General features: G+C 39.2%; 6 protein-coding genes and 1 long non-coding RNA gene across 9 annotated transcripts in view; 2 read left to right on the top strand and 5 right to left on the bottom strand.

The window, feature by feature from the left end:
• Nucleotides 1-491, bottom strand: part of LOC144648941 (uncharacterized) — a 1757-nt gene extending 1266 nt beyond the window's left edge. The window contains exon 1 of the mRNA XM_078508394.1: nucleotides 1-491. This exon is cut by the window's left edge and continues 223 nt beyond it. Coding sequence (XP_078364520.1) covers nucleotides 1-399 — 399 coding nt within the window. The 5' untranslated portion in view covers nucleotides 400-491.
• Nucleotides 492-14864: 14373 nt separating this feature from the next.
• LOC144649849 (forkhead box protein Q1-like) lies at nucleotides 14865-19592 on the bottom strand. The gene is given in 3 exon segments (XM_078509446.1): nucleotides 14865-15600; nucleotides 18531-18696; nucleotides 18698-19592. Coding segments are annotated over 3 exon segments (909 nt in total). The 5' UTR covers nucleotides 19244-19592; the 3' UTR covers nucleotides 14865-15403.
• A 7258-nt stretch (nucleotides 19593-26850) lies between these two features.
• On the top strand, nucleotides 26851-33305 carry LOC144649848 (uncharacterized). 2 transcript variants are annotated; one of them, XR_013569954.1, is made up of 6 exons: nucleotides 26851-27475; nucleotides 28879-29067; nucleotides 29670-29802; nucleotides 30675-30922; nucleotides 31812-32588; nucleotides 32630-33305. XR_013569954.1 is itself a non-coding variant. In XM_078509445.1 (5 exons), exons 1-5 carry the CDS (start codon nucleotides 26969-26971, stop codon nucleotides 32133-32135), a joined length of 1401 nt encoding a protein of 466 aa, XP_078365571.1. In that variant the 5' UTR covers nucleotides 26851-26968; the 3' UTR covers nucleotides 32136-33305. The 2 variants fall into 2 exon arrangements, 1 of the variants encoding a protein (XP_078365571.1); XM_078509445.1 differs by having other exon boundaries at nucleotides 31812-33305.
• A 1444-nt stretch (nucleotides 33306-34749) lies between these two features.
• LOC144649847 (GDP-mannose 4,6 dehydratase-like) lies at nucleotides 34750-48102 on the bottom strand. 2 transcript variants are annotated; one of them, XM_078509443.1, is made up of 14 exons: nucleotides 47946-48102; nucleotides 44255-44299; nucleotides 43996-44083; nucleotides 43756-43817; nucleotides 43177-43224; nucleotides 42785-42895; nucleotides 42053-42134; nucleotides 41852-41956; nucleotides 41642-41709; nucleotides 40869-40928; nucleotides 39874-39992; nucleotides 39226-39322; nucleotides 37994-38062; nucleotides 34750-36241 (listed from the first exon to the last, which is right to left on the bottom strand). In XM_078509443.1, the coding sequence occupies exons 1-14, from the start codon at nucleotides 48033-48035 to the stop codon at nucleotides 36179-36181; spliced, it is 1107 nt and encodes a 368-aa protein (XP_078365569.1). In that variant the 5' UTR covers nucleotides 48036-48102; the 3' UTR covers nucleotides 34750-36178. The 2 variants fall into 2 exon arrangements, with proteins under 2 accessions (XP_078365569.1, XP_078365570.1); XM_078509444.1 differs by lacking the exon at nucleotides 47946-48102 and adding an exon at nucleotides 46133-46314 and having other exon boundaries at nucleotides 34752-36241.
• Nucleotides 48103-50680: 2578 nt separating this feature from the next.
• Nucleotides 50681-52946, bottom strand: LOC144651733 (uncharacterized). Its single transcript, XM_078511702.1, has one exon. The coding sequence runs from the start codon at nucleotides 52623-52625 to the stop codon at nucleotides 51180-51182; it is 1446 nt and encodes a 481-aa protein (XP_078367828.1). The 5' UTR covers nucleotides 52626-52946; the 3' UTR covers nucleotides 50681-51179.
• Nucleotides 52947-54732: 1786 nt separating this feature from the next.
• LOC144651840 (uncharacterized) lies at nucleotides 54733-60947 on the top strand. The gene is made up of 5 exons (XM_078511870.1): nucleotides 54733-55037; nucleotides 55292-55471; nucleotides 57461-57604; nucleotides 59459-59652; nucleotides 60344-60947. Exons 1-5 carry the CDS (start codon nucleotides 54851-54853, stop codon nucleotides 60461-60463), a joined length of 825 nt encoding a protein of 274 aa, XP_078367996.1. The 5' UTR covers nucleotides 54733-54850; the 3' UTR covers nucleotides 60464-60947.
• Nucleotides 60948-60954: 7 nt separating this feature from the next.
• Nucleotides 60955-62960, bottom strand: LOC144652019 (uncharacterized). Its single transcript, XR_013570427.1, has 2 exons — nucleotides 62771-62960; nucleotides 60955-62489 (listed from the first exon to the last, which is right to left on the bottom strand). It is a non-coding gene; the product is annotated as an uncharacterized LOC144652019 (long non-coding RNA).
• Nucleotides 62961-70865: the final 7905 nt, after the last annotated feature.

The raw sequence follows: 70865 nt of genomic DNA, 5'->3' as shown, positions 1-70865 counted from the left end.
TGTGGAAGGGACTCGAGAAGAGTTATCCTTTCGTTTTGCTCGAGGCTGTCGCTTTCTTCTTTTCCTAAAATGACCGTCTTCACTGATGTATTCCTGCAGCGAATCCAACAGAACTGTCCAGTAGTTGTCCTTGCCCCATGGCCGCGATGGATCTTTCAAAATTTTCACGAAGCACTTGTTAAACGAGAGGTTGTGTCGCACAGAGTTTTTCCAGCCCTGGTACGTTCCACGGAAGAACTCGTAATTCTCCACAAGGTGTTTGTTTATCTCTGTAAGAGTGAGCTTCTTTCTTGGTGAACTAAGAATCGCAGTTGTTATGAGCGCAATATACGAGTGTGGAGGCTTGGGCTTATCTCTCCGTCGGCTGGCCTTTCTACTCTTCGACACTCTCTCAGACATCTTTCCGAATCTGGTGTTTAACTTAAGGATTATAGCTAACACGTCTTTAAGGAGCTCTTCACCTCTGAAGCCGTGCGCGCTCTATATGTAAGCGGATCAGTGGCTTGCAACTTGTTTATAGTGCAGTTACAATACACAAATGACGCTTTTATGCTCGTGTTAATTCACAAACACAGGAAACTGTCAAAATGAAGCCAGCACACCACCCACAAAGTTTAATTAAAAACACGCTGAGTTTACACGCTCTACTAGTCTGCTACTGTTTAGGAGAAATGCCATAAGTGTCTGATGAAATTGAACACCTTTAAGCCTCTTAATTCATCCGCTTATATAATTACATCCTCTTTAGTTTTCTAATCCCTTCTGCAAATTGTTTTTAACCAGTGTTTTTTTGCTGTGCACTATTTTAATTCATTCTTTGTTGACCTGTTGGGTGAGTTGCCTGGCAAAAAAATGACCTTTCACAATTGATAGATTAGACATGATATTTTTTAATCATCAAATCATTTGTCATTTTGATTGAAAGAGCAACAGTGCTTTTCATGAGGTGTTTTAAAACAATTAACCCTTAATCCGCAACAGCGCTTCAAATTCCTTTGTTTTCTTTTCCGGGGGTGTACTCCCTTACAAAAGCTTTAAAGTTATGCGCGGAGCCAAAGGGTTTTCGAGACGTTTTGGTGTGAAATATTTTGCGATCTGGTCAGCAATTAGGTACAATTTCTGAAAGAAACTAGTTTTATGATTTTTACTATTCATCCCTTGAGAAGTGCGATCTTAAAACATTAAAACTTCGGTAATTTGTTTACCATCTTAAATGTTTACGCAAGCCAATGCAGCTCCTGGGTAGGGTCTCGTTTAAAATAGGTTACCGATTTTAGGGTCAGTTCTGACGTAGGGCAGGGAAAATCGTATATTTTGGTCTGATATAGTGTAAGGGTTCTAGAAAGCGCGCCAAGCACCCCACCCAAATTTTCGGACAGTTCCCCCCCCCCCCCCCCGAGAGGTCTTTGTACCTTTTGTATAAAATGTTTTAATGAGATGGGGCATGAGAATAGGCGAGACGAGTCAATTCATTTGCAAATAAAAAAAAAAAAAAAAACCAAATACTATTCTCCAAAGTAAGAAACTCTTGTACAGTACAAAAAGAAGCTGTATATACATCGATTAGCAGAATTTCCGTTGTTATGTTGTGGAGGAAAAGCGCAGGCCTATTTCCTTTCCTTGTTAATTACTTTCTTTAAAATTAATCGATTAACGTTATCGAGTTATCGCAGACCATATCCCCCACGCCTTCGTAAAAATTTTGCTATGAAAATTCTCCAGAAACCACACCTGACAGAAGACGATGAGAATAATAAAGTCATCCTTGACGGGACTCCTGTTCAGAAATTGTCAGGAATAATCTCACTTTTGAGTACATGTATTCTTAAAACTGATGCTTGTTATCGATATATCTTTTTATATGCAACATAACTTTCGTTTATGTGCTTATCTGATTTTCCATGTTCTCGATCTCTGCTTGAGTTTCCCATGCGATTCCATTCACAAAACAGAAAACCGTTTTTACGATTCACCAGCTGTTATGTCATCTCGACTATCCTCACCACCAAGACGTTTTATTTCTACTTGTTTTGTTGTCAGCATCACTGAGCTTGCTGTGATAAAATTTCATTTTAAAAATATATCATATTCTATTGAGGATAAGACTTAAAGTGCAAAATTAGTTTTAAATTTGCTCATTTTAAAGCAATTTGGACTTATTTAGTGTTTTTTTTTTTTATCACAGCTAGCCCAGTGATGCCCACCAAAAATGTTTAGTAGATACCTGTCGACATTTATCAATAAACAGGAGGACGTGCATATGACGCCAGAATTGGTTTCCATGGCGACGTCAAAAGAATTTGTTTTATTTTGACATATTGTTTGACATTTGACAAAAGTCTTGTCGAAGTTTAAGATACATGGCACTAAACTCCTTTGACAGGTTATGTTGCAAATTTTGTAAGAAATGTTTTATGTTAAATTGCAAATTATATCCCTCAAAAGATCAATAATAGGGTGCATTTGACCTCTTCTAGTGTTGCCGTGGCAATTAATTTAGACTTTATAATGAGATCATTTTGTTTCCTGATAAATAGAGGTTTATGCTAAGAAATTAAGTATGAAAATGACTTATTTGTTAACATTTCTCAGTGGGCTGTCTGTGGTAGAATACTCAATATGGAAAGCCGTCAACGTATTGTAAGCCACCTTAATTAAGCGTCCCTTGTTAAAGTGGTATGCCTCCAAACTACGTACCTGATGTATTTTTATGGACTGCTTTGAAAATAACTCAGTACAGTAACCATTTACCATAAGGAAAATGTATGTTTGCAAGGTTTTGCTTGAAAAGCTCGACATATCAACGTACTCTGCTAAATTCCAACAAACAAGAAACTGCTGAGGAGAAATCGTTTATCATGTTATGACAGTGACAGGATAGGCAGTTGTTTTCAACAGGAAGGTAAAGGAAATAGTTTGATTCCCAGCTTGTCAAGTGTTGGGGGGAAACCGGTACTTGAGCCCTGGCAACAACTTCCAATTTGAGTTGCAAAATCGTCGAAAATCTCTACTGAAATACATGTGTATCGAGAAGTAACTATTAAACAATACGAACCATACCTGTACAACCCTCGTACCATTTTTTCAACGATCACCAAGTTTGTTCCTTTTCTCCCTCTCCCTCCTTTTTTCAATGCTGAGCCCCCTAACATATTGCACTGACAATCCATATCCACAATGGGTTCAACATTGAAAGAGAGGAGGGCTCATCATAATGTTTGCATGTGGCATTGAGAAAGTTTAAGCATAAAGTATCCTCATTTTTATCGTCTTTGGGTGAGCGTTAAAACTTCTTCTGTCTACGGTTGTAGCTCTGTAGGATTAACAACATACCCGTATGAAAAATATTGGACTGTTTTTATTACATCAAGGTCTGTGTTATCGGGTTTCATGTACACTTTGTGTATCGGACAAGGACAAAAGGCCACATTTATGCTATAAACTATTAATACAATTATAACAGAATTAAAAACTCATATAGGTTAATTTTAATGAGAGAACATTTCGATATACAATTAAGTATAAAAAAAGGAAAATAAGCACGACGTTTCGACTCTCTTTTCTTATCAAGTAGTGAGTAAAATAACGGTCGAGTTAAGTAAATGAAATAGAGGTGATAGAGTATTAGAATATTTGAAGCAGTGTTCGCGGTCAATGCGTTCATGTTGTGCGTGCGGTATTAAGGTATCTCACGTTCGGTCCGCCTGCGTGTTTAGTGCTGGTTTTCTCTCGCGAATTAAGTAATTCGTTCACTAAACAATCCAGTTTCCCTTGGCATTTCTTTAAGACGGAAAACATATTTCTTATGTGGACTCTCGACACCGTGGATTTCTTCTTTTAAGGCGCTGATGTAGATGTCGTGTGGTGTACCCACATTCAGCATCACACTGATCAATTAATGAATAACAACGCATTGATTGTTACCAAGCAGGCTTCTCCTCTTGTAGGTTAATTTTGAGGAAAAACTGCACTTTCCTCTGCAATCTATCAAGTCTGTCGATATCAATCTTTTAGTTTAGATTTAAAAGTATACATCAGTTTCCACAGTATTGAATTAGCTCTGGTCTAGATCCCGGAAGGTTATTTCTCGGAATTTTGTGTTGGGTGTGCCGCGCGGCTTTCAAAACCCTTATCCAATTTCAAACCACAAAGATGAGAGAGTAAAAGGCAAAATTTATAAATCTATGCTAAACTGAATCAAGTCTAATGTCATACCAGCGTGGGGTTAACAATAAACAGCTCACTCATACGGAGAGTACCTTCCCGGGAAGCGACAGAAATAATAAAAGGGAAACTTCTGGAAGTAAAGAAAGCAGCAAGGTCAAAATGTGGATACATGTGCTTGTTAAATACAAACACATTTGTTTGTTAAATACAATATAATAGTAGGGCGGAAGGTTCCCAGAGCGATCTGTAAACTCTTGGACGGTGGAGGATATTCCTAGCTCATGTAGTTAAACAGGATAACACGAAAAAAACTTGTACGATATTGGATTTCCGAGTCACTCAGATCAGAACTTTGAAGTAATCACCGGATGCATTCATTTCCTCGAAAACAAATTAACCCACAAACGTTCTAGTCGGTAAGAGATTTGCTGCACTACAATGACAACAACGATAACAACGAGTTGATTAACATTCTCACGTACATATACAGTGTTTTTAACAGTTTAATTAGCCATTTGTCCACAAAAAGCACTGACTGAACTTTGTCTGGTATGTAATGAACATCGGATCAAATTTTTAATTTTAAAAACACGTTTTAGCGGTCGTAAATTCAATCATTTATATCCGGGTTGCTGTTGAATGCCGGTACTTTAGAGCACTTGACCTTTCAGAAGTAGCTTAGGGCTGGTGTGAGTGCGTTAGAATGACAATTTTCATAGCTATACCTTTTTCCCCGCTCTCCTTTTTCCTCCTCCCTCCCCTCCCCTTTTGACGCCTGCCACGTCACACAGGCTACAATTTCCACATTTATAGTATTTTTTAATTAGTATTTTTCATCTTTCATTTAAGCGTCACAATTGCGATTTGTGCAACCGCATTTAGCTTAAAATTAACATATCCAACACGGGGTACCAAAAACATTGTCTCCTGCAGTAAAGTCGTTAAATGATCTACCCAACGGTACCACCTAACTTTAAGACGTGCGTTCAGCACCCCTTCCCCCACCGCCCAAACACCTAATTTTCTCGGTGCTTTCAGTTTCGACAGCGGAACAGGTTTAATAGACCAGTTTTCAGCTGAGTGTCGTAACACCAAAACCAAAATATTTACTCACAACGGACACTTACAATTCAGTAAACCAATCGGAACTCGAAGTAATTACAAATAGTCGTCACTAAGCGCGCGAAAACGTGCGCAAGTTTATTTTCTCATTGGCTGAGAAGCGGCGCGAGATTTTTGAGCCATGCAGTCAATGAGCGTAGTAATTCAATCCTAAAGTTAAAGCAAATTTCTTTCGACACTCAAGTGAAAACCACTCTATTTCCGAAGGAATTTACGGTAAATTCTGCACTTGAAACAACATAGCACTGTTTGCTGTTTATCAACGAGAATTAATTATATTGTCTGTTAGTTAAATCGAGATACATGTAGTGTACTCTCCTGCAAAATCCGGAAATTAAATGCTGAGAGAGTTGTGAACTCCTAGTTAGCGGTGGTTTCCTGGGCTGCAGTTTTTCTTTTGACAAGCAAAACACATCAAAAAATTCCAGTGTTATTGGGAAATATAAAAAAGTTTCCGGTGTTTATCTGAAATCCATTTAAACAACTCCCCAAAAAAATTGTTTGCCAAACTGGGCAGTTACGTAGTTCTTTGAAGTGTTATTAGTATTGTCAAGAGAGTATCATTTTCTCTTGGTATTGTGCATGAAACTACCAGCCGTCAATTTTAGACAGTTCATTCAATGGAATTTAGGGTCCGCTGACATAATTACCGTGGAAGCCAAAAAAGACCTGAGTATAAGGTCGGTTGCAAGTTTACATTGAAACAAAAAAATAGCCAATTATTTGGCAATGATACCAACAAGGTCCCAATTCTTCAAAAGTTGAAAAACGATTTCCAACTGATAAAAAATCGCTATCCAGTGGATAGCGTAGTTTGTTTTGTCAACACTTGACCACTAGATTCTTTCATCTTGTGGATCACACGGTCTTCTGTACGACAATAATTAATAATTATATCTGATTTTCTTTAGTCATGCATTATTGCCGGGTTGTCTTTGGTCTGACAGCGACGAGCCGTATAGCCTCAGCTAGCTTTTAACTCGTGTTTTAACCGAGTTTCTCACAGTATTTGATTTACAGATAGGCATGTAAACATTTCATTTCAGTTTTAAGTGCAAAATAAATTACAAACAAAGTGGCAGGTTCGACAGGTAATGTTGTTCTTTTGAATCTTGGCGAACTGCATAAGAAATTGAATGTCAGCAGTTTATAAAATTTTACGTTTTAACGTGCTGTTATTTCCGCGTAATGTTTCCTATAAGGAAGTGGTCCAACACTTACCTTTCAAAGATTTTGACAATCAAGTTCTTTCCACTGGAAATTGTTTTACCTTAGGTGAAGTTCAACTGTCCTATCTACATAAAAATCAATACTCGAGAAATTTATTCGTGAGATGCTTTCTATGATACGAAGAGTTGACATTGCTGCAAGTTACAAGCAAATGGAAGGGAGCACAACTTCGGGATACCCCAGGGGTTACTCCAATCTACATTACTTGCAAAAATTTCGATTTTAATTTCGGACAAATAAAGTGTCCAAAAATACAACCGTCCGAAATTTTTAAGCGTCCGAAATATTTACAGTACAGTATAACTGCTTTAAGTACACAAACAAACCCTATGTGATAACGAAGGGTTTTGAGGGTGGCAGAAATAGTGGAAGCTGCAACTAAGGCACTAGAACCAGATGTTTCCTTTTAAAAATCTTGGGCTACAAACTTTTAGTTTCCTGGCTTGATAATAGTTGTGTTATTTTTGCGTTGGTGTATCTGTAATCTTGAGGGTGCGTAACTATCATTTTTACAGATGTTGTTTCGTCTTTTCGTGTTTTTGGCGTAAATTTACTTTAGCTATGTTTCAGAGAGTGTCGAAATTTGTCCGAAATGAGTTGAAAATTGTCCAAAAATTAGACGTCCGAAATTTTTTTGCAAGTTATGTATGCCATCTATAGCGAAATGCACCCCTCTTCCAAACCAAAAATAATGACGAATATTCACAACCTTGAAGCTTCTCACAATTGAAGTTTAAATTTTGCACAGGGTTAAACTAAGTTCCCACTTCAGTTCTCAACATGGGAAATTTCAAGTTACAATTATCCGTACAAATCCATTTTTAAACGACGTTTAATTAAACGGTTTTTACTGAATTTAAATTGTTAGTAAAATGTGAGAAACTAGAAGATGATCAATCTCGTAGTAGTATATATAAATGTTTTCATATATGGTTTGTGTTACTAAGCTGACTAATCAGGTTTTAATCCTTGAGTTTATAACAGCAATTATTTCGATCCAAGGGGTAAAATGTTGCAAAAGAAATAATGAGCTGATAATTACATCAACGTTTATCGTTCTCCAAAGGTGCTAAATTTAATTAACACCAGAAAAAAAATTAATCCCATTCCTTTTCCTTAAAAAAATTGAATCGACCTTCTCGCCTACGAGAGCCCTTTTTTCTCTGCTTCTGATAAGCATGGTAAGGAACTTGTGGATTTTGAACATGCGTTTACGTTTTAAGGCTAACGCATGTTCTTCGGATGATTGCAATGGCACGTTTCCGGTAATTGCATTTTTAAGCAGTACATAAGTATTTTCGTTCCGGTAAGCTCACAACAATCCCCATGTTCAAACCACAAAAGCGGTAAAGAACAAAAAGACGTCCTACTTCCAAGGAAACGTTCTTGTACAATGCCGGGGTTAAATTGAAAAAAGGGTGGTTCCGATTTTCCAGCCTTCGAAAATGCAGTGAAATTTAGTGATAATTTAATTGACACTGCATGCACTGTTGCACCAGATCACAGAGCTCAAGGGCAAAAACCCCGAGCTTGTTTAATTATTGAAAATGCTAACTGTGAGCATGTCGTAGGCTGACACCGCCTCTCACGCTCCGATCCGTACTCGCAGGCTAGCATGTACGATTCGATAACCTGATAATAGCTGATAAATTCAAACAATTAAAAAAAAAAAAAAAACAAAAAAAATATATATATAAAAATTCAAAAAAAAAAAAATACAAATTTAACTTTCTCACAATCAAAAAAAAAAAAAAAAAAATATAAACTTTTAAAAATAAAAAATATCCAAAATTTAAATAAATTTTCACCATTCCGAACTTTCAGCGGAATCCGTCTTAATCATGTCTCGGTGAAAAGTAAGTAAATATTTCCGGACATGTCAGTAACGTTGGTAACGTTGAACCCCCACCCCATCCCCCATACAGCACCCTTTGCTGAGTGTTTTTGTTGTTGTCGTAAAAAAGCAACTGCAGTTGTACATTACATGCAAATAGACCAATGAACTGAGCATACAAAGTTTAAATATATATGTTTTACTTTATTTATGCCATCTTTACAAATACAAAGACATGGATAAAAACTGCGAAATATACTGCAGGATGGGGTAATATCGCCAGATATCTGCTTACAGCCTCATACGCATGTTGCTGTTGTTGTTGTTGTTATGGTTTGTAGTTCAACCATTTAAGCTTTTAAAAAAAAATAACCAAATGTGTTAGTAAAAGGGTCACCATTTCATCTCACTACCCCACCCTGGGTATCTGTCAGCTTTGTCAGCTTTTGGGACGGCCCACTTTCCTGCATTAAAATAAGCTTTAAAACATAATTGTTGTTCAACAAATTACGGTATTTGTCTTGCGTATTTTATGTTTGTTTTCTATCCATTCATTCCGTACAGTTTCTTGTTTTGATATTATCCAAGCGCGCAAATCCAACCGAACAGATTATACGACGGAAATTTGTGAACGTGGGGTCCGCGCGCCCTAATTTGGTCTTCCTGCGAGTGCCTTTCGCGCTCTCGCGGCCACTCGACTGAGCGTCGAAGAAGTCCGATTGGACTGGACTACTGGACAATTGGACGCCCAAAATTTTACAAATCACAAGAAAACACACATCTGTTTTACATCTAGTTTTGACATCGCTTAGCTAACTAGCATCGCACTGACTAGCATTGGCGAAATGTTACAATCTACGGAAGAGAAAGGTCACAGTGTGTGAGTTTCAGGTTGCTATGTCCCCGGGTATGTCGGATTTTCCATGCGATATGAAATTTCATTTATCACTGTAACATATATATCGCACAAACATAACATTTATTTTATTATTATTTACAGGGAGGAAGTAGGAAATGAAGAAATGCCCGTAAACTTGCCTACTGTAACCGACAGGATACACGTATCAATATGATGGCAATCTTTTAAGCTTCCAATACAACGATTTATTCATCGCACGGTCAGTTCTTATGATCAGGATATAGCTTTCAATATTTTCTATTTATCTCCGCTCTCACAAGCTGTGATAGCAATCTACCCTGTGTACGTGTACTTATAGACGTGCCGAAGTGAGGAGCGGGACGTGATCAGTAAGCGGAGTTGTCTTGGCGTGTTGCGCTGTTAATCGTCCCAGTAGTGCATATCAAGGTTAATACACAGTCATTGGCAGAGACATTATTTATGATGAATACGTCCAATGGGTGGGTTACCTTATCCGACTTGAGGCCAGTCAAATACTGTACGGAGTTAGAATTTACTTTAGAATCTACTTGCTTTAAAGCCAATATTGTATGTGCGGACCCTTTCCAAGCATCTTCTGTTCAGTGCACTGAATAACAACAAGAATACAAGGCACTTCTCCAGCAATATGTAGTTTCCATTGGGGTTGGTGGGGGGGGGGGGGGTACTTGTAAACGAGTAAATTCATAACAGCTAATAGTGTAACACAGGCTGTTCTAACTGGGGGTGGAGCGTTGGAGATGAGAACAGGGCGGACTGTCCGATATTTTGATGGGACTGTGCGAATATGTTTCAGTCAAATACAACGCGATAACGTTTGCTTTCCTGATCCACCCGACAAAATGAGAAGCAATACAGCCAGTCTAGTTCGAAATTGATTGAGAGAAAGACCACCTCATTCATTAAAGGCAGAAAAATTTCTAGTGTCTGTTTTGTTTCAGACTAAAATTTATCAAAACAAAACTCTAAACAACAGCACAGACCTATTAATAAAATACATGGAGTATGTCCTCTCCTCCCACCCCCCGGCCGGGGACTTGACCCAATGCTGACTTAGCTCAACTGCTCCTCTTGCTTGGATACTGATTTGTTTAGCGATAGTTTACCCTTGTTTCAAGTGAATGTAAATTTTCCCGGTTACCCTGAGTGAGCGTGAATCCTACTCTATCAAGAGGGTATTTGTTGTATCTTAATTTTTGTATCTCTAATTCTTCAATTAGAATCTCGAATGTGGTCTAATTGTGCAGAGGGTTATTTGTTTGTCTTAGCGTGAGTGTGATAGCAATCAGACTTGTCTGAGCAACTAAAATGGTTCATAGACATTGTTCTTTTGCCGCACTTTAGTTGCCATTATCGGTCTTTAAACCTATTGTGCCATTTTTAGTTAACCAAGCCTCTCCCCATGTCAAAGGATTCTTCCTCCGTGGATAGCAAGATATAGCACAATGGTTTTCTTTATGCGACATTTAGCAGACAGACAGCCCTACATTAGGAGACAAACAAATCTTACCTTTTACTGCCAAAAAGTCAGCTTACAAAAGAAAAGATAAATCTTGATGCAAATCTGAAGTCGATAAATGGTAGCCAGGTTCGTGTTTTAGTCCTGAAAATTATACTCGTGAGCTCAAAACATGATTCAAACTTTCTCGACGTCAATCCTGCACGCCTAGTTATTAACTTTGTTTCGGGTTCTCTTCTCTGGATATCATCGAGAATACGATGTAAGACACAAAGTTTAATTTTAATTTTTGCTCAAGCAGTTAACATTTCTATGACTGATTGGGGTGGTCCAGAGTCCAATTGTCCAGCAGTCCATACTCCCTCCATACTCTAGCTGTATGAATATTTCATAGTCGATTTACCTTTAACTTCGAGGTTTCAAAAGAAAATTGCCTGTACAGTACGTAACCTGTTAAAGTAGACGTGTGGTTTCGAACTTGTTTCAATGCGTCATCGCAATTGATACCTTACGAACCTTTCCACAGATTCAGCCACAGCGATGCCCTCTTGCTCGCCGTCTCTAAAAATACCTTGAGACCATCAATTATCGTGTTATCAAACTATTTATCACTTGCGTCCACCGCAGACTAGCATCAAACAACACCGGTGCTCCGAGCTTTTGACCCTTTGCTGTCAGAAAATTAATTTGCGAGATAACTCGTTGATATCGAACGTTTTTCAGGGAACGAGACCTAATGGAGCCTTCATAAAGACTCTTTAAAAGATGCTATCTGCTTGTTTAACATCTTTCGTGCCATATGTTTAGGTGAAGGTTTTCCGGGCATGTGTGAAGTAAATTTGTGCCTTCCATCGCATGTGAGTCGAATTTCGGCGTGTTTTCCGGTGTAAAATCTTGATTTTATGAGTTTGGTTTAGCGAAAAGACCACACACCATTTTGCATGAATGTCGTGAAGCATGGAGGCGAAAGATAAAGGGAAGTCTCAGGATAATCCTCGCTGACAAGGAAAGATGACATGTGCAGGCCATCTGCTCTCCCGGAGCTATGTCATATCTATGACACTGATTCGTCTCCAGGATATAAAGAAAAGACCCAGCCTTTGATTAAACCAAGGAAAACAAACTTACCTTACAGCGAGCCTGTAAAGAACTTCAGCAGAAAACTTGAAAAAAAATTCTACTTGATGTTTATCTTACATTCTTATAATTCCTCTTGGTAGAATCACCTTGTATGTCAAGATGTATTTCGTGAGATGATCACGTTCTTCAGTCTCGAGACATAACTACTTGAATTTCTTATAATGTTTAGAAAAGTTGCCGCTAGAGTCCTCGATCTGTTTACAAATAATTTCGACAAAACATATCTGTGTCGTGCAAGTGTGAATTTTGTCACTTGTCGGAGTGACCTCGCTGAGTGCAAGAGGTATACCAGCTTTTAAATGCAGCAATGGCTTTTGTTTTTTATCTTCAAGCTTGTTTGCAAAACAATCCGGCACTTTTGCGCTTCTACTAATAAGGCCAAAGTGTACTTTTACGTCCTTTTTCCAAGACCACAACTGACCTTTCCGTTTGCGTACTTTCTTTTTCCCCTGTTAGTCGGTTGTGCGCTAAACCTTGTCCGGCCCCCAGTAAAATTTTTGAGGGCTTTTATCTATTATCCTAAAATTAATAACGCAGTTATCCCTAACAGTTCGTCTCTTTGAGAGATTTGCTGACATATTTTACGGATTGTATTCATGGGTTCAGAAATAACCAATTACCTTTAAATACACTACTCCGGAAAATGAAATTGATTTTAATCTTTCCGAAATGGCTGGAAATACGTCTAAAACGGCAATCGTCTTCAAAACTATTAATTGCCCGACTAGAAACACCCACGGTTATTACGTATATTCCTAAAACTAAACTTCTTATCCCTTATTTCCTAAATTTTGAGCCGGGTTATCCTTTATCCCTGTAATCGTTTGCTATTTATGCCCCTATACCCTGAAATCCTCATCATGGTGCAAAAAGAGGTCCTGCTGCAGGTTGTTGCAGAGGTCCGACTAGCAAATATTTTATATAACAGTGACTTTTTTCAGTTACAGTCAAAGTATATACTGGTGAATTATTCAATCACGTAAGTAAAGAAAATCAAGATGCGCTGCTAGTTTCGTTAGTTTTTTTTATGTTCTGTAACTGCCATTCCTATGAAACACGGTACTTATGAAGACCACATAGGTCGAGCAGTGAAACGTAGTTTAGACCTTTACTGTCTTTTGTTTATGGGCAGATTTTTATTTATAGTGCAACAAGTAATTCATAAATCTTTTGACTATGACATCCTAATAATCGGCCCTATACCCACCTACAGGGTTATGGCCATAAGTTAAAGTCATCCTAATAATAGCTAAGAATCTGTGTAATGTCCCAGCCTGATAAGGTCGTTTACCAATTCGTATTCTTAAAATTCTGTTTTTGTCAAGATAAACGAATAGGGTGGTAATCCTCTTAATTAGCAACAAGAAATTGCTTCTCTTTAATTCTTCCGAGAGGATACTTGCATAATCTCTAGACTTCCCTATTGTATACGTTATACGTAAACGTTTCCTGCGAATAGTAAACTGGGTGAAAAGAAAAGTCTGCAATGCAGATAATTGCATGAAAAAGAAAATAAGTGAACTTTTGTTTATTTTCGGGTTCTAAAAGGATTTCTCGGTATATGGATTGAACTGACGTGTATCAATCATGTGATAATCACAAACAAAGAACCCATTACAGTTTCACTCCACGGTGCTAATATGTTTGTGTTTTTCTTTCAAAAACAAGAAAATGACATAACTTACACGCTATAATCAAATTTTAATACTTGGCAAGGAAAATAAAACTCACTTTTTAGGTATAAAAAACTGTTATCCACTAGCCTGAAATTTCAGTGGTTTTCGTTCTCTCCCCGCCCTCCCCACTCTCTTGCATTAATTGGGCATGGGGACGTCTGTCATTTCAGGCTAGCCTACTACCAGACATGAAATGAAATGAGTTTTCTCCCATCGAAACTAAATTGGTATTTAGCACTCTGCATCTCTGGCCTCTGACTGACTCCAAGCCCTGGCTAACTGTTTGGAGGAAAAGATAACATCCAATAGTTGATGCTTTTCTTTGTTCCTGTCATTTGGAGAATAAAGACTTAGAACTTTGGGAATAGCACGACAGACGAATTAAAGGGAACTTGGCGAAAATCCAGTAATAGAACTATCTCTTGCACTTCCATAGTCAAACCTTCGTGACAATGTGGTTCAAACTTCTTAGTCTGTGAGTGAAACTTGCCGTTATTATGTTACTATTCTAATGTGTCCAATAAAAGCTTTTGTTCAGTGCTTTCGTGTTGTGCTGTTTGTTTTTCAGTCAGCTTGCATTTTTAAAGTTGAACTTTGGCACTCTTCTGAGTGAAAAGGTTAAAATACAGAACATTTTTCAGCTGGTTCAGAAACCACCCAGTGCCTCGCAAAACGTGACCGTACCCCTACCAAAAACGGTATAGTGAACAGGGCTACACTCACAGTTGCTTTTGAGTTATTCAATCGGGAAAGGTTTTCATCACCACAAGTCTCTTAGAAACGATAGCTTGGCCAGATCTATAAACTGTAACCTCGCCGCAATTGGTAATCTGAAATTTTTAGGTAGGCCCATAAATATTCTATGATGTGATAACGAATAGTTAAAATCCAACAAATTCGTTGCGTGTATCAAAAGAAAGAATTCGCTAACGAAAATGTGAGGTATGCTACCTGATAAGAACTTTGTCTAGCGTACTCAACATATTGCAGATTGTTTGTCGTTGTTTAGAAATTCCGGTAAGTTTGTCCGGTGTTTTTTTGAGAACTATGATTAAATAGCTTAAAGATGGAAGGTATGTTTAATAAACAAAGAGAAGGTTCCAATCTCAGCCTTCTTCCCTGCCCATTTAAGGGCGTAGTCTAATTTATTAACTTGCTTTCCACTTATAATAATGCATACATTTTGAGAGCATTTAGCTCAGTCCAAGGATCTGAAATAAACTGCAATTTTTCCTGCTCTACGGCCCTACTATTATAACTGGAAATTCGTTTGATCAATAAGTCGTTCCTAAAAGAAAGACACATAAGATTGTCCCTGAACGTATTTTATTGATACTATTAGTATACAACTTGTCCACCATGCCTCAAAATAATTTCAAGCTGACATTGCATGGCAAATTTAAATTTTGACTTACTGTTCCTGTACAAATATAGCCTGTGTTATAGTTGATATTGTCTTGAAAATGGTCATTTAGTTCTTTTTAACACTTTTGGAATACCTTAAATTTTTATTGTATGAACAATCGAAAGTTAAAGACCTTTTGAGGTATATACTTGTACTAAAGGTCTTTTAAGTGCGTGCGCCCCGACAAAAAACAAATACAGCAAAAATGTTCAACTGGGTAGAAAGCGGCTGCAGCCTATAGCTACAATAATGTTTTAAACTCGACTAAATCCCTTCTTTCCATAATGCACATAAATCCTATACACTCGCTCAAAAGAACTAAATATAAACTGAGATCGTTTGTACTAGGCTGATCAGCAACCACAGTTTCGAAGTGTCAATAGAAGTAAGGTCACCCAAGCTAACGCACGAGTCTTCTTGAAGATTCAGTTATAACAGTGACTCTGCTCTGCGAGCTTATTTCTGTTTTCCATCAATAACAAGTGTGAAAATGCGTCGTAGCAGCACACGAATGAAAACAATGGCAAGAGTTCCACACTTCACAGCCGCTTGAGTAGGTCGCGTTTGGACTCATGGGTGCGCACAAATGTTCCGGTCTCTGGAAGTGGAGCGGGGCTTCTGGAGTCGGATGGCAACAGTGGACAAAGTTCCTTGGCGTTGGTAGAGAACCTTAATAAAAGAACAGAACCAGAGCGATGAATATTGTAGGACACATCCAGGCTAACTTGTTAGCATGGACAGTTTAAGAGATGAAGTACACTAAACGAAAGCGACTTTCGAGCTGTTGCGAGCGCGACTGAATACACTGATTGGATTCTGAATTCGTTCTGACAAAGGAATGATTAATTTCATCCTATTGAAGTAGTAACTCTTTCTCGCCCACTAAAAAGCTCAACCTAATCGTATCATCGCTTGTTGGGTAAGACGTAAGGGCTGGGTAAAAGGTATTCATCGCCGGTTCTAAAGCACTTAATTGTCAACGCTTCTTCGAAGTGGAAAATGTTCAAAGTGGACAAGTCTTCATCGCTGCAAATAGAACTGGAGGTCGAAAAAGTGTCGGGTGCGTCTATTTTTGTATTTAGCTTGCAGCACTACTTCATTGCGGTCTCCAACCACACATAATTTTATTGTTCTATAAATGTTTGTACGAAAACCACTTATCTACACTACAACCCATTGTGTTCAAGGGTCAGTTATGAATACACTCCATTCAATTGCATAAGGCGCATCATGTAAGAAAAACAGTCTGTCACCAGTTACTCATTTTGATTTATATACTGTAATGTACTTATACATTACAAGAAAGAATATATTCGTCTTTAATTTTGGTTTAAGCTGACAAGTTTGAATGAAGCATATCATGGCCTCTGTTTGTTGTCATTGAAACCTTCTTCACGCTCATTTATCATTGTACGCGACTCATTGAGTGCTTGTTGTCAAATTTTCAACAACAATCTTGACTGGCTTGCTGTTTGTGTTATTCCGTAATACGCGAACACTCAACTTTGAAAAGAAGCTTGACTTCAAGTTTTCACGTCAAGTAAAATTAAGAAAATATCAGCTTAGTTTGGAAACACAACTTGTTTGGAAAAGAAAAGAAAAAGATTTACTAGTGCCGGCAATTAATAACTGTTCCACTCAAATGTACTCAGTATAAGGACTTACGATCGAAGCTCGAGAGGATTAAATGGCTTTATTATAATGGAATTACTGATGGTAAACTCACTGAGAATTGGTGAATGCATGGATAGAGTTGTAAGTTGAAAATCAACTGTCCCGGGAAAGCTGTGTAGATCCATCGACGATAGACAAAATACACTGGAAACGATCGTAGAGTGCCAATCTCTCTGAAATCTTTTGCAATTGATGAACCTTAGAGAAAGAAGTTTCTCTCTTCAAGAGAAAGCTTCCAAAAAGTTTCTTTCTTTTGCTCTGTGTACTATATGAAGACTCAGCAAGACACGCTTTTAGCTGCTTCAACTTTACGTACAATTAAATTTCCCTAAACACACATCGATTGCGCATTGTTATATTTGATTTTACATTTAATCATCACACAATGAACTATACAGCAGACGATTTACATAGGGCAATTCACAAAGAAGTCTTATCCAATTTACAGTTTGCTTAAGAGACCTGCCTGCGAGCGTTCAGTCAACAATTGAGAGAACTAAAGTTTATGTTAAGCTTAAATGTTTAGGTGTTAGTATTTCATAAACATTTCGCCCAGCCTGCTATTAAATGCGCGCTGCCCCGAGCTGCCTGGACGTGAAAAGCCATCATGGTTAATTAACATCATTTAACTTCTTTCTGAAGGATTAATTTTGCGTTTAACATGTGCGCATCTAAATTGCGTGCACAGTGATGGATTTTCATCACTTGCGCACATCTCAGGTGATTTAGTTTCAGCTCAGTGCGAAACTCCGCGTCTGATATTCATTGTTCTAATAAATTCTTCCAAATTTTTTCTCCTGTTTTGCCTACAGAGCAATCTGGAAGTGATCTAAATAGTAACAAACATCACCAACTATGACAAACAAAACTCAGTAATGAATCATTTCAACGCTGAGGAATTCGGTTGCAAGAGGAAGTTCTCGATTTCTCTTCACTGGAATTTGAGATACGTGCTGCAAGGTGGGTTGCAGTCAGTGGCACTTGCGTCTTGGCAAAAGTCCATAACTTGGACAATTCAGACCAAAAATAAAACCCCCGATTTATTAAACCAAGCTCTGATTTATTACAAATACAACGAGAAGCTAATTTGATGAAATTTTCCACTGAGTAATAAAACCTGATGAAAGTACTCTCTCGATTTTTCAGGTTGTACACTCGAAAACGCCCTGCGCATTTTTCACACTTGTTTCATCTTTCACTAAGGCGTGTGTCACCGGTTTAGAAAGAACTCTTTAAACATCAAAGCATTTAGCACGTTGGTTACTGATATTACAAAGCGCGTGAAACATAAACCAAGCGTTGCTTAAACGTTGAAAATCAGCGAGCTCTGAGAGCAGATGGTATCATAAAGGTTTACATCTTTAGAAGTGCCAGCGAAATCATTTCTTTTACAATGTTTCAATCTTAATGACAAATAGCAGGATTAGGCCCTAGTGCTCGGGCGCTCCACTCGAGTTTATAAGCGGAAAGCGAATATTTATTAAGGTCAAGTGTCCAAAACTCGATTCGAGTTGTATTTTTCAATTCGAAATTGGTGAAAATTTATCCAATTTACCCCGAGAGGATACCTAACGGCTTAGCTTCGTGGTGATCCGTGTAAAAGAGGTTGCGCCTTAATTTGGCGCTGTAATTACGCAGACGATGCGACATTAATGAAGTACTTTATTTTGCGATTTCAATGAGTTTATAATAAATCGTGATCATTTATTTCGAGCTTAAAAGGTGTTTATTCAGTGGAAGGTTGTGTGCTGTGCTTAACTGGGTGAACGCTTGCACTGATCACGCGCGCAATTTATTCGTTTGCGCTCTTTGACTTGGTCACGTCGCGCTTAATCCCCCCTCACGAATAACTTTACGTGTATGCACTCAGGAATCAGGTAAATTAAAAGTAAACACCGGAAACTTCAACTTGCTATTAAACTTACCGATGTTTGGATTAAGCACACTTCTCACAGGAAATGTTTCACTCCCTCTTCTCGCGCTAAGTGTGTTCTCCTTCGCCCTCGTTTTACTCTCAGATAGAATGCTTTCGATGGAGAACGATCCACGGAACTGTTTGGGCGTTGTAGACTTGTTAGTGGTGTGTGTGCTGCGTAGAAAGCGCCCTGTCCGCTCTAACTGACTCGTAAGAGGGGAGCATCAGAATGTTTCTGCGCGCGGCCTCGTGAACGCCAAACTCCCTCACAGCGTTGTTCGGAAGGATCTGCTCTGCGATGATACTATGGCTTAACTCTTCTCTCTCATCCTTTCTCTTGGGCTTTCTTCTTCGCCTTCTCCTGAATGTCCCATCTGCGAGCAGGTAATCATGCAGCGAGCTAACTGTCCAGTAATTGTCCTTGCCCCACGGTCGTGCAGGGTCGCGCAGAATCTTCACAAAACACTTGTTGAACGACAGATTGTGACGCACGGAGTTCTTCCATCCTTGGTACGGACCTCTGAAGAACGCGTAATGTTGCACCAAGTACTCGTTGATTTCTGTCAGTGTCAGCTTCTTCCCGGGCGAGTTTAAAATCGCAGTTGCAATGAGTGCAATATAAGAGTGTGGAGGTTTCAGACGCTCTGCTTTGGACGATAGACACTGCTCCTTTCTCTGCTTACTCGAAGATAGTTCTAAGTTATCACTGTTGAGTTGCTCCATCTTGCGCGTTCTGAACCTCAAGGTTTCGAGCTCTTGCAGTTTGTTCCACGCGGTGCTTATGTTCCCAGCCTTTTAGCAAATCTCAGAAATGCGCTTCTCTCGTTTCAGGCCTCGGAGAATGTAAATAATTCCTTTCTAATCTCGCCTCAGCAAATCGACCAGCAATGGCTCCAGTGAGCTAGCACCACCCACATAGGTCCAATTAGTGTTTACAAACAGTAAGGCCTGATCAATTAGACCATCGATTAAATTTGTGTACCGTGTAAAGCGGATTTAAACAAAACACTTTAAACAAAGCTTCTTCAGCAGTCAGGTGCCTGTGCGATCGTGGCCTGCCGCGCTGCGTTCGTGTGTGGAGTGGCGTTTTAAAAGCCCTCTCAACAGACGCTATTGGCGTGCGCCTGGCGTTTGCAGCATCTGTTTTATGTAAGCCAATCTTTTTCGAGGGTTGATTATTGAAAATAAGCCGTGCTAAGTTTGGTTATCTCGTCAAGATCAATAGCTGTACGCTCTGATTTCGAGATAATTCGATCGGCGCCATGTAGCGAGGTTTGCTCCTTTGTTTTTAGTGTTAAACTGATTCCGGTGGCAATTTATCTTAATTAGTGTCATTAAGCGGATTGCAGGCGACAACGGCTTTTCTTAAAAGCGCGATATTTCACGTATTTCTCTCAACTATTGGCAGTCGAACTCTTGTACAAGCTTTTTTATTGCTCCAGTAAAATATATTACACTCCCAATCCGAAACAATAACCCCACGCCATAAAACGGCTCCTTTTCTTTCCGATCTGGATTGAATGTTGCGTGATTCCATTTAAGGGCAGCTGTGCACTTTATAATTGAAAAACAGAGAGCGATATACCTATTTCAATAAAAGGGAAAGAAGCTGAAGGAGAGCTCATAATACGACCTCTTCAGAGAGCAGTTAGTTATAAGTGTAAAATATAAATTTAAATTTGTTAGCATCCGTCGAAAAAAATTGATAGATGACTCGCACTAGCTTTCGTCTTTTTAACCGAGCCGCCACTTGCTAGATGATGGATACAACCTTTCCCTGGCAAGTTTAAACAAGTGCGACGCGCTATTAGAGAATATCATAAACTACACAACGTATGAACTGGAGATCTGTTTGTTTTTTATGCTGTCGGTTTGCGCGCGGCTGGGAAGTTTAAACTCTTTTTTCGTTTTCCATGCCGGCCGGGGCGTATTATTCCCGATTTGAGCCGTGTGTCATTAACGCTTGATAAGGCTTTGTGAATGGAGAGTAAACTTTCAACAGGATCTATATAAGTGAAAGTTTGTTGTTTGGCCTCTTTGTTTGTTTAGCAAGCTTTTCACGCGGTATGTATGGCAATGATAATCGCAGATCATGCCTTATCAACCAATTACAGTCAACTAACGCAGATGCCGCTTGGCAAACGGCTGGCCATCCTGGCCAAGTCTGTTTACTCGAGGAGCTAAACTGCAGCAATTAAGCGCTTGTTTAAACGACTGTTTGGATTAAAACGTTTAGTAGAGACCCTTCCGACCGCAATATCAAAACTTTCAAGAGTTGGTCGAGTGGCTCAAAACAACTGGTCATAAATTGTAAATTCCTGATGTGTCAGTACAAGAATACCTTCGAGCGCTCCTGTACGGCTCTGCTATCTTTGGAAGATGGACAAAGATAAAGTAGGGAAACTCGAGAAGCGAGGGTAAAAATTATCGCCATGAGAAAAGCAATCCATCACTGTCAGTTATCCATCGATATCCATACAGTCTGCTGGAATTTCTGCTTTGTCCTCCGCCGCCAACTCAGTTGATTTTGTGTCTAGTTTATAGTGCATTTAACAAATGTAAGCATTCGAGGCATTATAGTAAGCATTGTAAAACGTTTGTTTTAAAGCTGATTATTTTTGGCCACAGACGAGAGCCTCGCCAACACCCATTCGTAGTATTCCGTCTCGTTTCACTGGAGTGAGTTTATACCGGTCTATAATTCCAATTGTAAGCCACTTTCATAAACTGTTTTTACAGAATTACTTGTTAATGATGATATATTAAATGTACATACATCGCAACCCTTTCAGCTAACAAGCGTGCGCTGAAAACGTAAAATAAATTCAAAATTTCCAACGCGGAAATTAAAGGTCAACGTCGGAAAAGTGAAGAATCCATACGCAAAGAAAAAAATGTCGTTCTTACGACATATAAAAATACTGTTATCTCGAAGTGTGATGACACACTGTGTACAGAAAAGAAAAGTAGCCGACGAATGCAGTGGGATGTTGTTCTCTAGTTTTTCATGTTCTTTTTATAATGAAAAATACTTATGTGGATGCGACGCTGTGCGTTATGTTGTGCTATTCAAGGGTCAATCCACACATATGCCCTCCTTCTGTGTGCTTGCTTACTGTTTATTCGTCTTTTCATCATAGATTATCCTCCCCCCTCCCATGTCATTACTCTGATGAATTTAATCACAGACAGCCTGTCTCCGAATTGAAGTTAATTTGAGAGGCTATTTAATTAAGTTCTGATACGTTAAACTTGCGGTCTACAAGCTATGTACGGAATACGTTTGCAGGAATCTGCGGAGACACGCTTTTGCTAAACGGAAAGTCAGTGATCTCCGATCCAATGGATTGATCTCGCTGATCTGCGCGCTCGAGAGAAGAGTTTAAACTACTTGGCACCGCGGAAAAATTAGTTGTTTTTACAAGTGGTTCGCGAGTTTATCGCATACGAAAATGAAAACCAAAACAAAGATTGAAACGAGAGAATACAAAGATCGTTAACTCTGCTAATGAATTGCCCAGCTGATCAAAGTACTACATAAGAAACGCAATGGAAAAAACTTCCTGTCGCCTTCATAATGCGGTAGCTTTCTTCTTTTTCATTTATTCCGTATTGATCGATGCTTATAATGAGTGTAAATATAGGAAAATGGTCCGCACCGCAGTCATATGCTCGCCTTGCGTCATTAACACAGGTTCGTGCATTTGTTGCTATCAGTAGACGCAGTAATTGAACTTGAGCCACGATGAGTAAGTTGAAATCAGTTGGTCTTATCTTGATCACACGTTCGAAATATGTGTGAAGGAACGAAAGATCGCAACTAAAATACCACTCGCTTGTCATAAGGTGCGGATAAGGGTAGAGTTTCTGGAATACTTTCGTAAGTAAGATTGAAAAAAAAAAATCGATCGCTTGAGACCGGCTGTTAGCCATACTTTTTTAAAGTTCTCTTTCAGCTTTTGAAATCTGTGACGTACTTGCAGTGAAATAGCCTCCTACGCAGACGTTCTTCAGTCATATTAGGGGAGAAACGTACGCCTCATTTAGTCTATCAAGGCACATATTTGGATATTAACTTATGATAAAGTTGCCACAATAAACTTCTAACCTTTGGCTGTGCGATGTTTAGTTACTCAGTTTCCCTTTTGGTACGAGTTGTGTACTCGTTCCCAGGACTTTCCTTAATTTCCTTCTTTGCGTTTTTCAACGAGCATCGCACCACTATGAATCAAGGATAAACGTCAAAATCAGGGCCGTAACTAGCAAAAAACAATATTTTCACTTTTAGAATCATAATTATGTCGTGTCACAAGCATGAAACACTTGCCGTATTTATACCTGAGATAATAAGCATACAGTACAGAATTGTAAAACAATACAAATGCAAGCAAGGTTACAAATAGTGGTTCCTCAATTTAATCTTATTGTTTCTCACGACACCCGTGTGTACATAGACAGCTTTCGAAGATACCACAGCTGGAAAATAGTGAATATTTCAAACAGCAATGATGCCCAAGAACTGAGTATGTTTGAACCCAATTTAATCGCGAAAAATGGTTTTTAAGTCCTACCGAATAAATGACTACGTTCACACATATTTTATGGACTGAACTGGCTCCTTGGAAACGTTACATCTGTGTGTATAATGACAAGGTTACATGAATATAATAATTGATCAGTTAGATTTAAAAAGCAAGTCGGTACAGTTTTTATGTCCCTTGCACCTAAAATATTTCAATATCATATTTTGAAGAACCCAACACTAACTTCTTTCAGTTTTTACTCAATTGGAACACTCATGAATAAATATCAAATGAGAATTTCTATCTTGCTTGCATTTTTATTGTTTTACATTTCTTAGATGCCATCACAAAGAGAAAGTGGTTCCTGTGTCGTTTACAAACTTGATGGCACGTTTAACCAGGTTTTATGAGTTCTTGTTTTTAAAGGTGGATTTCCACTGACGCGTAAATATTTACGTACGTAAAACGCGCGTAAAAAAGATACGTAGGCAAATTTCCACTGTCGCGTAAAAAGTAATTAAAAGCGTTTTTTTTTTACGTGCGTTGAACGTACGTAAATGCCCGCCATCCAGAATTATCAAGTTGGTGAATAGAGTGTGTTATTGGCGGCCATATTGGAGAAGTGAAACAATAAATTGTTTTTCCTTTGGGAAAAAAAATCATTAACATTTTTATGCAAATTTCTTGTTGTTTGACTCTTCCAACGTGGCTGCCATAAAAACACTTTGTACCACACGCTAGTTAAAGAAATGCGTGAATATGACCAAGAGGCATTTTTTAAATACTTCCGAAAGACACCATCAAGTAAAAAAAAAGATTTGAGGCGACCTTCCGGGATTGCCGGTTCAAAGCCTACGTGATCTGACGCCAGGCGTTTTCTTTCACTACTGCTTTCGTGTAATTTGGTTCGTAGTCAGTTCTATAGATTATTGCTGGAAATGTTCGGACTTTCTCGATGAGAAGTGCTTCTACATCTGAATGTTTTCCCATGTAAATCGACGCCGATTAAAAACAACATGGTTTTCCACGTGGTAAGTGGTGTCATGTGTTACAATCCATTCAAAACCCCCCAAATCGCTACGTGTGTAAACGTGCGCGTCACGTGCGTAAATACCTGGAAAAAAACGTGGCATTGGAAATTGGACAACGTAAATTCGACGCACGTAATCGCGCGCGTAAAATTTCATTTTTCGTACGTTTATAATTTTTACGTACGTTAACGTACGTAAACAAAAACGCGACAGTGGAAATCCACCTTAAGGACGTGAAAAGTACAATCCATAAAATTTTCTCTATTATTCTATTTGCTTAACTTACGTAAGTAAAACTGAGTTGTCGAAACACTTTTGGCTACAACTCGTTTATGACAATTGTCCGTTTTGTAATAACTTTGAGTTCTGCCTGTACGCGAGAAAGTCAAGATCGCAATTAAACACCATGTTCCTTGATGATGTTTTGGTCCACTTGATATTAAAGATCCTGGAAGGTAGCAGGGCACCTCTCGCTCAGCTATTGAGCTTAATCCCCGAAAAAAAACCCTGTTACACTACTAAAATCTTAAGATGAAGCATATCTCTTGGGCTTATCATTTTTGCAAAATGCTGGAAGAAAACCACTCTCCTTAAAATCAAATGCAATCTGGAAACTTCTTTGATGAATAGTTAATTAAGAACAACCAACCTGACCAACCTCAACTTGAGAACTGATTCAAACAAAATTAACTAGGGAAATGGAAATGGAAGAAAATGTCACAAATTAGTTGCAGCAAACATATGTCTTTTTCATGCGTTTGACAGTAACTGTTCACATCATTTATCACGATTTGTCACTGATTCATTCAATATTCATGATAACATTTATCGAAGTATTTTCCGTCACAAATAAATCATGATTCCCATGATCTTTTTTAATTATTTGTTTTTGTGGTAACTTTCACAGTTATTGAATCCTATTTTTTAAAGCCAAATTAGTACAGAATGCACGTCATTTACAAGCTCAACAAACCCCAACAGATTCGTGCAAAGTGTCGTGCGACACGTACAAAGATGAACAAATCAGGAAACCCAGGAATTCTCCAGTCCCAGTTTCAAGGGGTGGATAACTCTATCTGCCGAAGGAAATAGAAGTGTTGCAAACAAACTACTCTATTTACCGGATAGTTGTTCTGGGACACTGAACGGTTTTCGATCACGGGCAAGTCGTGGTTATCATCGTAAATGTAAAACTATACCTTATAACTAGCCTGTGTACAACCGTCCCGCTCCGCTCGAAAAAATCGCGGAGGGGACGCCAATTCTTTTGAGCGGAGAGGGACGGCTGTTCCGGGGGGGGGGGGACCAGTGACATTTCAGCTAGGAAGAAACGACTCTTACTGTCGGCGTTTCCATATGATTTCAAAGACTATTGAAAGAGCACAATCGAAGCACCAAGGAACTCCCTCCTCGCAAAGCTGTATACGTTTCTATACGTGTTCTGGCTACGGGACACAAATGTCACAAATGAGGAACCTGCAGCGGCTACCACTCACGCCTAAACCAACAATTTTGGGTGGCAAGAGGCGATGTAGGGTTATCGAATTCCTTGCAATTAGTCAAAATTTTGACCAAAAAAGGGGGGGGGGGAGGAGAGAAAATAAGAACCTATTAAGAACCTAAATAGCCTTAATTTGTGTTAATTACCATTTACGTAAGAACCTGTTTAGGCTAACCTGGAAAAATTAGGTTCTTACTCGCGGATTTTTATTGTATTTGGCGCTTATTAGGTTTTTCTTTCGGCCGTCTACTTGTAAAGTAAAAATCTTTATTTATAGAGGGATGCACCTAATAGTGAACAACACTAGTGAACTTTTGGTCCTCTATTTAAAAGCGAAAACTGAAGTAAAAACTACCTAGGAAGTTTGCGGCATTTTAAGCCTGATCGCAGGCGAGCGGGCCCCCCCCGGCATTTCAATGAAACTAAAGATAAGGGCAATACAAGGGCAATACAAAAATAAATATGTATTCCAGTTCAACTGAGTAAAATTATCCCGGTACGATTATATTTCTGTTAAAAAAAACTTTCAAGGCTCAATATTGAAAGTTTAAAGGTGGATCAAAAACCAAACGTTTTCGACTTTAAAGACTTTAAAAGTGATCACCAGGGTTGTTGTGCTTGCCGCGTCGGTTCGTATCTAACCTCGCGCAAACACTTTATCTTTTTAGCGAACATTATGCTAAACAATAGTACAAACTTAGATATATCCCAGCCCAAAAATATGTTTTAATACAAATATAGTTATGCAAATACAAATATATGTCTCAGTACAACTCAAGAGAGGTTTACAAATATAGTTTTCCTAAAATATATATCTACCCCAGTTATATATGTCTCAGTATAAATATATTTATCCCAGTACAAAAATAAAGTGGTATAGATTTTAAAAGTGACAATAGAAACAGGGGAAGGGGGGGGGGGGGGGCTTGTTTTCTTGCTATTTTCACCATTTTGGCCAAGGGGGAGGGTTCTTATAAGAGGGTGCGCGCTTATCCGAGGAAATACGATAACTGTCATGCGGAGGTCAAATTTTCTCAAAAATTATAATTATTCAGAAATTATTTCTCAAAACTTATTCACGTTAAAATGTTAAGAGATGAGATGAAAAAGAGTTGAATTGCACCCTCTCTTGCTCTGATTTGATAAGCCGCCCCCGGGCGGTGATTTTGGTCTAATAATTATTCCACAAAGCAAATGATATCTTTATCATGCAAATTAATTTTAACGAAACACGATAGGAGCTGAGTATATAAAAGAAGTCATTAGCATACGGACTATATTTACACTGTGAAGTGTAAAACGCTCTTGTATTTTCTCGTCCGAGCGACTGCTCGCTTTATTCGGGGTTGCTTTGCTACGCTATTTTTTTCAGACTTAAACAAAGGTCGACGATATGGAAAAGCTTCCTAATCGAAACTTTTATTTGTTATTTACCTGTTGGTTCCATTTCATTGTCCATTTCGCCGTGGAAGCCACAAGCGAAGGTGTCCTAAATCGCGTCGAAGACGTTGTTTTTCCGCCGAGTTTTCAGCCATCTAGCGATCCAAACATCCCAGCTGGACACTTGCAAATGTTTGGCCTTCAAAGACCGTCCAACGGCCCGGTCGTGGAATACAACAAGGTATTAAAACCTCAAGAGTTCTGGGAGTCGCACGTCAGCAAGTATGAGCCACTTGTGTTTCGTCAGGCGCTCGCAAACTCTCCCGCGCTACTGAAATGGACCGACAAGTATTTAAAAGAAAAATATGGAGACTTGGACGTGTTAACGGAGCTGAAAACGGAGAATAGAACTCACGGTGTTACAGCGCGTATGTTGCTGGGTGATTTTATTGATATCTATAGGAAGAAAAATCTTTACGTGGTCACAGTGTTGCCCGATCCGATGAGACAAGATCTTCCGGTCAGTAGCTGTTTATGTTTGAATATTTGTTTATAAATTAAACCCGTAAGTTTTTGTTGGTAGTCGTTAGTAGAGCGACTGTTTAAGTTTATAACAAGTTAGAAGAAGGACAATCGCATTGAAAAGCTTGTGGCAATATTTACAATGGTAATACTGAAATCTTCTACAGATTATCCTTTGTTTATTATCAATTTTAATGAACAAATTTACACTCAAACCGCAGCATCTGTTTCTCAGCTGAATAAATACCCCGATCAAAACTAAACTGTCTAAAAAGTTTGAGTCTGATCTAGAAAGGACCGAGAAAAAAAAGTTCCCGTTCCCTTCCTAGAACCATGTATTTGCTTCTCCTTCCCCTTTGAACGCAGGTTAGCGTAGCAGGCACCTGAATTTTTGAGCGCGCGTTTGGGACACGCGAAAGACACGAGACGGCCACGCGAGGAAAAAAGTGAGAAGGCCTTCTTAGACTTCTTATCTTTCTCTCGCGTGACCGTCTCTAGTCTTTCGCGTTTTCCAGATACGCGCGAGAAACTACACATGTGCCTGCTAAGCAGGCTAGTGGGATATCAGCTTGAAAACGGCGGAAAACATGCAAGCACCCCACTTTGCTAATTTGAACCTTAATGTCTTAGTTAAAGGCAAAATTCGGAATATAGAAGACCGTGGTCTAAACACCATCAGGAGCCCATTACCCCTGCTCCTGACAGCGTTTACACCAACATTTGCCACATTCTTTACACTAAGGTCGTGCCAACATTACTGTGCTAGGGTTACCCTAGCAGGAAATATAAGATAGCCTGGGTTTACAAGTAAAATTTCACAGGTTGTCTTAGCGTGTGTAGCTGGCGTAAAAAGGGGACAGGGGTAGTTGGAGGATTTAGGGAATTGGATGAGTGAAAACCTTTCTCCCTTCCCCTCTACCCCCCTCCCCCTTCCCCTCCCCTTTTTACGCCTTTACGTCAGGCTAAGGTTGTCTGGGTTACGCGAATTGTCCCTGAGCATACACGGCAGCTAGGGTTACCCTAGTGTTGGGGTAATTCTAGTTGTCTTTTAAATGCGTTGATGAAAAAAAGGAATGTGCAAGTCCTAGGGTAACCCCCTTGGTAGGGTAACCCCCTTGGTAGGGTAACCCTTCCTGCTTTTAAACAGGTCCTAAAAAAGAACAAAGTTCTCACCCTTTTTAGTGCGGGGAGAGAGAGAGACCCTGGGAACGAGGTTGCAAAGTTCTTTCTTGTTTCGGTGGGGTGGGGGGGGGGGGGGGCACACATTATTTTCGAAACAACGATTAGTTTGCACACATTTGAAATCCACCGAAAAATCAGCGTTACAATTTAATTGATAAAATTAAATAGCACATCAAAAAGGACATCGTTTTACAGCTGAACTCTCTATCTCCACTTTAGTTACTTCCTTGTCTCATGTGTGGCACATTCAAGGACTTCATACACGAGCTCAACTTCTGGATGAGCTCAGGAGGAACACGATCTGTGATTCATTTCGATGCAGACCATAATATTCACTGTATTGTCGCGGGCCGCAAAGACTTCATGATGATCCACCCTGACTTTGCACGTTTTTTGAATGTAACGAAGGTGAGTCCAGGCCTCAGTAACCCGTTATGAGATTGGTTCATTTCGCATTTCTACATTTGTCTATAATAGCAATAACAAATTTTTATGACGCCATTTCCCGTTGGTTTAATGGCGTACTTAAAATATAACGGAATAAACCTCAAAATAGTAACTAACCATCGTATTCTCTTGAACTTACTAACGTAGAAAGACAATTTTTTTTCGAGATTGGGAACGAAGCGGTACCTTAAGCTGGCAAAAAAAATCAACATGAATTCTCATACCACTTTTGAGTTTTTGCACTATATTAAAACAAAAAAAAAGGAAAAAACCACAACTGTATGACCAGAGAAAATATAGACGGAATTGTCTTAAACAAGCGGTGCTTCCCTAAGTGTACTATAAAGCTGTCATTTTCGACTTTGTTTTCAGTTCGGTTCGGGCTTTTTAAGTATTAATCCTGATATGGTTGACCTAAACTGATCTGTACCCGATGTATTTGTACTGTAATAAAACATAACTGTTTGACCAGATTGAACATCAGGATTGTCTAAAACAAGCTCGGCCATGCTCCTTAAATTTACTAAAATGGTGTTATCTTATTTGTTTATTTTTTTCTTCAGCCACCCCAGTTCGGTTCTGGTTATTCAAGTGTTGATCCTGATGTGGTTGATCTGAATCTGTACCCTGGCGTTTCAAAAGTGGAATGGACTTACAGCACTCTTGAACCAGGCGACTGTATTTTTATTCCCTCTGGTAAGCTAATGCACACTGTGAAAACCGCTTACCCCAATCATTTAAGAGGAGCTGGCTAAACACTTTTCGCGTTTCCCAACTGGTTTCAAGAATCTGTTATAAAGTATTCCGGCCAATAACGGCGATCAATGTGTTTGTGCTTCGCTTTTTGACAATGGATCAAACAAAAAAAGGTTAAGTCTGCGTCCGAGCCAAGTGGCCCATACATGTATATAGTCGGAGCTTATCCCGGCGGTTTCCATAGCATTAAGCGACTAGGGCATTCTACTCCCCCTGGATGGGATGCTAGTCCATCGCAGGGTTACCCCACCCCCAGCAGTAAATTCGCCGGTACCCATTTATTCACCCGGGTGGAGAGAGGCACTGTGAGAGTAAAGTGTCTTGCCCAGGCCGGAACACATCGCAGCGCCCCGGCCAGGGCTCGAACCCGGGTCGTTCGACTCGGAGTCGAACGCGCTAACCATTAGACCACCGCGCCTCCAAAATGGATCTAATACGTTTCCTTTAATAGTTTTCCTATGAAAAAGACGCCTGAACAACAAGCCGGGAGGGTTTACTGTCGTGTTCGTTACCCCCTCTCCCGCGGGTTGTTAATACAAACATCTTTCCGTAGTCCGATAGAAACGAAGAAAGTGCGTTCGTACAAAGGCAATCGATCTATAGCCGCACAAGCAGTTAATGTAAGCATCTTTTTTGCGGTCATTTACAAACTGAATCGTTATTTTACCGTCAGGGTACATTCACCAAGTGCGTTCATACAAAGGCAATCGATCTATGGACGCGACGATGCTGGTCACCCTCTCCCCCAAAAGCTGTTAATGTTATCATCTTTTTGCGGTCAGATACTAACTGAGTCGTTATTTTACCGTCAGGGTACATTCACCAAGTGCGTTCTTACAAGGGTAACCGAACTATCTCCGCTACAATGCTGTTCACTGAATCACTGGACGACACGCCGTTTGATGACTCTAGCTGCGAGAATGAGACGTATGAGTACCGACCACTCAGTGAAGCCAAAGTGCACTGGACGTACAACAAAGGAGACAAGACGATCGACATGGGGTATCAGAATGTGGAGAAATTCAGACAAACTATGCTGGCTACATTTGACGAACACGAGGTACTGAAGGCTTTTGTGAAAGACGTGAAGTCAAAGTAGGGAGAAAGGTTGCCGGAAGACAACTTAGTGCATAGTTTGAGAGTATTATAGTATATTTGAACAAATTCCTGCAATCTGAACGTTCTCGACTATAGATACAGTAACTGAGTGATTAGATGGTTAGCTGACAGAACTGGTTGACTGAAAAAAACCCAGACAGAAACAGACAGACAGACAGACAGACATGCTTGCTGGCTGACCTGACTGATTGACTGACCGTGTCTGACTGAATGAATGATTAACTGCCTGACTGAGTGACTACCTGTCTGTCTGGCTTCCTGCCTGCTTTCCCGACTGACCGACTGACTGACTTACTGCCTGCGTGACTGAACTGATCTGACTGACTGCATGACTGACTGTCTGCCTGCCTGATATGACTCACTGGCTCCCTGCCGGCCCGACTGAAGTTAACAAGTCAGTTATAGGTCAAAGCAATGATAGGAGAAAATAACATAGGCGGGGGCGGAGCAGGGGGGGGGGGGGGTAGGGGGCTGTAGCCCCCCTCCAAACGAAAATTTTGGAGGGCTCAGCCCCCCACGTTTTGGTGCCGAAAATATCGCGAGCGCAGCGTAAAATTGGTTTGTGACGATATTCCGTCTCGCGAGTGAGCTCAAACGTCTTCGAAACTTCCTTGGAAGTCATCGGGAAACTTCGTTTATCTTCGGAAAAGCTCGAGAAATGATCGGAGAATCTTCGGGAATCTTCGGTCTAGAAACTGCTCAGAAATAAAACAGTTGCTAGAACGGAAAACCTGCCGAGTATTTTTGGGACAATGTTAGCCCCACCACATTCCAAAACGCTCCGCCGCCTCTAATATAAGTATAACTCAGTTTACTTTTCCCTTTCACAGACTGATGTCTTAACTGACAGACAGTTTTCCGAATGGATAGAAGATATGTTTGAGCTTGACGAAGATGATATGGAAGGCATTCAGAGAGACACCTATAAAGTCTACCGCGAGTTCCTGGATCCAGATGGAAAGGGCTTCGTAACACGTGATGACATCAAAACTCTTTCCCAGGACACTTTGAAACAAATTGCGCGGCGTTGTGAGCCACCTCATGGTCCTGTTGCTGGGGCACCCGGTGATAAAGGAGGCGCTTACAAGTTAAGGATGGAGAGCAAAGCAGAAACTGAGCGAGATACAGAGAACGAAGGAAGAGACGAGTTGTAAAACGGTAAAAATATAAAACAATGACCAAAAACCTTGACCCATAACCTCCAACGAAGCCGTTACTCGGATCGTCACGCAATGCCAATTATCGGAAAAGCGTTGCGTGACAAGCTAATTAACGGCTGCCAATGACCCAAGCAATATCAGAAGTCATTTATCTCAGTAAATACCGAAAACTAAACATTATTGTGAAAGATTGCTATGTATTTCTTAGTGCTCTTGTTAAATTTTGGCACGTCCATTTGTAACTGGTGTAGTTGAAAAAAATTTTATGTCCAGAATCAAATTCATGGGCCAAGTTAGATCGATGTAAATTAATTTAAAAAGAAAGTGTTAATAGATTTTTCTTTAGCACCACTATTTATTGAAGGTAAAATAAAAGTAACTACATTTAACGCAGTTAACAGAGTATTTATGAAGACGTAATTTGGTATTTATGGCGTTACGTAATCGGTAGTTAATTAAGTGCCAACCAGGGCCGGGTTGTTCGAAAGTCGATCAACAATTAAAAGTTGATCGAGGGTTCAATTTTTCTTGTATAAAAGCGTTTTTTGCTTAGGTCGTGGAACTAGTTTGAGATTAGTCGACGTCAAAACTGGAGGACAAAAAAAAAACAGATAACCTCACTGAAAAGTTAAAGGGACTGTGTCACGGCTGAGTTAAGTTGATTTTATTTAGGTTTTGCCAAATACTTGCTATGAAATTAAATGTTTGCAAAGAAATTCAAAACATATACATGTATCGCAATCCATTTCAATCTTCGTCACTTTTGGCTATCCGTACCTTCTTTTGTGTTTGATGTGTTATTGAAATGTTCCTTTACTCTTTCAAGAGGTTATTTTTATATTTTACCGAATTCAAGGGTCATTTCCGATGCCTAAATTTGGCTAAAAATCGTGGTACAGTCTCTTTAACTAACTGGAAACAAGATTCACGCTAACTGGATAAGCTTAATGGTGCTTATTTGTCCCTTCGTCTCTTAAAGGGGAACACCCGTTCTTTTAACCCTTTTGCTCAGTTGAGCCTGTTTACAAGCTAAAGGAACGGAATGGTCATACGAAACTGGCACAGTAAAGGCCAACGGCACTGAACTATAATAAAACCTAACCTCTGTGGACTGTGCAACTAGATTTGTACGAAAAAAATAAAGAATGTATTCTCATAATATAATCAACAGCCAACCATATTGGAAACAAATGCTGGCAAATTTCATCACTATTTTTAACATTTTCCCTTTCCCACATCTTTTTCCATTTATTGTATACGATGCAGCAAATCGTTGCCTTCTGAAGCATTGTATTTTTCCCTTTACTCTTTCAAGAGGTTATTTTTATATTTTACCGAATTCAAGGGTCATTTCCGATGCCTAAATTTGTGAAGCAAATAATCAAGGCTTTGGCAATAATCAAGGCTTTGGTGATGAATTTTGTAGCGCAAATGACATGTACCGTAAATGATCTAATAAACGCCCGGGGCGTCTATTAAATTTCAGGGGTCCTGAAAATTTAAATTTAAAGAGAGGCGTTTATTTCAATTTTACTGTAACAACGTCAAACAACAAAGATGCGCATTTTGCTCGCCGAATAAGATAGAAAACAGAGTGCGAATGAAAGACTAATCTACTCTGCGCTAATGCAAAGCCTACAGATGTCGTTCATTGTTCGATATCGATGTCTTCATCGTCATCGGGGTCATCCATGTTGGCATCGTTGGCCTCTTCGATGTCCGAGTCAAGCAAAAACGACACTAATTGCGTGATTTTACTTTATGGAGCGTTTCCTTGGTTTTCGAGGCGATTCTTAGGGGGCGTCTCAGTTTTGACACGGGGCGTTTTAATATTAGAGAGGGGCGTCTAATACAATTTTTACACGTCAGGGGGAGGTGTTTATTAGATACGAGGCGCTTATTTCAGCGTGGGCGTTTATTAGATCATTTACGGTACGTCGGTTCAACTGTGATTTACAGTACATTGAAACTAAGGATGAGCGCTGACGTCAGCATAATAAAGCACATCTGGCGGCCGCTATCATTTTTACCCACCCACCCAACCCATGTGAAATGTTTATTTCGAACCGTAAACAGTGATGTATGAAAATAAAGGATGGTAACAGATGACAAGGAACAGTAAACATAGGGATCTAAGCTGATATGAAAAGGTGTTGGAGACAAATCCAACGACGTAAACGTCCCAACCAAATAATGCCATCATCTAAGCTAATCAGACAAGATAGTTTGGAAAAGCTACCGATTCAGTTGTTCATTAGAGCAGTTTTCAATTGACTGTTGTAAAACCGACAACCAAAGTAATCACTCTAGCCAATCACAAAGAACACAGACAATCCAGTGAGCCAATCAAAACTCGAAGCAAATACATGTAGCCGGCACGAGGCGCGGGAAAACGTGGTTTTACTGCTGATTGGCGAGTCATGATTGGTTTTAGGCTATTACTAAGCGTAGTTCTGAAACTGGCAACGAGAAACCTTATTTAGGCATATAGAAGCATTTTAAAACGCAATCAAAACTTAAGCGTAGTAAAATTACGCGAATAACAAATGTCTTGGTAAACGCGAATTACATTTCCAAGAAATCAACGCGAGTTTTGATAAACCGCTCTGACTAACGTCAGGATAAACCAATGACACGCCAGTTCTTTTATTTGTTGGACAGCTTTTATTTGAATAGAATTACAAAACCGTCTGGAAGCATATGAAAGTTAAACTACACCAATAACATACTTTACAGAGAAAAAATATTCTTAATTTAAATAAACTGTACTCCTATTTGTATAGACTTTCCCAAAGTCTTTTGCTTCTCGTTTTCCGGTTTGGTAGTTTGTTATGAACACTTAATCCCTATCAATTGAAGAAACGTGCTGTGTTTTTATACACCAAAATTTAGTTTTCTAGAGCTAAAGTTTTCTCGACAAAAAGGGGGCTATGTCACGCAATTTTAGGCAATTTCGGCACTGACCAACTGGTCTGTATCACAATAAAGGCTTTTATTATACATTGTAGTCACTAGCTGTCTTCTCATTGGCTAAGAGCCTACAGCTAATTCTGGGATCCGCGCAACCTACAGATTAGTGAATAATCTGCTAGCAGATTATTCACTAATCTGTAGGTTGTGCGCGCATGCTGATTTCCAAGAGCAATGCGTCAGGCATCTAGCGGCGAAGGAAATTCATAGTTCGTCGATTCACTTCTTCAACCGAGCAATAGTTTGATCAAAGTTCAAAAATTGCTGACAATAAAGTCTCGGAAAACACAAAATGACTAACAAAAATTGGGAAGGAACTATTCCACGATTTAGTAGGACGACCAGCCGGGGGAATAAGCACAAGTTTTGAAACAGGTTGAAATCGTTTGTCGTTACTTCCTTTTCCAGAAAAACAATGTATAATAAAGGGGAATGGATAGGCAAAACTCGAGAAGATTAAAACGGATTGCATTCGAGTAAACTTGAAAAACGTCGGCCCGACTTTTTTCAAGTTCATCTCAATTTGAACGAAAGTGTCATTTACAATGCTCGAAAATCATCCTTGTTTCTTATTTGGCCCTGAGTTTGCCAATAGAAGACTTTTGCTCTCCCAATTTGAAGATTAAAGCTCTTAATTAACGAACATAAGTAGAATTACCTAAAACACCGTGACCTAGCTCCTTTAAAGCAGGAATCAAACAACTCCAGGTCGATCAGAAAAAATTGTTTCCTAAGAATGACACAAAAAACGGGGTGAGCGAGGTCTTCAAAAAGAATTCAAAATACCCTAATTAAAAAAAACGCCGGTTCCCGCTGAGCTTATGGTGGGTCCACAGGACCGACTTTAAAATAAATAGTCGAAACAACAGTGCAAAATTTTTTTTATAACATATTCTTTTTCGTACTACCCACCTTTGCTTACCCAAATATATCTTAAAATTAATTTAAATATCCGATATTTAATATTTGGAAAACAAACATTTAGCATGCTAGCCTGTTTACACGTGCGCGTATACGGGCTGGCTAAGTTTGTTTGCCCAAAAAATATTCTTGGACTTTAATTTAAATTAAGCTGAAGGGTTGCTTTTCATCAAGGCGATGTCTCCTTCTACCATTTCTTTGACCAGATCCTAAAAAAACAATGAAAACAACTTTGAGAGAGATTCCCCTTTAGGAAATCGAGTAATATTAATTTGATTTGGACAAAAATCGAGTACCAGAATAATTTAAATCCTACTGCGTTATTTTCTACCCTTTTTGAAAGTTAAGATGTAAGTCATTATCCGTGATAACAACAACAACAACAATTTCTTATCAGAGCCTGAGAGAATGAACTTCAAAGTTCACAAGAACCATGTAAACTATAGGTAAAATCTCAGGTGTAGCTATTTCAGTTTGCAAAATCGTCTTTTAAGCGATTCAGTGGAATTCAGTGGAACTGACTGGAACTGTTTTGGTGTTGTCAGTAATGATTTCTTTTGAAAAGATATTTGAAACAGTAACACAGAAGTTTGCAATAAGATGTAAACAATTTTTTTACATAATTGTGTCTAATTAATACTCGAAATCCTGGCAGATACCGTCTTAAACTCTTTTAAAAATTACCAACAAAGTTGTAACAGTTGTTGCAGATGAAAAGATAAATAATCTCTTTCTCCGATCTGAGCAAGAGATTTACGAAATGTATGTATCACAAAAACTAAAGGAGGCAAATTAATTGAAGGACTACGCCCTCATCGAACACGCCTCATCACAGCCAACATCTATTACTACAGTATGTGGCCCTAAATCCGGACAGTCCTTGGTCCGGAAACTTTCGGTTTATCGTGCATTTTGCAAATAGGAAACAAAGTTTTAATAAAACCGAACCTTTCCAAAGATTGCTCGATCTGTTTGGTGTCTTAACCTCGCTCGAAGGCTTTCCTGCTGGCGGTGAAGTCGAGAATTTCAAGTCGACGTGGAGGTAGGTGAAGTTTGTTTTCGCGATGTTTATTTGTTCATGGCGCCGCAAACTAACTAGTTTTCTTTGTAATCTTGTATATCCGAACTGAGCTCGCTAAAGGAGATAATTTTTGGTAGAATTAATGTTTAGGAAATATTCTTTCGACTAGTGCAAATTTTTTTTAATTAATACCACAAAAAACAACAATCTATAAAACTACTTTTCCGTCCAAAATAACGAATTTAAATTTCTAAGTAATTTTGCTGACTTGGTCCTTGGTCCGGACACTGACGGCAAACAAATATTTAAAAACGTCTGAAGGGGGAAAGCTAAATAATACTGAAAAAACAAGAGTCTGACAAAAGGTACACCTTTCGCTTGAGTTCTAAGGCATAATAAACTTCATTTTACAACAATAAAACTAAAACGAGGAGTTTTAATTCAAACTTTATTCTAGCTTCAAATCACGCTTACCAGCCTAATAAGCGCTGTAGTTTATATTCACTGTATATTGTTGACGACACGAAATTAAGCTCTCTTCCCTAAAATTTTTATTTCATTTTTCAGAATTTCACTAAAACATACTAAAAATGTGCAAGAAGCTTCTTTAGATTGCAGTTTGAACAATTGTTGCGTAAATAGTGCGTGCTGTCCGGACCAAGGACCCGCTGTCCGGACCAAGGGCCGTCAAACCGAACCACCGTTTTCGATATTACAGGGTAATCGAGTAAGCACAGAAGCCGTTTTCTTTCCACATGTTAGCTGGATGTCACGGTAACTTACAGGACAAATCTCAGCTCACTGCTCTTCTTCTAAGCTGAGAAATACACGTTCGCGTCTTTTTCGTCCGGACCAAGGGCCACATACTGTACTACGTATACTGTCAGAAGCATAATTATGCTTTTAATACTGTACAGTAAAACAGATATTATATCGATACCTCAAAAGACACTTTAGGTTTCCAGCCAAGAAGTTTGTACGCTTTTGCTGATGATCCCTGAAGGTATTCCTGGTAGAAGAAATAACTTCTATTAATTTTGATCAAACACTTAATAAAAAATACTAATAGTAAATAATAAAGATGGTAAATTTTAAGCTCGGTAATAAAAAAAAGATAGAGTTCTTCACGAGGGGACAAAACGAGCCGGCCGCTCAGGTTGGGCGCTCTAACAACTGAGCTACGGGACTCGGTGAGGGGCCATTACGGTGTGCGCGTCCGCTCTGCTGGATCAGTGTCGTTATCAGTGTGTTAGATGGTAATTTTGCTGGTATATGAGTGGCGGGTCCCGACTCAGCGGGTGGGCTGGGGCATTTTGGTGATGTAGCAGTTGCAGGACGCGTGTCATTCTGTGGCGCTCGTTCGGGGGCCGTCTGGGGGCTGGGTCCGCGGGGACCTCCCTCGTCGTGTTCTTTAAAAAATACTAATATATCCATTTTATAGTCCGTCAAATACTGATTTTTCTTGTGCGCAAATGGTCTAAACATTTCTGATGCAGCCAAAATTGGGGAACATTCAATGATAACCCCTAAGTGATGTATATATCTATATCTATATTATCCCAACTAAATTGTAAATTCAATAGAACTGAATGTTTTGAACAGGCTAGCAATATTCTTGAATGCTGACATTATGACTTCACCATTTAACATCTTGGAAAAAGAGTGTGATCTTATAGTCCCGCAAAAAAAAGCAGAAAAGTCTCCATTTTGGCACGAAAACATGCACAGATGTTTGACCTTGCACATAATCTGCACCCCATAAAGCTCACAGTTTCCCTTGAGCCTTGCTCTCGAAAAATTGTTGTTTGCAGACTCTCTTTATTCTTCTGCCAATGGTGAAACGTTTTTATTGTTGGCTATCTAAATACAAATACAATGTACAAGAGTATACAACTCACTGTAACTTTTCATATGATGTTGTATAGTTGTTGGTTATTTCATGATTTTGCATGTAACTCGGTGATAATATTTCATAAGAAATTAGTACATAACCAAGCATTTGTCTTGCTATGTCCCAAACGCATTTCAAGCTCAGCCCATACTCAATTTTACCACAATTTACCTGTGGAATAGCGAAACTATCATAGTATGCTGCCCAGAGAAATTCTGATTGACTTATTTTTATAAATTAAAAATATCAGTTTTATTTTAAAATCACAGAATTCAACTCACCACTTCTGTAGGTCTGTAGTACTTGGGGTTCACCTGCACAAGAACCTTTCCAGTGTCTTTGTTCTTTCCAACTTCTTTATCACCTTCACCCTCCCAGCTGCAAAAAAAAAAAAAAAAAAAAAAAAAAAAAAAAAAATCACCCTTTTATTTGGTGACATGTCTAGAGTAAACAAATTGCCACATCCTCCACATTATTGTTTGGTGTTTTTCAGCACTTTAAATCTTGCCTTTTCCTTCTTTATCTCTCTATTTTTGTTGGTTCCAATGGATAAAAAAAAAAATTATGCACTTATTAATTAAGTGGAAGAGCTCGATGGGAAATATTTGGCTCAAGGTCAAGTCATAAGGTGCTCAGTCGTTGGAAAATTACCTGAAGAGCCAAGTATTTGCTACTCTGGCCCAACCGAACTCAGTCAAAATGTTCTGAATGATGCACACAAAATGAATTGATTTGTTGATGTGTGCATTACCCGACAGCATTTTTTTCTAGACCAGCTCCTCTACAGGGTTCCTTACTGGTTTGACTTTAATTTCCAAATCATGTACCATAACATAATATTATTCTCAAAAGTTGCTCTTCCCAAGGGCATGAAGTTCTTAAAGGACTGATCAAGAGTAAAGAAAAGTGCACGATGTTGATTGACTTACACAATGCTTATGCCAACATGTTGAAAAGCTGCCACAACAAATTCTCTCACACTGTGAACTTCTCCAGTTGCAACTACAAAGTCCTCTGGTTGTTCATGTTGTAAAACAAGCCACATGGCCTATAAAAGAAGGACACATCCACATACGGAATAACATAAGCATAAAGTATGTTCCTAGCCAAGCATCACTTGCCACAACTAACAATACCATGTAATGCATGTTCAAACACCTTGAAGAGAGTGAGTTATAATCCCCCTAGATGGGATGATAGTTCATTAAGCAAGTGACCGCAATATTTTATCAGAGTTTTTTTTTCATATACAGTAGTGTGGTTGTCCCGTTGAAAGTAGTTCTGAAAAGAACTGTTGTTGGTGACTGAGGTTTCGACAACCTGAGCAGACGACATCTTCCGAGACAAATGAAAAAGCTGTTGTCAGTCAATGATGTAATAAGCCAATCAATGATGTATAAGCCAATCAATGATGTATAAGCCAATCAATAATGTATAAGCCAGTCAATGATAAGCCAGTCAATGATGTAATAAGCCTGGTCTGTTGAAGCTGATTGGTCAGTTTTGCTGTGGTGAACATTATTGGCTGTAAGACTTGTGTGTTTGTGAATGGTATTGGTCACTGTCGTCTGTCTGTTGTTAGTCATGTTGTTCTGTTTGTGGTCGGTTTGTCCGTTTTCTTTACAGTGTCGTCATTTGTGGCCTGCGCAGGCCCCTGAGTGGGGTTACCAGCGGCAGCGAGCCAGTGGGGCCTGTGCCTATGCTTCCCCCTCAGGCCCTGCTCGCTCGCTGCTTTCTTCATACCCCACTCGGAGCCTGTCGTGGCTATTGTTAATGGGGGGTCTTTATCTACGGAATGATGGCATATATGACTTGTTGACATATGGATGGTATAACAGTAAATATCCAGGTATACATGGGGGCGGAATGCATGCTGCTACCTGCAAAAGAAGTAAATAATAAAATTTCATATTTTGCTCTTTACCTCAACATAGTCTCTAGCATGTCCCCAGTCTCTTTTTGAGTCCAGATTGCCAAGTTCAAGCTATGATAAAATAAAAAAATTAAATTTAATGTTAATTAACAACTACATAATTTGCTAAGTAGAGGTTGGTAACCCATGACATCTTGGATGCACTGTTGGCTGCACTCCAAGATGGAGACTGCCCCATGGCTGGCACAGCCCTGGCAACCCAGCCATGAGCCCCAATGCAAAGGGGAAAAACAGGTGGAGGGTGGGAAAAAAACAAGTAAAAAATGCTAGATGTCATAAATATGGTCTATGTTTCTATGAAAATGCAGTTGACTCCAAAAGCACATGGAATCTTAATGGTGGATCTGGGGGTTGGGCCTGACAAGCATCCTCACTCCTTTAACATGGGAGATCCCAGCCTAAGCCTGCCTTAAAACTCTCAAGGCCTTTAGTTTTATTCAAAACCTGATGGTAAAGTGATATATATACCTGATTAAAGAAACTTTGACCTGTTAAAAGCATAAACCTTGAACGAAAAGGCCAAATGGGATTCTGGGTAGACAGCATTGCTAAGCTAAGTACTATTCCAATATCAAGAGATTTTCTTTCTTTGAGAGCTTTAAAAGCATGATGTATGCAACCTGTTTTACGGTTATGTTCATTCTGTCACAGAGGACGATTACTTTTTTGGATATTTTCCCAGTAAACATTTGAGTCCTATATGGTATATGTTTTATGGGTCAACGATTCTTCAATCAGGTGTATTTTATTGAACTCTAGCTTACCTTATCTTGAAGTCCTAAATGAATTTTAGCCACTGCTCTTGTTATCTTCCTTGTTACAAAAGTTTCACCTGAATTGAAAAATTGCATTCATTAAAATTATTTTCAATTCGTATAACTTTAAATACACAGTTAACTATGATAACTTGATTTTCTAAAGGTAATGAAAAGAGTTACAATAAAAAACATATGAAATAATTAGAGAATCTGTACCTCTGCGTGGACTTTCATGGTTAAATAGGATTCCATTGGTAGCAAACATATTGTAGGCTTCTCTATAATTTACAACAATCCAGAAAGCATACACTTTGGCTGCCCCTGTTGATAAAAAATAACCATGAATAAGTTGCAGGCATTAACATGTTTTACAGGTCATTGATTGAGTAGGAAATTAACATATAGATTTTTTCTTACCATAAGGCGACCTGGGATAAAATGGAGTCTTTTCAGTTTGTGGAATTTCTTGAACTTTACCAAACATCTCACTGGTAGAGGCCTGTCAAATGTGATAGAATAAAGTATCTCAGACTGAAATATCTCAATGCATTTCTAGGAGGTCATCACCATTATTAAATTGCTATTGCCATCATCATTTTGTCATCATCATCATTGTCATTGTTGTCGTCGTCATCATCATCATACTTATTTTATTGCAAATATGACCTTAACTTTCACCTAGGTATAATTATTTTAAAGTAACTGGTCTTTTACCCTGACCAGCTACCCTTCCACACATCAGGGGCGGGTCCAGTGGGGGTGGATTGGGTGGCCAGCCACCCCCCTTGATCCACAAGAAAACATGAAAATAACAGATGAAAATATAGAAAATAAGGACATTGACACTGGGTAAAGTCTAGTAATTGTTGAAAACTTTAGCTAAAATTAAGTTAAAATAATTTATTTGCTAACATTCACCCCCTCCCATAAAAAAACCCTGGGTCTATAAAATAAAATAGTAAACAAAATATTTGTTAACAGCCATCCCCCTTTGAAAACTCCTGGAACTGCCCCTGCACATAGCTGTTAATCCCATACACCCAGTACTGTGTTCCGGGGTGTTCTGTTTAGGTTCTTGTTTTTTACAGACACCCACGTTCAGGTGACATTAGGGAAACATATTTATCAATATTATATTCCTCTTGCTACCTGATAGAATCTAACAGTTTTTTCCAATCCACAGGTTTTGATTGCATCCAGCAGTCTTAATGTTCCAACGGCATCAACATTAGCAGTGTACTCAGCTAAATCAAATGAAACCTGAAAAAACAAAAAGAATTGTCATGTGAATGCATTTTCTTGTTAGAGAGCTTTGGCAATAAATGCATGCCACAAACTGTTACTAATTTGTGACTGCACACATTTCAGTCAAGGCAAAGCCGTAATTCAAATGAATACAAGATACCCTTGTGACTTTGCTCAGTAAAGAAATTTATCTGTACCAAGTAAATTACAGTGTTTAACAAGGTTTACTTCAATAAACATACCGGTACCACTGATTTGCAGATCAAAGTTTTTTAGCTTTATTTCAGAACACTTACCTTCACATGGCTTTGTGCACCTAAATTGTAAACCTCAGATGGCTTTACCTTAAGAAAAAATAGGAAATTATAATAATAATTATTATAATTTACCTGGTAGTTTGATTAGGTCCATTCCCCTTTAATACCCATTGTTGCACATTGATAAAATAGGAAGGTCTGAGAAATTTAATAGACAATCTAAAAAATAGAATTTGCTGCTGTTGCAAAAGAAATATATCAGGAAAAATAACACCCTCTGTAAAACTCGGTGAACATCAATTTAACCTTACACCTGTGCATTGGCAAAACAGAACTTTTTCTCTCACTGAGTACAGTCTGAGTCAACTCCCTATATAACAGACACCTTCAGGACCACAACTTGGTGTCTGTAATATATAGGAAGTCCGTAGTGGCAAGAGTAATTTTCAGTAATTCTTATTTGCCGGGACTTCAACTTCTGTCTGTAATAACGGGTGTCCGTAATAGTAAGGTGTCCGCAAGGCGAGAGTTGACTGTATATTTCTCCACCCAAGTATTATCTAATGATAATTTTTTAAAAATATATTTTATTTTTGTATGTTTTTTAAAAAAGCTGACCTCGTTTATAATTTTTACAAGATTTGTACTGTCAGTAAGGTCTCCATAATGTAGTTTCATGGCTGTAAACAAACAGAACAAAAATTCACTAGTTAGATGGGAAACAAAACAATGTTTAACTTTTAAACTGGGTTTAGTAACAACTCGAAACTTACAAACAACCAGCGCCTGCTAAATAACAAAGACTACTAACAGTCTACTAACAGTAAAAGACTATAACTAACAGTAATCAATCCATACCTCCCATTTTATGTGACCTAGAATCAGCGTACAAATGAGAAATTCTACCAGTGTTGAAAGAGCTAGACCGCCTTATAATTCCATGCACCTGGTAAACAAAAATAGATGAAGAAATACCTAAAAAATAGCAATTCTCTGGCAATGTCTAAAGTTTAAAGTAATACTTAAAGGCACATGATTTGCTTCATTACAGTTTAGATAGGTATCTTACTAGACATTACTATTACTGCAATAAAACACTGAAAACCTCATAACTAACCTCATAACCTTTTGAGAGTAGCAACTCAGCAAGGTATGAGCCATCCTATAGAAATCACAAAAGACAATATTTATTAAAATTTTAAAATACAAAGATCTTACATTTATTATTTCACCCTCTTATATACCAAATTGTATTGTCCAGCAGATAGGTTAGACATCTTAAAGGTATAATACTGAAAAGAAAAAAAATAGCTAGGAACTACAAATTATCTTCAACCTGGTCATGTACTACCCTACATTCATTTTAGGCAGCCATCATAATTGGAACTGAAATGTAATGTACAGGTAAAGTGGAGCTGTTTTTGAACCATGTGGCCCACCAGGCTGGAGGTTATTCTGGTTTTATGAAGCTAGTATTTCTACCCCTTCCCCACCACTGGATGGTATGCTAGTCAATCCCAGGGTTACCCCTAGCATTAAATTCGCCAGTGCCCATTTATACACCTGGGTGGAGAGGTAAAGATTGCATATGAGCCTAGTGGCCCATCAGGTCGGAGCTTATCCCGGTTTCTGTAGCATGAAGCGACTTGGTAGGAGAATTTCTACTCCCTTTGGGAGTAGAAATACCCATTTACACACCCTGGTGAAGAGAGGCACTATGAGAGTAAAGTGTCATGCCCCAAAACACAATGCAGTGCCCCGGCCAGGGCTCCAACCTGGAGTGCTTGATCAGAGTCCAGCATGCTAACCATTAAGCCATCATGCCTCCCACTGCTTTGTGAAACCGACAGGAAAACTCGACTATCAGTTCTCACTACTAAACCGCACACCAGTATAACTAAGTAAAAAACTTGTGCTGACCTGTTAACATGTATTGAAATGAAAAATGGGAGAATTTATGCATGGGAAGAAAACCAAAACAAATTAGGGATCTCCATTGAAAACACTTAGAGTGATCATGTGCGCTGTACGTATTGCCCCTCGACAAAGTTTTTGACATCGTTCTGATAACGTCTGTTGAGTTAGCCAATCAAAATGGAACAAGTAAGGGAGGCTGCTGTGGGGTAATGATAATTGTCTGAAAGCAAACCTGGGACTTGACAACTTCGATTCAACTGCTGTCTCTAACTAACAGGCCTTGCACTTCGATTTGCCAGTTCAAAGGAAAGCCATAGGAAAGCTTTCCAAAAAATGTCAGAATAAAATAAAATAAATCAACGAACATCTGCTACTTTATCATGTTAATTTTTGATGAGAATGCCACAACCAAATGGGGGTGCAACTGGTCAAACCTGGGGTCCCCAAGGGGTAGGGGAAGTTTGCAAATTGACAGGTTGGTTAGTTTGTGACCGAATCATTCGTGTCATCAGCATGCAGAATAAGGTTAACAAGTTTTATTTAAATGGAGGTTAACCTATTCAATTCAAAGACAAGTATGGAGACTTATAACATCTGTAACTGCTCTCATTTAAAGTGAAATTTAACACCCTAATAGCATGAATACATTAGTCCAATATAATTGATAAATATTAGCTCTATTTCAACCTAAATCGCGTTTATTCAAATGTGGGGGAATTGATAAATTTGCGGAAATTTTTGTTACCTAAATAGACTGGATTTAATGTTGGAGTAAAGTTAATTTTCAAGTTTATTTCTAGTCGAAAATTTCGCACCTTGTCCACAAGGCACAAGTTAATAATTTCCTAATCCACTTGACTGGATGATATAAGCTAACTCTCCCTTCCATAACTGTAAACTTCTCAGGATTCTAGTGTTCTAAGACGATCGTAGCACATTATGGCTTCTCATGCCGTGTCACCACTCCAAAATGTTCAAAATAATAAGACGGTTCGATCGTGAACTTAATTCAATCGGCCACGGCGCCATGCTCTGCTAGCGCCATGCCATGCGGGAAAACATTCTTGAAGTTTCTTACCTGACCGGTTATGCCCGTGATTAAAGCAACTTTCCTGAGATCTGTCTTCGCCTCGGCCATATTTACACAAAATCAGCGCAATGCTATAATATTAATTAGACTTTCTTGACTGTTCTACGTTTTCAAAGGTTTCATAAACTCGTTGCCAGGGTCTTTCGCCGGTGACCGTGACACAACGCATTGTTGGGGACTTTGCGTGACGCCACGTATTGCTTTATGCCAACCAATCAAATGAAGAGATAACTCCCTTGTTATATTGTTGCGTGATCACATCAAATTTTCGCTTGCGACTCTTTTTCTAAAATCACGAATGTTTGATGTCTTTGATTTCGCAAAAAAGGAAGTGGCTCATTGATAAAAAAATGTAAAACAAATTCTCCAAATTCGCGGAAATTAAATGTGGCGAAAAAATTACAGTTATAAAGTTGTCACGAAAAGTTCGAAATACCTGCTAATTTCTAATCTCTCAGTATTTTCATGCAAGTTTACGACTATTAAAGTAACATTTTGTGAATCACAAGGATACATTTCACTGAGAAAAATTGCGAAGATACCGAAGTTGGTTGAAGCTTTTATCATTCCGTGATTACGATCTAGACCTCTTGTCTGATAAGACTTGGGCACCGATATTTTTAGCAACAGGCTTATTTTGGACCGGAGGAACAAGAGGGTGTAAACTTGTCACTTCCGGCGGCGCAGCAGGGAGGGGGGGGGGGGGTGTTCAAGAAAATGTTCGGGGGTTCAGCCCCTCACGTAGGACTTTCCAAAACGCTGTGGCATTGACGACTTCAAAGCGTACATTTTCTGCCCTCCAACGAATAAATAACTACATACGAAGCACCATGAGTCAGGATCGTCTGATTTGCCTACTTACGCATTGTCACAAATCGATTACGAACACGCTGGATACTTTAAAAATTTCAAAAAGGTTTGCCTCTGCCAACGAACTAAGCTAAAGACATTTTCAAAAGATTGCTTGGTGTACGATGAGCCTCACCCCCACCCCCCCCACCCCCCTCCCCGACCGCGCGTCGAAGAACTTTGATAAAGCCTAATTGTTCTAGTTTGTAAAGCAGCCCGCAAACGAAGCAAACTGAAGATCCTATAAGGAAGGAATTAAAAACGAAAGCTTTACCCATGACTGGCATGGTTACCTTATCTTGAAATAATTAAACTTCCCATTAGTTTAAAAACGCGGATCACTGGGAAGCACTCTCATATTTTCCTCTTTGTCCCATGGTCGTGTACTGCGCACTAAGTACCAAAATAATTGTTCTATTTAGCAATCGCAGTGTTTTTATTCATCAGAAAACAGACCACAGTTATAATGTTACTGAACGTGTTAAATGTGTCTTTTTGTCAGCCAGAATCATGCAAATGCGAAAGGAAACGTCTGCGCTTGACAACTGATATATCAAAACCTGTGAGATAGTTTTATAAATAAATTATGCACAGAACGCCACGCAAAAGCGTTGGTAGTAAGCAGAATTTTATTTTGCGAGATATTGTTTTGCCAATACCGTGGGCAGAAATAATAAAAGGAAAAATCAGAAATTAAAACCTGGTTTACGGGGTTACAGCGACCCGCCTTCCCCTGTGTATTAAGAACTTGGCTACAAAATTTTTCATGTTTCAAATTATCAGGTGTGGACATGATACTGATCTCACAAAGAACACAGTTTTAAGCAGGCGTACCAATGGCATCCCGTGTTCTCATTTTATTGTCGAAAGTTTTAAAAAAGAAAACAAAGACTGGCTCTGATTTATCGAGATTAATATAATCAACAATGATTTAAAAAATATTAGGCCCTACCTGACCAGTGACTCCTGTAATAAGCGCCACCTTAGAACTATTGGCCGCAACATTTGTGCGTAAACTGGCGTTTTGTTTGTAGAAAGACATTGTATTTGTGATCTCAGTTTGTCCAAGGTAGAAGTATTACAACAGTTGCGTGCATGAATATTAAATGATATAGCTATAGTGGTAACAGTATTGCTTACCTGTCTGCCTAAAGCTATCCTTTAAGAGGCTGTCGCCTAGAGACACGTGGCAAGCTAAAAGAATCTCTCGATTTTTGAAAGAAAGAATAACTTTTTAACATGTTCAGTTAACACCAAATTGCAGATCTATACGATATGAATAAGAATATCGGGAATAAGATCCCTGAAAAAGGCCATAAAAATGATCTTTCACTTAGTAAAGAAATTATTCTACATGACACGAGCGTGGGACAAAGAAAGCCATCAACAAGTGATCTTTCACTAGTTGATGCATATGGTATGCGATCCCGTGTTGTATTAAAGGCGAATAAATTAGAGATTTGTAAAAAAAAAAAAACATTAATGACGAGTACAAATGAAAGAATGTCCCAAGTCAACTATCAAAAAATATTATCCAATGATTTATTTTCCCCAAATCCAGTCTTAGAACCACGTTTTGCGTCACGCGATCAGAGCGACTAACAGGTACTAGCGGCTGTTCTGTCGGCTAATAATGCCCGAGGCTGAACATGGATAATTGATTTTGAGTGTCGGCGATTTTTATTGGTCCAGGACACGTGATCATCAAATGCTACGCACGCGTTTCCCTACTGATTGTGTTGATTTTGGGCCAGATTCTTTACTCCCACATTGCCTCTCCCCACCCAGGGTACTACCTTATTGTTACTTATTTTCATGTGAACTTAATTTCTTGAAAATAGAATGGGCATATTTCGCGTGACTTAATTATCGCGATTTTGCCAAAAAATATGTTAAAAGCTTTCAAAATACTTTGAAAACGTTAAAAAAACTTTTTCGCAGGTCTTTAACTTCGCGATGTTTTGAAAATCGCAAAAATTGCGAAAATTAATTCTGGCAAAAAATAAGTAACCAAAAGAAATGGGTATCACATGGTATCAGCATCCTGTTAGGGCACTAAGCTGATTATTAAATAACAATAATAATGATGATGATGATGATGATGATAGTGAGGTATTTTGAATGCATTTAGACTCATAATGTGTTTATAACTATCATGGGTTGTAACAATCATAATTAAATAAAACCTATATAATAACTCTTAGTCAACAGTAAATAAATGGCACGCAATGCATGCAGAAGCGATGACGTTTCACAAGCGGTCTTACATAATTTTGAGGAAATTTGTCATTAACGTCAATAAAAGTAGCAATGAAGCAATGTTAGTGATTGTATTAATAGCAAAGTTAGAATCTGATCATTAGTTATGAATTCACAGTCCAAGGATGCAAATAATACATTTTCTTCGTAGATTCGCTCAATTGAATAGCAGTGATGTTTTAGTTTATATATACCTAAGGCCAGAAAAAGGTACCCCTTTTGGGCGGAGCCTCCCCTTAAAGGCCATTATAGGGAGTACCCCCCTCCCAGGAAATGAATAAAACAATTATCAAATGTAAATGTAAACTGAACTGGAGCAAAGCATCGAGCATTAGCCCTTTGTCAAGCATTAAACCTTTCTCAGAGCACTATTTGCTTTTCACTCCATCAAAGGGCTAACCCTCGAAATGTCAGTTTTTCAAAATTTGCTGCAGTGGCTTTTTTTTTTTTTTACTTTTATCAACTTCCAGTCATAACCATCCAAGTCACTTGCCCGCCAACACAGCACAACACTTCATTTGGAAACTAACACCTTTGTCCTGTTATAAAAAACTGGTAGGTTACCAGCAATATAGTATAAAAACCTGGGGGAGCAGCAACACTCTTAGGGCCTGTTTACATGATTCCGGAATGACTTTCATTCCGGAACGAGTTCATTCCATCCCCATACATTTCTCTGTATCTGTTTACATGATACCGAGACGAAAGTCAAGTCATTCCTGAATGAGTTCATTCCGGTTTTCATTCCGGAATGAAAGTTTCGTTCTGGAATGACATTTCATTCTGGTATCATGTAAACACAGAACGAATTTCGTTCCGAGATGAAGCCGCAACTCGCGAAACCGCATACGGACTGCACAGTTTGAATTCAGAGCGAAAAACGTAAAAGCATTTACTGTTTCGCCCAAAGAAGCAGCTCTATGGTCAAATTACTCGTCAAAATTGCAGATACGGCCATTAATGGGCACAAAAACATGTTTGCGCGAAACATGCGCCATTTTGTTTTGATCTCGCGCGAAAACCACGCACGTGAAAATGCCGTTGGTTGAACCGGTCGACTCTGTCATGTGAATGCAGAACGAACTTCATTCCGGAACGAAACTCGTTCCGGAATGAAAGTCATTCCGGAATCATGTAAACAGGCCCCTAGTCTCTTAATGCTACAGAATGTCTGTCACTGATAAGCCACCTCCCTGGGGGGGGGGGGGGGGGGAGTACCCAAAAAAGTTTTATACGAGGAGGCTCAGCCCTGAGCTCTAACCCTTTACTCTTTTATATTCCATTTTGACAGCAATTGAACCCCTTTTGTATACCTTTTACTGAAAAAAGGTACCTCTTTCAATACCTGAAAGACCTGGCAAAGACTAAGAACAAGACGTTTTCTTGTCATTTTCATGTAGTGCTTAATAAATCAAAAAAATACAGCCATAAATTGCAACTTTTCGAAATATTTTAATTAAAGGCCCTTTTAAAAGTCTAAATGACAGATTTCCATACCCTTTCATATACCTGAACATGTGAAATCCCTTCCCATTTATATACCAGAAGCCTGAAAAAGGTACCCCTTTTGGGCGGAGCCTCGCTTACAGTACCGCTCAAAAGTAAGTTACCACCTCTCGTCTCGTTTCTCGCGAGACGAGAAACTCTTCTTGCGAGACGAGATTCTCGTCTCGCGAGAATCCTGCTCAAGCTTGTGGAATATCGTCCGAGTTTAGCCCACAAGGCCTACGACCTCCTTGACTAAGTATCAGGCAATATTCCGTGCGATTTCGCAGGATAATAATTATTGTTAAATATTTGTAAGGGTTACACAATATATTTTTTGCATTCCGGGTTTTGGTATTCCAGTGTTCCGGCGTTCTGGCTTTTAGTAATAGCCTAATCTAATTGTTAAATATCAGTCATTGTCATATCCAGCCATTTAAGATCACGATGTTTCCACAGCAAAGTCTGAAGTGGAATATGGCTGAAAACAAAGACAGCCCGGTCTATTTGCATATTCTTTTCTTTCACTCTCTTCACTTTCCATCAAAGCAGTTAATGTTTCATTCAAGCGGTCAACTACTTCAGGTACACTCCAATCTGATTCATGAAGGAAACTAAAGTAGTTCTGGAGAACTTTCTTGGAAATTGGATCCTCTGTGAATAATGGATCTAACATCTTCATTTCTGGAAGAAAGCAATGTTCTGCTTTATTAAAAGACCACCCGGTATCCTTGTCTTCCAGATCACCATTTGCAGAATCATTCTGGACACCTTTCTTGGAAATTGGGTCCTCCGTGAATAATGGATCTTCTGCTTCATTGAAAGAACACTCAGTATCTTTGTGTTCCAACACGCCATTTGCAGAATCATATTTTTCTGACAAGGTACGTAGTTGAATGATATACGGGGTAAAAAATGCTGAGATCTGGCTGATGTTGATTGTTGTGCAAAAATTCAGAATGGAAAAGACTTCACAAACTCTGTTTCCCAGTTGTTCTTTGGTCCACATCTTGTCATCTGGGTAATTATTTGCCATGTATAAAACTATGTTTTTCAGTGCATATGAAGAAACAAGGCGATCTTGGCACCTCGAACAGTTTTTCTTTTTCTGAATGTTTGGAATAAAGTACTTTGCGATGCATTTTGCAAGTCTGTAGCACTGGATGCGGCCATTATTTGGTCCATATTTGTTTAATGCTTCACTCTCCTTTACGGACATTGCAAAGCGAACCATGTTTGTAGAATAATCCAAATTCCGATCTGTAGGAAGTATGGCAAACAATTTCATTTCATTATCAAGACAATTTTCCAATAGATAATGCTTATGAACTAAGCGATCAACCTTCTCTGCTAGAGTGGACTTATGAATGGGTGTCCAAAAACAAATGTCAATATCAACAAGAAATCCATCTGAGAGACGATTAAGATGGAACGTTCTTGCTATGCCATGTTCGGCACCATGGCAACTCAATTCAGGTGCATGCAGCTCCCAGCCTTCAGGGATAAAATCCACCATATAGAGAGACCACACACACTTCAATGCTGCCTGAAAGTTTTCTTGTATGTCCTTTGTTTCGTCCTCCATGGCCATATCATTTGCAAGAGCAAGATAAGCTGGGTCACTGTACAATAACGATTCATCTTTCTTGAAAATTATGGGAAAAAGTTTGTCAAAGGTTTTGAAATATGGAAGAACAACAGCAAAGTCAAATTCATCTGCTTTTCCAATTTTTGTGTTCTCAGCCACACTCCCAACTGGTATGACATAACAGTTTTCAAAAACAAGATAGCAAGAATGTAGCTTTTCAGTTGTTTTCCTCATCATTTCAGTCATCTCTTCAAGTATTTCTTTACTCTCATTTCCACTGCCATTTAATTCTGGTTCCATGAAGTGCAGTAAATGACACAGTGGGACATTGTTATCAACAGGCGCAGAGAGATCACTGGCCCAGTGGTCTGGCTCAAAGTCCTCTTCATCATTGGGTGATGGAACGGCATGAGCAATCTGTCCATTTTCATCCTCCAACTCAATTTTCTTTAGGACCTTTCTCCATTATTCATATGGCCAACTAGGTATAACAAAGGTTTTATAGCTTTGTGATGCATTACTTTGTTGATCCTCCATTTTGAAAAAAACAGATTACTGATTTGTTGATTTGTGTTGACCTATCCTGTGACCTAGCTCAATCTCGGGTGATTCGGATTGTAGTGTCCCAAGATGTTGGTTAAAACCGTTGTCCTGCAAATCAAGGGAAAGTGGCCTTTGAGCATGATTTCAGTTAAGAAGACTAGCTGACAACAAAATCTGTAAATACATAGATGGTACTACAGTAGAACCCCGGTAACTCGAACTCTGAAGGGAAACGAAAAATACTTCAAATTAGCAGGGTTTCAAGTTATCGGGGTCGATTAAATATTCAATTTTATCGATTTTTCAGCACCTCAGTACAAAGAACAGTGCAAATTAAACTTATCTCGTCAGAAACTCTCACACGATCATACATTTTTGTGATAAGAGTGGAAAATGACTGTCAGATACGTGATCTATTTGTTGCTCTAAATAAAATCAAATTGCTGTGGTTTTTCGTTTTAGTGTTTAAATCCGATTACACGAGAAGAAGTGCTAATGCGATATCAATGGGCATACATGTACGTGGCAAGCTGCAAGAACCACAATTTCAGTTATCGGGGTAAATTTGACCCAAATTTTGATCAAGGGAAATGAAATTTAGTTTGAGTTACCGGGGTTTTCGAGTTAACCGAGTAAAAATGGCTGAAAAGTGGGTTCAAATCCAAGGGAAATAGAATTTTGTTCGAGTTAACGGGGTTGTTCGAGTTATCCCAGTTCGAGTTACCAGGGTTCTACTGTATTCAACTGGAAAGCAAAGGATATTTTCTCGCAGGTTGAATTTCTGGTAAACCCCATTTTGCTCGGCAGTGGAAGTATTCAGTGTAAAGATTTGGTGGCTCGTTTGGCTCGGCAGTGACTACAGAGCCAAACGAGCCACCAGATTTATCTGTCTTCAAAAATGGCCCTGTATTCTGTAGTAACGCCAAATTTTAGACTGATCCTTAGACGTACATGTAGACCGAGTGTAAAACATTACTTGTGAGTTAAGTTAGAATAATCATGAACATTTTGTGATGCAGCATTTTTCATTTTCAATTTTAAAGTGAAACAAAATATGCTATTTTCATGTTTATGTTTGATATTTTTGGAACATCTTTCTCGCATCCACTTACACAATGTAAGCTCAATAATCAAGAAGAATTTCACACAACTTGTGAAGTTTATTGTGGCTGTTTAATCTGAGAAATAGTATTTTGCCGGAAAATATTTTTTACCTTTAAAGCTAATAATTAATTACAGCATATGAATTTTAATTGTATACTTTTTGCAAGGATAGATTGATTATTTCCGACAATCGGAAACTGATCAAAGCTTTAAACTTTTGAGAGAAACACCCAAGCAGACCAATATACCATCAATAATATTGTCATGATCAATAACTTTCTTGTGTATTATTAAACGCGACGCTTTGCAGCATTGAAAGGAAAAAGAAGGTATGCAACTCATGCTCATTTATTTTAGATCGATCACCAAGATTAATAAACTAACGACAGCAAAATGAAAACAAACTTCGCTGCAAACGGGCTACTTAGCGAAGCTTCAAGAGTTCATATTAAGTTCAGCTCAAAATAAATTGAACAGGAAGAACTCACCGATTTCACTTGGAAGGTATTTTCAATTTCACGCCCACATAACGGGGAAATAACGGTATTGTAAAGCTACGAGCAGGCAAGTTTGAACAGAAACTGAAACCACAATACCGCCGCCATCTTGGATTTCTGTTTTGCTGTGACGTCACCACTTAATAACAATAGGTTGCGAGTTAGATCTGGGCAAGTTCGGGCAAGTTCAGACAAGTACAGCGTCCTCTAAACCCTTCGTGACATACATTTTCCCTCGCAAGAATATTCGATTCTAAACAGCCAATCAGAGACAATGAACAATTAAAAAACACCAATCAACGACGGAATATTTTTCCAGCCATAACGCGCTAGGAATCAAAGTGAATTTCATTTTACTTGTGACTTGTGCCGACTACAATTATGGCCTCTAGTGACTCTAGCAGTTCTGCGGAAATTTTTCTTGAGAAAATCGGCCTTGAAAAATACCGCAGCAGGTTTGAAAGTCAAGGATACAACACAGCTTTCGATCTGTGCCTTATTGAAGAGGAAGACTTGGACCATATAATTATTAGGGACCCAGATGACAGAGCTAAAATCTTAGAAGCGGGTAAGAATATATTTTCTTATTGAAATTTGCCGCATGTCTGTATTGATAAATATTTACGGAACATGGCAAGACGATTTTACGGCGATCGCTTAAAATATTAACGAATCCTCTCACGGAGATTTCACCGATACAACGTATTTGATCTTCCTAAAGGTTAAGAAATAATTTTATCAATTTGAATACCATTTCCGTCTTTAATGTCAAACTGTCATTATAAACAATTCAACTTGTAATGTTGATTTTTTTCCCATTAGCTGCTGTGTTAGACATTGAAGAATGGCTCAAACATCTTGGCCTAACAGAGTACTTGGATCGATTCAGAGCAGAAGGGATCAAGAACGTCAGGGACCTTAAAAACGTCGAATTTACGGAGGAGCTACTCAATTCCTTAGAAATAATGATTCCTGGGCACAGAAAAAGAGTCAAGTGGTCAGGTAATTACAAGAAATTTTATTTTCAATTGCTATTCTAACTGGCTGATTTGTTTACTTGTTTAACTTGCTGTGTTGAAAATGCTTAAATTCAGGTCTATAAATACAGCTTTCAACTCTTAAAAACGAAAAGTCCGATCTTTTAGTCAAACAGCGTTATAAACTCCAGTTATATTTAGTTAATCAAAGCTTAGTCTTTGAACGGCGGGATATGCTTATTTTAACGTTAGCAATGCACCCTGCTTTTTGTTTTTAGATCAGTATTGTGGAGGAAATTGTTTGAATCAAACAACTTTCAAGGGATATTACCCCAGTGACGCTTGATCGAAAACAACTTTCCCGTTTCAGAACAATACATTCAAACGGGGACTCCCCTTTTATAAGCCTCGAAGCTTTTCTAGTCTGTTATGGCTTCAATTTAAACTATCAAACTGTTGTTTATGTAGCACATAAAAGTGTAAGAGTAAAACATTTCAATGCAAAAAGACGCGTGGCCATGTTTCTCTTGTATGTCAGGGTGTCACGCTTCAACGTTTTTCTCAGATATACGGCAGTACACTTTCTCGACTCCAATGGCCGCATTAAACTATATCTTTTTGACGATACGTTAACAGTAACAAACAAAAAAGTTGAAAAGTTTAAATTTTCATTTAAAATCGGGTAGGATAAATTCGCGATTTCGTGTTGACCGCATGTACTCTCATGCGGAGAAAGCTTAACAAAAAAATCATGCTTAAACTAATGTTTGTTGATACACCGTTGTTCTTTTGACTGAAATGCTGTGGCTGTTTGGACTTAGCAGGGTTCTGATTTGAAGCTAAAACAAAGACTTTAGAAGACAAATTTTCTTTGTAACGAAACGATATCAAAGTTGTCGACAAAAGGTTGATAGTTTTGTAAAGAAGCTTGGAGTTAGTTCAACTGTAGCTATGTTTGGATCAGACAGTGAAAGCTGCTAACTGAAATTAAATTTCGTGTGTATGATTTGTTGTATTTACCGTAGTTTTTGTCTTCGACCATATAATATCAGGCAACTAATCACTTTGATAGAAAATTGCGGTCAGTTTTGTGTTATGTACGTTGTGACTGAAACCAGTGTGTCAAATGTCTTTCACATATATCTTTTCTGGGCTTCACTAGTTCAAGTGAAGAAGAAAGTTGCTGGTTACTCGCCTTTATTCGGCTTTATTCCTGAAGATTTCTGTTCCCTTCTATAACACTTGTGTGTTCGAGTTTTACAGTAATTCTAGATTGAACATTTCTGGGTATTAAACTACTGCGCTCATTGCTGCCGATAGTAACACATTGTACTAAATGCTGCCATGCCAATACTGTGTTTGTCCAATTCGAACACAAAAGTCAAAATTGTAAAATGCTAGCTGCAATTAGTTTGAGTTCTCGTTTTGTGCATTATTTTCCTACAACAAAGCTATCGAAGCCTTTTATCGAATTAACTTCGTAACTTTTGATAAGACACTTTATGCTTCCCCGCGTCCTGAAATGTTTTAATATCAGTACAACGAGTGATTCGTCATGTCGAATGCATTGTGACTTCTCTAGCTCACTGAGTATTCTCCGAAATTGTTTACTTTTAGAGATTTTATTGTATATGTTGTTTGTCTAAATAATCGTTATTCTTGTATAAAACAAAGGGTACTTTTTTAAAAAAATCAAACTTTCTTTTTAACGTAATAGTTTGCTCCGATTGTGTTTTTCTCAGTTCATGTTTACTTTTGATGGCTGTATCCATTTTGCATTTTGTTTACGAAGTTCCCTGCAGACAGACTGCAAGGTTAAAATTATTTTTTAATAGTCACATGCAACCTAGAGTGGCATCAGATCAGAACTGTTCTGTTGACAGTAAACCAAAAAGTCTGTGTATTATATTTTTATAATTGAAGCTAGACTAAAATGCTCAGTCCTCATGAATATACAATGCAGTAGACCTTTGCAGTAGACCTTCACCTTTATGTTTTCTTTTATTCACGCCAGCAACATTTCTGAAATGGCACAAAGCAGCAGAGCCTGACACCAGCACAGTGGTCCTTGGTTACTGGGGACAGCCCCCAGATATGGAGGATAACCAGCACCCTTTCCTGTGTGTGCCAGGCTACCTCAAGTCTGACACAGGAGAAAGTATGTATAGAACTATTGGTTTGTTAAATACTCTTTGCAAGAAGTTAGGACTGGGTAGGTTTAGTCAAGGTAATCAGTTACCTGTGAGTAAATTTAATCAAACCTTTCACTCATCTTATCAGTGACCTAATAACAGTCAGTCAGTCAGTCAGTCAGCGTAGACAGACAGACAGACAGACAGACAATCAGCCAGCCAGCCAGCCAGTCAATCAGTCAGTCAGACAGACGGACAGACAGACAATCAGCCAGCCAGCCAGCCAGCCAGCCAGCCAACCACCCAGCCAGCCAGCCAGCCAGCCAGTCAGTCAGTCAGTCAGTCAGTCAGTCAGTCAGTCAGTCAGTCAGAAGTCAGTCAGACAGACAGCCAATCAGCCAGCCAGCCAGCCAGCTAGCCAGTCAGTCAGTCAGTCAGTCAGTCAGTCAGTCAGTCAGTCAGTCAGTCAGTCAGTAAGTCAGTCAGACAGACAGACAATCAGCCAGCCAGCCAGCCAGCCAGCTAGCCAGTCAGTCAGTCAGTCAGTCAGTCAGTCAGTCAGTCAGGTAGACAGACAGACAGACAATCAGCCAGCCAGCCAGCCAGCCAGCCAGTCAGTCAGTCAGTCAGTCAGTCAGTCAATCAGTCAGTCAGTCAGACAGTCAGCCATCACCCAGCCAGCCTGTCAGCCAGCCAGTCAGTCAATCAGACAGTAAGTTAGTTATTCATTTATTTGGCCAGTTAGTCAGTCAGTCAGTCAGTCAGTCAGTCACGGTAAGTCATTCATTCATTTGGCCAGTCAGACAGTCAGTCAGTCAGCCATTTGGCTGGTCAGTCAATCAGAAAGTAAGTTGGTCATTCATTCATTTGGCCAGTCAGACAGTCAGTCAGACACCAGCACAGTGGCAGAGCCTGACACCAGCACAGGGGTCCTTGGTTACTGGGGACAGCCCCCAGATATGGAGGATAACCAGCACCCTTTCCTGTGTGTGCCAGGCTATCTCAAGTCTGACACAGGAGAAAGTATGTATAGAACTATTGGTTTGTTAAATACTCTTTGCAAGAAGTTAGGACTGGGTAGGTTTAGTCAAGGTAATCAGTTACCTGTGAGTAAATTTAATCAAACCTTTCACTCATCTTATCAGTGACCTAATAACAGTCAGTCAGTCAGTCAGGTAGACAGACAGACAGACAGACAGACAGACAGACAGACAGACAGACAGAAGACAAAAGCAGCCAGCCAGCCAGCCTCACTCATCGTCAGTGTCAGTCAGTGTGTCAGAGTGCAGCAGCAGCGGCTCACAGTCAGTCGTCAGTCAGTCAGTCTGTCAGTCAGTCAGTCAGTCAGTAGGAGAAGAAGAAATCAGCCAGCCAGCCAGCCAGTCAGTCAGTCAGTCAATCAGTCAGTCAGTCAGACAGTCAGCCATCACCCAGCCAGCCTGTCAGCCAGCCAGTTAGTCAATCAGACAGTAAGTTAGTTATTCATTTATTTGGCCAGTCAGTCAGTCAGTCAGTCAGTCAGTCAGTCAGTCACGGTAAGTCATTCATTCATTTGGCCAGTCAGACAGTCAGTCAGTCAGCCATTTAGCTGGTCAGTCAATCAGAAAGTAAGTTGGTCATTCATTCATTTGGCCAGTCAGACAGTCAGTCAGTCAGTCAGTCAGTCAGCCATTTGGCTGGTCAGTCAATCAGAAAGTAAGTTGGTCATTCATTCATTCATTTGGCCAGTCAGACAGTCAGTCAGTCAGTCAGTCAGTCAGTCAAACAGTCAAACAGTCAGTCAGTCATTTAAATGGTCAGTCAATCAGACAGTAAGATAGTCATTAATTCAGTTGGCTAACCTTCGTCTTTGCTAACTCCTGCCTCTGTTTTTTTTTCAGACGCCCGCTCTTCAGAGCTCATCCATTTCATCGTGGATTCGGGCAGCGACGTAGTGACTGCATCTGAAAAAATAATTGCCGACTTGCAGTTAGAATATATCCGCGACGTCGAGAGTAGAGGGGCGCACTCAGCCGCAGATAGGTCCCTCTACAGGGGAGTCATAAAACTTGGCTCAGAAGAGTTTGCCGTGGAGGTGGGTGATGAACATGAGTCAACGTGGTTTTTGTTACCGTAAACTATGGGTCGAACTTTTGATATATATTTTTCGTACACTGCACTGATTGACTGTGCGAGTAAATCGTAAAGAGACACAAATTTAAAGAAAATGCGACACCCATTTTTACATATCTTATAAGCGGTGCTTCTTTGATCCTTCGGATATCTGTATTATTCCGTTGAAAACTAGTATATATTTTAGATATTTTGCCACAACTGAAATGAGAAATATAACAATTCTTCTGGGGCCTCAGTGAAGAACACCATAAAACGATTTAGCGCCTTTATTTTCAGCAAAACAACTCAATTTTCTCCAAAAAAATGTGCACATTGCACTGACTGGATCGGATGATTTTCCATTTTCAGTAAGCAATATGGGCTGTAAGGGTTCCTCATGCCCAGTGCTTAAAAAAATTCGCCGCCTTGGGCTCCCTTGGATTTCCCTTGGGCTCCAAGGAACTTTTCATCCCAGATCCAAGAAGAAAAAGCACTGGGCTCAGCTGCGACTTCAAAGCGAAGCCTTCAGGTCCAAGGGACCACTAAGGGGCCAAACAAGTTTAGTTTCAACCTTGTCTTGCAACGAGATAAAAATTTTGACCGAAATGATTGATGTGTAATTCTGCAATGACGACTAATCGTTGTTTCTCGTTGTTGTTTTTTGTCGTCAGGTTATGCCCGAGGCGGTTTCCTCAGTCGGTAACGTGGTGATGCGAAAGTTCAAGCACTACATCACTGAGACGTTGCATCGCTGGCTGAAAGACGACAAACCAGAGGAAGAAACAAAATAATATTAAGATGCGACGTAAAATTTAATAGCGTCACTTTCAGCATCGAATTTTTAATATAGTTGTATATATTTTTGTATATATTTTCAAGAGGAATACAAATGAATTTTTAATTTCAAAATGTATTTAAAATGTTTTTTAAAGTTATAGTTATTTTTGAAAAGGAATCGGATAAATTATATTCTTTTTATATGGAGGTCTGTTCGGTCAAATGGTCAAGTAGTAAAATGTAAATTGTTCGGTTTACTTTTTGTCAATTTTCCCTGTCAAGAGACATTTTTCTCAAAAACATACAGGGAACACATAGTAGCGAGCTTAGAGAGCGACTTAAAATTATTAAATTAAGTAACAATTAATTAATTTTAATGAATGAATAAAAAGAGTTATAAAAAGCGCATACAAATTTACGACATTTACAATGTTATAATTTATTCCACAAGTTATTTTATTTATGTTGATAAATAAAGTTTCAGTTCTAGTCTTGGTATTGTTCGTTTGTGTCTTATTCTTAAACAATACTATTGCGGTTTGGTGCTTATGAATTCGCTGCGGGAGGGGTGGGAGGGTAGGACTTTAGTTATGCATCCAGAATTCCTTGCGAGTGTGTCGGTCACCTGATCTATTTCCCGCGCTTTTCGACACGTGAGTCTGCTGATCGTGTTTGAAGCGAAGAAAAAAAATGTCTGCTCCTTCGACACCGAGAGGAAGAAAGCGCTCTAGAGCAAGCCCTCCGCGTAAGTAATTCACTGTTATCCTCATCTTGCAAGTTTGATTTACACATCTTTCAGACTCTTGGGTCGTACATTCGCTAAAGCATTTCTATACGCGAAAAATGAAGGTCATAACAATGACATTATATACTTTGTATGAGTTTCCGATGTGATGTACTGGAAGGTTGTTTTGTGATTCGAGCAAATCTTTAAGTTTTAAAATAAAAATTAAAAACCAAAAAAATAGTGATTTTTTTGATCATTGTGAAACGTCATCGCCTCTGCATGCATTCATGCGTGCCTTATACGTATATTATTAGAACGTTGAGGCTGAGATTTGCCCCAAAATTTAAGAAAATGTAAGAATTTGGAAGAATTTGTAATGACTCTCTTCATCCTTGGATAATCCCTTGGATAGATTACTTCCTTCAGGGGCCCTGCAAAAGTTAATAAATGTAAGATGTAGATATTGCTACGCATCTTGTGTCCTCAGGGAAAAAGTCCCAACGCCACTGCCTGCCTTTTGCACTCTAGCATTCGTGTTTTCTCCGAATCCCTTACTCCTTGGGATTTCTTCTAACCCAGTGAAGGTTTTCAAGTGCTTCTGGAATCTGTATAGCTCTGTTTGTTCGTCGCTTAGCGGAACATTGAATTCTTCTTTGTGGATCACCGCGGTATTTCCCGCCGGAAGGGAACTCGGGTATGTTTTGGGTGGATATGTGCCGTCCGGGTCTCCAAATTAGCACCCTGTTTGAGAAAGAATTTGCATTCAAAATGATACCCCGTTCTAGGTATTTTGGGGGAGTACCCCACGGGGGTACATCTTGCTCTTGAAGCCTTGCCTGTGGCTGCAAGAAAGCACGACACCGAAACTCTGATTGTCTTATTCAGGAGAGCAGAGCTAGCATCACTATATGCCATATCTAGCAGTTGAACTGTTGAAACAATCTCCTCAAGATTACAATAAATGTAAAGAGCTTGAACAATTACACCACGTGCACTTTCCTGTACTCTCTGCTGTCTGCTCGTCTGTCGGTTTCTAGCACTTTCTAGACAGTTTCAATTAGATAACTCGCGGCTTAACCAGGCACAGTCTATAGTTTGTTTTGAAGTGAGACACCACTTAATGCTCGCCTGGTTGATTCGCTTTCTCTGCTAGAACGTTTATTCAGGTCGCTACGATTTCCCAAAAAAAAACCCCCGCATCCCGTGCCCAAATTTGTATTTTTGTAGGCAGGAATGCACACAAGATGCGTCCTGTCCAGCGATGTTCGTAACTGTTTGATCGGCCTGTCAGACATCAGGTCCATCTGAAATATCTAGGATAAATTAAAGACAAGTCTCAAAAATATATATTTAAATATGAGTAATATGCAAAATCTTTGTTATTGATTGTGATTGTTTGAATTCATTTAACATCGAGGAGAACTGAAAATAGCGAGCGGTTACTATGGTGCAGCAACGTAAGGACTGGAAACTAGTATACGTGGCACTGAGCTTCGGTCGCTTCGAGCTAGGTTTAATTGACTAAGACTACAACATTTAGCGGATTTAAACAGCTTACAGAACTGAAGAGGCATGCCGATAGAGTCAAACTTACTTAGAAGCGAAAATGGAGCGACGAAAAACGGCGAACTTATGAATTAACGGCCTTCGAAAGTCAAGAAGCTATCGAGGTGAGCATCGCATAATTTTTTCAAGTTTGTTGACATTAGGTTAAGGTGGCTCGTACCAGTTTTCTGGTTTTTGACTGTGCGACCTTTGAAAGAAAATGGCCAAAAATCAATTAAAGATCGTAACAAAATTTTTGTATGATTAAATTACCCATTGTGGTCATTGTGTTGTTGATCCAAAATGTATCAATTATGACGTCATCAGTGGTTACCATGGCAACGATGGCCAATGATTATTAGGACCCTTTTTCAGCTTCCGGTGCTTAGATCTTGAAACCTAACTCGCTGACCCCCATTTTTAAAAAATTCTCGTGATAACTTTTGGCAGCTGAAAAGGAAACTGTATAATAATTTTAGAAAAATTCTACGAAGCGGATTTTTTGCAAGTGCAAGAAACAGCAATTTGTAAGTAATTAAAAATTCCTTTCGTAGAATTTTTTTAGATTTTTTCTAACCCCAAAAAAATGCAAAAAATAGGGGTTATCGGGTTGGTTTTCTTGCTAAAGCCTTCGCGAATTCGATAATTCCCACGCGCGTTTCCACGCACTTCAAAATTTGATTTTATATGTTTGGCATTTACTCATGCTCAGTTCTGACTACCGCTGATCTTTGCAGGCACATACTCGCGCAACACGCATGGACTTCCCCTCGCTTTGTCTGCGAAACTTTTCAGCTCAGGATTTCATGGGATTTAGCCAGTTTCAGTTGGCGCCAGTTGTGCCTCTTTGGTCTTACTTTTAAGTATTTCTTTGTCTGAATAATCATGTGTTTGACAGCGAACTCAAATAAGCTGAAACAAAAAAAGTGGAATTGGCTCATGATCTCCGACAAGATCGATCGTTGCACATGCGAATTTGCTTTTGTAACTCGAGCAGTGAGATCCAAAAACATTTTGACTGACGAACATTAAGGGTGCGTTTCTTTGGGAAAAATCCAAATCCGGATTCTTGATCCAAAAACGGATTTTGCGTTTCTTTACCTATATCCGAAAATGGATTAATCTTGGATCAATGATCTGAAGAATCCACACTTCGAGTGGATACATCAGATCATATCTGAATCCGGATTTTTAGGATTCATGATCCGTGCGTTTCTTTGGGAAAGGATTCGAAAAAAATACCTTGGCCCAGCGGTCTTTGCTGTGAAAATACAGGTTCGCTCTTTGTAAACACTGCCATACGGAAAGTTTTAGGCGGTTATTTCGATCAAAATACAAAACTATTTCACGATAAAAGGAAACGGTAGCTTCAGATAGGTATGTAGTATCATTTTAAACGGGATACAGGTTTTCTAGAACAACCACTGTGTGCCTACGGAAGTTGTATCCTTTTGAAAATGTCACGAGTGAAATTTGCACTGATCATTTCGCAATCATTTTCGCTCTCAGATGCTTTCTCGCCACATTGTGCTTAATGCTAAAGAAGATCTACTTCGACGTGTGGTTTTTGTAAAGGATTTTGTATGCTTAAATTATTTTAGCTAGGATACGTTCGACGAAAAATAAATTTGTGCTGATATTTTATGTTCTGTGCGAAATGTTTACGGGGTTGTCATGGCAAAAAATCCGTTTTCGGATTCTTCGTTTCTTTGGGGGCAAAGTATCCGTGTGATCTGAGATCAATGATCCAATTTTGGATTTTTCCAAAGAAACGCACCCTAAGTTTACTTAAAATGATCTTGTTGAAACACATTCAGTTGAACGCGGATTTTTTCTTAAATTGAAGAAAAGCAACCTCGCACTGGGCCGCCATGTTTGTTTTCCTTTTCAAATCTCGCACGTGACTCGTGGGTATGAAGCGTGACACGCGCGCTAGTCACCAGACTTCCCACGCAAGAAAAACTGGTACGAGCCACCTTAAGACGAACTATAGTTAAAGAAAAACAATGTATCGGTTCACTGTCTAGTGAATAACTGATGTACTAAGATTTAGTACATCTTATAAAATATAATCTGTCTTTTTCGTTTATACTCCTTTCTAACGGCCTGGTGGGAGTATTTTTGCTTTGTGTGCTATTCAGCTGCGTGCGGGCTAATTAACAATTATCTTGCGAAATCGCACGGAATATCGCCTGATACTTAGCCGACTCGGCCTACGGCCTCGTCGGCTAAAATCAGACGATATTACGCAAGATTGAGCAGGATAATTGTTTTATTATTCAACAAATTGTCAACGAAACACAGTTTGCAGATAGAAAAACTGCGGTTATGCAGCGCTTTGCAAGACTTCGGACAAATCTGCGCAACCTACATATATCGCAGGATATCTGTTATGTACGGATGACAGATAAAGTTAACATTTTGACCATATATGGGCAGCGCGCACATTTGTTGAATAAGAACCTATTGTTTTTTAGATCAGCCTAAAATAGGTTCTTACATAAAGGGTTATTAACACAAATTTAGGCTAATTAGGTTCTTAATAGGTTCTTAATTTCTGGGGAAAAAATTTCAATGTTGTTAAATAGAGATTTTAGTGGTATTCGGCCTTTTACTTGTTTAAAATTTGCACTTCGATGCATTACATTGCATCTGGGGTAATAAGTCTTCTACTAGGTTACATATCTCCAAAGAGGATCCAGAATGTTGACTTATCATATTTTCCCAAAATTAAACATATTTTTCAATTTTAGAAAACAAGAACCTGTTTTCAAATTTGTATACGAAATTGGCTGTCAGAGGAATTTTTTGAATCAAATTATTTCCAAATTGGACAAGCATGTAGGGGGGGCGCCAAACGTCCAGTTAAATATTAATTACATAGCTTGCAGTCAGTCAATCCAGCGTAAACAATAAACTTATGTCCAGAATGGGAAGAGCATTCAATAATAGTAGGCATAACACAGAACATGCAACTCACTCAAGGCATTGTCTTGACAAATAAAACTTAAACAAAACAGTGCAATTTTATTCACCGGAGTTTGCGAAGCTTGCTACAAAGTGAGTGAAAACACTGCATCAATCGATGAAATTCGTCAACAAAGTGTCCGAAGAGCTTTACAACTTCTTGAATCTGACACACTCCTTTCCATTCATCTCGTTCATATTCGTCGCCGTCTTTTCTTTTTTCGAATTGTAGCAAAAAACGACAAAGAATTGCATCTAGCTCATGGTGAAGGATATCTTTCAGCTTTCGTGCTTCGCTTCGCTGCACTTACGTTCAGCCAAGTTTTGTACTCTTGGAGGTGTTTAGGTCTTGGCTTTTGCTTCTTAGTATAGCTAGCTCCTCTTCTGACAACATAGAAAATTTCTCTTTTTTGTTACTATTGCTGAAAATCTCAAAAGGAATGGAAAAAAGTGGCAAATTTGCCTGATAAAATTCCGCCATTGTCAACTAACAATGCGACAAGTTTACAGGGCTGACGCTATGCTTGGTGCTAATTGGCTAATATCTGTCACATGTTTTTTTTCTTGGATTTGATTGGCTGAGACAAAACTGTCCAATTTTTCTTAAATTGGACAGTTTGTACATTTTAAGTGAAAGTCCTAATTGAAACTATCCAAATTTAATCCCAAATTGGACAGTTCACAGAAATTAAGGAAAAATAGTTGCGCTGACAATATAGTATTTACTGACAGCTATATAATTATAGGCTAAATAGGGTCTTATAAAAAAGGTATCTAATTTGCAAATTTTAGCCTAACAGGTTATTAAATGTTAGGTTCTTACTCGCGGGTGTTTACTGTAGCATTAATAGCACGGAACTTACAAGACTCGCCACCGCTTACGGCAGTTACAAATGCACGAAGCATCGGTAAATTAAAGTGAAAGTGTAGTTTATTCTTTATGTTGGCGACTTCTTCATAAATGAACAAAGATACCATTTCGTTCATATTTCCAAATCATAGTCCTTTATCCGACTAACAAAACATTCTGAAAGGCTGACAAAGCCGACAAACTAGTTGAAATATTGAGACTATTTATGTATTGAATGTTATTAAATTTGGTCAGATTTATATTACAATTTCATTCCAAAATTTTAAGTGTTCGTTTCGCAGTAAGTCTTTCAAATTCACTGCTAATTTCGATTGAAGAGAACAAAAGTGAAGTGCTCTTTCTCCAGGTTGTGGCTAACAGATGTTTTCTTACCTCAAAGTGTTTCTAGATTGATTTTAGAAGACCTAGAGTCCGGCTTGTTTTGCTAAATAATATCCAATCTATTTCACACGGTTCACAGCAAAATAGTGGCATGTACAATTCCAAAGAAGAGCAATAAATTTCAACGATTCTTTTTTCATCTGTCGCCTTCTTTGGCATTCTCTAACTTCCATTTACGCAGGTAAAACGTTTCTGTTGAAATCTTGCAGTAATAAAGATCATTTAAACAACAAAACAAGAGACTAGAGGCGAAATCGTTTTGTGAAATTAAACAAACATTTCGCACATCTGGGGTTAAAAAAAAAGGCATCCTATTGTGATGGTTAGATTTTTCAGATATAATATGGTTATTTATAGTTTATTTCTGACACTCACTCTTTTGACAGCTTTGAAGTTTGGTATGTGTTAAATATTAAAGGGCCACTGGTTTTTCAGTTTTTTACTGTCATGGTCTACCCTTGTTAAATAAAGTTGATTATTATTATTATTATTAATCCCGGGGGGGGGGAGGGGTACTCTCTCAAAATACCCATACGGGTATGTGCCACCAAACGGGGTCGGGGTATCATTTTGGATGGAAACTCTTTCTAAAACAGGGTGCTACTTTGGAGACCCGGGCGGCACTCACCCAAAACATGCCTGAGTACCCCCCCCCCCCCCCGGAAACTGAATTCCTAAAATCTTACAAAGGAGCCGACAAGCTTCCCCCATCGCATATCCTTTATGTCAGGTAATCAGTTACATGACACAGAGGCAAAAAAACAATTGCAAGGCTGATCGGACAGCTAAGAAGGGTAATAATTTTATTTTCCAATATTTCGGTGAGACAAAACTCTCCTTCATCAGGGGCTGTAAAAGCTAAGTACAAATCCAGCTCAAAATAACGCCGGTCACATGTCCGGCCATGACGATTTGTCCGGACTTTGGTTCGGCGTCATTTTGCCGTCACTCCGCTTTCAACACGCACAACGCAGTCCGTCGCGCTCTCCGCGGCGGCCGCGGCCTCCCCCTCCTCCCGTCTCCCCCCGTCGACTCCGGTCTCCTCTCCGCCCTCCCCCATCCCCCCGTCGCTCCGTCGCGCACTGCACCCACACCTCCCTCTCCTCTCCCCGCCGCGCCCCCGTCGGTGCGGCGCCCCCGCCCGCCCCCCCTCTCCCTCTGGCCGGGTCGGGACGCCCCCACCCGTTCCCCGGCTCTCACTTTGGCGCCGCGCCGCCCTCCTCCCTCGTCCGCCCCCGGGGGCGCGAGAGACCCACGCATCTTCTCCCGGTGCGGCGACTCTGGGCCTCGTTCTCATCGGTCCGGCGCCGAGCACGTCCACTCGTTCCCGAAATGAATGAAACGGTTAAAAAATTTAAAATGATTAAAATGAAAATATTAATAAAATATGATTGGTTGACAAACATAGAAAGCGGAAACGTGACTAACAGCTTGTTTTAAAAATAAGAAATAGATTATGTTTCATCTCGTCTGTTTATTCCGTGGGGTTCAAGTGTCTTGCCCTTTGATATCAAAAATGCTTCTCTGGCTTTACGAATGCTGTCCCTGTTCGAGTGATTGAGTTCTAGGGGAATGAGTTCTATGTCGTTGATGGACTGGCCAGGGAGGGTGAAGTGAGAGTGAGTGTGAAGGGACAAACATAGAACAAAAAAAAAATATTTGTGGAGGTACAAGCTTGGGTGGTTGGGGATTGTACCATAGGTCCCATGTGGAATGATTTTTCTACAATCTAGATTTTATATTTTTAGTAAAAGTGATAAATGTTTATTTTGTTTTCGTTCCTAGCTTGCGCTTAAGCATTTCAAAAGAGACGGAGAGAAGTGATCCATGAAAATGACTTCAGATTCCACTACACGGAATGTACGAATTCTTCGTGCCGACCCTAACTCGATTAATAAATCCAGCCAATTCGTCAGTACAGCAGCTGTAAGTACCGAGACCGCCCTGTTGTTTGAAGATTACCGGAAGGGACGAAAAACGCTTCAAGAGGCAAGACAGGAAGTTGATCGACTTTCAGCGGATAGTATTACAGATGTTCCTTTCTCAGTTTATGTGAACGTCCATTCCAGCCATGCTTCTGTCCTGTTCCTGCAAACCGACTTGTTAAATCGCAGTAATGCAGATGTTGAAGAAAGCCGCAAACTTGCAAGAATGGAAATGGGCATACGTGTTTTCTTCTCTGAGAATTCCTTTCAAATTATAAACCCGACACCAGTCCGGAGGATAGATCTTTTTACTGAAGATGGTCAACAATATAAAATAGAGATGAATGGTGATGTCTTGAAGAGTGGTATCTACAAAATGTTTAAATGCTATGAAGTTATTGGAATAAGTGATTTCGATGTTGAATGGGCGTATCTCATGGCAGCACAAGATTGGTATGATACGGCAGCTAATAACTGCTTAAGTTTTTCGAAAAGAATTATTCGGGAAATTCATCGTCAGGTTACGGACAGAGATTTGGAGGATAAAGAGCTGAAAAAATTAAATAAACTTTACATTTCTGTGCCAGGTGAAGCTGTTTTTGAAAAGTTCCGATCGAGAATCAGTTCTTTCCTGACGCCGAGTTGGCAACCATTCATTGTGGTGTTGGTGGTGATAATTTTCCTTGTTTATGTTGAGATCCGTTTGCGATATCGGTAGACTAGGGGCAGGTTTTTTTACCCACAATTCTGGAATAAGAATGGTTGGTACAGAATGCTAGGAATAATTCGGATTGCCTGCATTAAAAAAACGCCCACGAGTAAACATTGCATAACAAATATGGCGGCCGGCGAAGAGGCTGCCATTGCAGCCATTATCGCAGCAATTTTTCTACTTAATAAAGAGGAGGAAGAAATTAGGAAGTCCGTAATGCATTTGTCGAATGTTCTGGTAGTGCGATTCACAAAGGAGATGAGACACATCCCTCGAATCGTGGGCTATGCCGTCCGCCATCTTGGATTTCATTTGCAACATTCTGTTCATTCTGGCCCCAGGAGCAAAATGGATGGAATGGCATTCTGTCCATTCCAGAATCGGAATGCGGAATAGAAAAACGCGTGCATTTCACATTCTAGCCATTCTCATTCCAGAATTGTGAATAAAAAAACGCGCCCTAGAAGAATACTTTATATTATACTATATATATGGAATGCTAATTAGAGAATTCTTCCGTGATGAAAAACGAATAATACTTCCACAAAATGCTCAATGATTACTTGATTCTAAGGCCAAATCATGGGAATTTTTTTCCTAAAGAAAGAAGAAAGAGAGATCAGAGCATGTTTATAAGTCATCCAATTTGATTGCATATACAGTATGTTATGTGTCATAATACAGATCAAGTACGTGCGCAGGGCATCATTTGCCTCCACGTTGCGAGGTCAGCGAAAAAGACCCTTACATCGCTGCTTGAGAGCTGTAATTCACCCAGAGCATAAGCTATGGTGTAAGCGCTAATAACTTACAAACTACTCTACTACGTTTGCCGCTAGGAACTTACATAAGCTTTAGTGGACAGTTCAAGTTTTGGGGAATTCTGTAACTTTTTTCTAAGAAAGAACCTGGTGCTGCTTTGCGTAAAATATAATGAAAATGGATTTTTCACACCGTGGGATTTAGAATTTCAGGTCTTTTATCAAGCTAACTGAAAATCTTGAGGTAAATATTAAACTGAAGTTGTTGAAGAAAAGTAATAGGCTAGGAGGAAGACGTTTCAAGTTTTTAGCCAAATGGGAAGTGTTTCAAAAAATGGAAAGTAGTGCGTTCGCATCTTCGTATCTTAACGGTTTTTATTCACACTAATAATATTGACATTGTTTATTAATTGCTTATCAATTTGGTTTACTCGGCTTTTGCTGAGCACTGAAGGTCTGGGTTCCACCGTGGTCAAACGTCTGAGGCGATTTTTGCTTTATTTATTTATTTATTTATTTATTTATTT

The sequence above is a fragment of the Oculina patagonica genome, chromosome 4, assembly GCF_052425735.1.
Source record: "Oculina patagonica isolate OP01 chromosome 4, crgOcupat, whole genome shotgun sequence".
NCBI lineage: Eukaryota > Metazoa > Cnidaria > Anthozoa > Scleractinia > Oculinidae > Oculina > Oculina patagonica.
This window is presented reverse-complemented; position numbering and strand designations above follow the sequence as displayed.

Bases quoted from the DNA above. Each gene is read 5' to 3' on its own strand.
- LOC144651840 (XM_078511870.1), top strand. From the start codon at position 54,851: ATGGCCTCTAGTGACTCTAGCAGTTCTGCGGAAATTTTTCTTGAGAAA. The intron at 55,472-57,460 runs GTAATTACAAGA...TATTCACGCCAG, and splicing joins AAAAAGAGTCAAGTGGTCAG to CAACATTTCTGAAATGGCAC. The intron at 59,653-60,343 runs GTGGGTGATGAA...TTTTGTCGTCAG, and splicing joins CAGAAGAGTTTGCCGTGGAG to GTTATGCCCGAGGCGGTTTC.
- LOC144649848 (XM_078509445.1), top strand. From the start codon at position 26,969: ATGGAAAAGCTTCCTAATCGAAACTTTTATTTGTTATTTACCTGTTGG. The intron at 27,476-28,878 runs GTCAGTAGCTGT...TCTCCACTTTAG, and splicing joins CGATGAGACAAGATCTTCCG to TTACTTCCTTGTCTCATGTG. The intron at 29,803-30,674 runs GTAAGCTAATGC...TTTTACCGTCAG, and splicing joins CTGTATTTTTATTCCCTCTG to GGTACATTCACCAAGTGCGT.
- LOC144651733 (XM_078511702.1), bottom strand. From the start codon at position 52,625: ATGGAACCAGAATTAAATGGCAGTGGAAATGAGAGTAAAGAAATACTT.
- LOC144649847 (XM_078509443.1), bottom strand. From the start codon at position 48,035: ATGTCTTTCTACAAACAAAACGCCAGTTTACGCACAAATGTTGCGGCC. The intron at 42,135-42,784 runs GTAGCAAGAGGA...CACATTTGACAG, and splicing joins AAACTGTTAGATTCTATCAG to GCCTCTACCAGTGAGATGTT. The intron at 39,993-40,868 runs GTAAAGAGCAAA...CTTCTTTTATAG, and splicing joins ATGCTAGAGACTATGTTGAG to GCCATGTGGCTTGTTTTACA.